Here is a 72,089-nt window from a genome sequence, read left to right as displayed (position 1 = left end):
AAACATATTACTTAAAGTGGATTTTTTTCATCTTTCCATATATTAAATCTTCTGCCCTTGTTGTTGTTTTAACTTTGGATAGTAAGGGCCGGTTCACACTGCGGGCGATGCGAGGCGACACCGACTTGCCTCGCCGCGACCTGCCGCGACCTCAGCGGCGACTTGCAAATGACTTCTGTATAGAAGTCAATGCAAGTCGCCCAAAAGTAGTACAGGAACCTTTTTTCTGAGTCGGAGCGACTCGAGTCGCTCCTCTCAGATTGGTTCCATTGTACAGAACGGGGGCGACTTGTCAGATCGCGGCGAGTCGTGTCGCCTCGCATCGCCCGCAGTGTGAACCGGCCCTAAAACATTTTTTTTTGTCTGCCAGTAAATCCCCTTTACAGCCCACTTCCTGTTTCCTGTCTGGTAAAAAGCCTGGTCTTATGACATCATGCACAGCTCTCTCTCTCACTCTTGTGAGAGTTTACCAGGAAGGGAGGGGGGATGAGTCATACGAGGGCCAATGGGAGCTCCAGGGCTGGGGGTGTTCTTCTGTGTGTCTCTGTACATCCAGGAAGTGAACAGGAAGCAGCTTCATCTGCCCACAGTTAAAATGGCTGCAGCCAGACTCAGTGGAGGGAGATTCCTGCTGCATATTTGGCAAGTACAGAATCCCAGTATAGATCAAGTAATATGCAAAGTGGTTGGAGGGAAGCTTCAGAATGACAAAGATGTTTTTTTTTTTTACAAATTATGTGAGCAGACTGCAGATAGGGTGCACTGGTTTGCACTGATTGGCATCATTGATTGTCACTGATGGGCAGCATTGATTGGATTTGATTGCGGCACTAATTGGCAGCATTGATTGGCACTGATTGGCAGCATTGATTGCCACTGATTGTGGCACTAATTGGCAGCACTGATTGGCACCGATGGGAAGTATTGTTTGGCACTGATTGCAGTGCTAATTGGCAGTATTGATTGGCACTGATGGGCAGCAATAATTGGCAGTGATTGCGGCACTAATTGGCAGCATTGATTGGCACTGATTGCGGCACTAATTGGCAGCACTGATTGGCAGCATTGATTGGGACCGATTGCGGCACTAATTGGCAGCACTGATTGGCACTGATGGGCAGCATTTATTGGCACTGATTGCGGTACTAATTGGCAGCATTGATTGGCACTGATTTGCAGCATTGATTGGCACTGATTGCAGCACTAATTGGAAGCATTGTTTGGCACTGATTGGCACTGATTGGCAGCATTGATTGGCACTGATTGGCAGGATTGATTGGCACTTATTGTGGCACTGATGGGCACCAATAGCAGAACTGACAGAGGAGAGATTAGGAGGAGATGGTGAGATGAGAGCCGCTCAGTGTGTGAAACTGTCAGCTAATGTAACTGCATGCAGGAAGAAGATCAGCTGTCACAACTCCGCTGTGATGTTGGGGGTGGGAGGGACCCGGGGTGGGCGGGACAGAGCAGCTATTAAACACCAGCCAATGATTGGGCTACTTAAGAAAGGGGAGCGGGAGCCACATACACATAGCGGCCACCCCCCGACTACATCCCATTGGCTGCTGTTTGTTGTCCTTTTCGATCCCGCCCACCGCCGACATCACCGCTGAGTTGTGACGGCTGGTCTCTCTCTGCAAGCCGTTACATTAGCTGATCGTTTCACACACTGAGCGACTCTCGCCTCACAATCTGCTCAATGCTTCACAGGCAGCGCCGGCTACACAATGCCTGGATGTAACATTTCAGAGCAGATCTCGGGAGACAGCTCCGAGCGATTAGGGTGTGCCAAGGCACTCCCGGCACACCCCGTGCGCACGCCTATGATTGAACCCTACAGACTAAGACTGGGATGCCATTAAAGTTCACGTGCGTGCAAAGGCAGGCGTCCCCAATACTTTTGACAAGATAGTGTGTATACAGCATATATATGTGTGTGTGCACATCCCATAATATAATAATACATAAACCTTGTTATTTGCATATTTGGAGCAGTTTCCAGTAATACACACTTTCCACGGGGATGGATAATGACCTGGCTAGAGAAAAGGTTTTTATATATAAAATGAAAACTGTAATCCCAGAATCTTTGGATCCTCAGACACGGATTTGGCCATCTCTATTCATTCATCTATTGGAGGTCTACAACCACCTTCAGAGGCTTTCCGCGTCATGCACCGAGAGACCTTTCATCTCCTGTCACAAGGACCAGCCACGGGTTTCATCTCTTGGTTTTTGATCGTCCTCACAGTGAAGATGTCACTCCTTTTGCTGCGTCGGCTTCATAGGAACCCACGGGGACTGACTTGAGACAAAGGTGGGAAAAAAACTAAAAAAAAATCTTCAATAAAAGGTGTCAGACATTTGCTCAGAGTGGGTTTGAAGGCTGTCAGGCTTTGATACGTGAGGGCCATTAGCAGATGAAGGCTTCACACGCAGCGATCGGCGGTGGGGGGGGGGGGGGGGGGCGGACAAAATGACCAAAGGGCCCCTGAGCACAAACAATATATTGGATACCTCCATTTAATTGCTGGCCAAGTATAAAAACATAAAAGTGTATATAAACCCTAAAGCCGCGTACACACGGTCGGAATTTTGGTAGGAAAAAGCTCTGATGGTTTTCCCGACGGGATTTCGCTCAAGCTGTCTTGCATAGACACAGTCACACCAAATCTCAGCCGTCAAGAACGCGGTGACGTACAACACGTACGACGGGACTGGAAAAAGGAAGTTCAATAGCCAGTAGCCAATAGCTTCCGTCTCGTAGTTGAATCTGAGCAATGCGTGAGTTTTTTGCGCGTTGGAATTGCATACGCACAATTTTCGGATAAGAAATTTTTCTGACTGAAAAAATTGAGAACCTGCTCTCAATCTTTTGCTGGCCGAAATTTCGGCCAGCAAAAGTCCCATGGCGTGTACACACAAACGCATTTTCCGACCAAAAGCTCTCATCAGTCTTTTTCTGGCCGAATTTTCCGACCGCGTGTACGCGGCATAAGATACCAAAAAATTGTTGTGATTACAGAGGGCATATAGATATTGGCAACACATCAAGAACTATATATAATATATATATATATATATATATATATATATATATAAATGAATATAAAATATATATATAATTTTTATATATAATATTTTATATATATACATTTTATATATATATATATATATATATATATATATATATATATATATATATATATATATATATATATATATATATAAAATATTAAAAACACTCATGACACCGTATTAAAAAAAAAAAACAGGGCTCACAAATCATTACCATTTAACAAGCCACGTGTGATCTCAAAGCGTTTCGAATAATAAAACATCTTCAGAAGGACAAGTAAACAAAATCAGTATAATGGAACACATTTTTTTAAAGAGGAAGTAAACCCTGATGGGTGTTACTTCCTCTTTTTTTCCCTGCAAAGGTAAAGCATAATGGACTACTATGCATCGCATCGCATCGCATCGCATAGTAGCTCATTATGTGTCACTTACCTGACACAGGAGCCAGCGAAGTCGCCGCTGATCCCTGTAGTCCGCCGCGTCCATCTTGCTGGTGGCGTCTCGCAGCTCCGACCAATGACAGCGGCGCAACCGCGATGACGTCACTCCCGCGCATGCGCACGGGAGTCGCGCCTCGCAGCTCCGTTGCTGTCATACGGCGAAGCCGCGATGACGTCACTCCCGCGCATGCGCACGGGAGTCGACAAATTTGGCAAATCCATTCTTGGATTTGCCGCATTTAGTGCGCCTGCGCGCCGCTGTCTACGGCGCATGCGCCGTAGACAGCGGTGCCCATTTTCGGGCAAATATCTCCTAAACCATATAGGTTTAGGAGATATTGCTTGGACTTACAGGTAAGCCTTAATCTAGGCTTACCTATAGGTCCAAGTTGTTTGGAAGGGTTTACTTCCTCTTTAAAGCCAGGGATGTACATGGTCTACTGGAACAGTTCTCATCAGTCGGCCACAAGATGGTGGAGGTACATGGTGGACCACTCTATATGACATATAACTGACTATCCTGAACGCTATATGGGGGGGGGGGGGGGAGGGGGCAGTGAACTGTCTTCAGGTATCTATAAATTGGGTAGCCATCCCTATGGAGATTGGATTGACATTTGGTGGGGGGCGCATTGCTTATGGCGTCCCTTGGGTGAGGATTTGGTGCCCTTTGGAAATGATGATTCAAATTCAGTCTTGGTCCAGTAGACCATATATAATAGTATATCCTTTGGGTTTTAAAAGACCGGGTTCCACTGTACCAGACGTGTGCATTCCGCTTTCGTTCCGAATCGAAATTCAACCTAACTATTCATTATTCTGAAATTTCTTATGCATCAGGATTTCCGAATTACAAAAGTAACAAATTTAAACGAATCCGAAAAAAAAAAAACGTACGAATTCGAAAACAAAATCGAATTAAAAAACAAATTCGAAACGAATTTGTAATAAAAAAAATAGAAAACGATTTTCTAAAAAAATACAACAAAATAGAATATAAAATAATAAAGCAATAGAATATATATATATATATATATAATAAAAAATATATATATTAAATAAATATTATTATTCATATTATTTATTTAATATTTTTATTTTTATTATTATTATTATTATTATTATTATTAATTATTGTTAACCCCAAGGCGCCAATCACACCATCCTTTTCTGCACTGTATAATTAGGTGTCCCATTGTCACTCACACTATTTTTGTAAGACATTAGCATAAATGCAAAGCATGTAAAATCATGTAAAATTTAGTAATAATACTACTACTTTTAATAATAATAATAATAATATATATATATATATATATATATATATATATATATATATATATATATATATATATATATATTATTATTAAAATAATATAAAATGTAATAAAATCAGTAATAATACTACTACTAACAATAATATATATATATATATATATATATATATATATATAAAATAAAATAAAATATATACTAATGAAACAAAGTTTTAATATGGGTTGTTGAAGAACAGGTGTGCCGTATCCCATGACTGAATTAACAATGGAAACCCCCTAGGAGTGGAATTTTAATGGCACTACCAAAAAATATATACCAAAAAGTATGTATCATATAAAAAATTTGTTCAGTTTAAACTCATTTTTTATAGGATACATACTTTTTATATGTATATATGTTTTGGTAGTGCCATTAAAATCCCACTCCTAGGTGGTTTCCATTGTTAATTCAATCATGGGATGCGGCACAACTGTTCTTCAACAACCCACATTAGAACTTTGTTTCATTAGAATAGAAGATAATAGAAAAGAATAGACTAGAAAAACAACAGAATAGAATAAAATTGATTGTACTGACCTTTGTTCACATGTTCTCCTGAAAAAGAGGTTCTATCAGTCGAAACGGGTTGAGCTCACATGTGAATTTTTTGAACGGTAAAGATTTGTGAACCCTGTGTTGGATATGGTGTCATGAGTGTTTTTTTTTTTCTCTTTCAAAGGTTTTTATTGAAAGATCAACATATAGCAGTGATGGAGAACCTCGGCACCCCTGATGTTTTGGAACTACATTTCCCATAATGCTTATGCACTCTGCAGTGCAGTTGAGCATTATGGGAAATGTAGTTCCAAAACATCTGGAGTGCCAAGGTTCGTCATCACTGACATATGGTAACAAGTATAATGTAATCAATTAAAGGTATTTTATAGACATGTGCAGAGTAAAATATTTCGTTTCGGAATTTCGTTTTCGTCTGAAAACTTAATTTATTTAGTTACTCCCGAAATTCGTTTTTATTTATTTCGTTTTTCGTTCAAAAATTGCATTCGTCCGAAAATCCACATGAATCACGGTCGAATCTGTCTTGGAAGGCTTATGGTGTCTGTCGAATGTCTAAAGAAGATTCGACGGAGCTAGTATACAGCATACTTTAGAACCCTATTAAAGTCTATGGGACTCCAACGTTCAAAATCTAAAGTGCTCATTTTAAAGGCTAATTTGCAAGTTACTGTCCTAAAAAGTGTTTGGGGACCCGGGTCCTGCCCCAGGGGACATGGATCAATGCAAAAAAAAGTTTTAAAAACGGCTGTTTTTTCGGGAGCAGTGATTTTAATAATGATTAAAGTGAAACAATAAAAGTGTAATATTCCTTTAAATTTCGTAGGGGGGGGGGGCGGGTGTCTATAGTATGCCTGTGAAGGGGCGCATGTTTCTGGTGCTTAGAACTGTCCCTGCACAAAGTGTCATTTATGCAGGAAAAAAAGTCCTTTAAAATCACTCGCAGCTATTATGAATTGTCGGCTCCGTAATACAGAGAACACTCATTGAAAGTCATTGATAAAAAAATAAATAAATAAATAAAATAAAAAAGCGTGGGGGTCCCCCAAATTCAATTACCAGGCCCTTCAGGTCTGGTATGGATATTAAGGGGAACCCTGCCTCAAATTTTAAAAAAAATTGACGTGGGGTTCCCCCTAAAAATCCATACCAGACCCTTTATCCGAGCACGCAACCTGGCAGGCCACAGGAAAAGAGGGGGGGACGAGAGAGCGGCCCCCCCTCCCTCCTGAACCATACCAGGCCACATGCCCTCAACATTGGGAGGATGCTTTGGGGGTCTGTGACCCCTCAAAGCACCTTGTCCCCATGTTGATGAAGACAAGGGCCTCATCCCCACAACCCTGGCCGGTGGTTGTGGAGGTCTGCGGGCGGGGGGCTTATCAGAATCTGGAAGCCCCCTTTAACAAGGGGACCCCCAGATCCCGGCCCCCCCCTGTTTGAAATGGTAAAGGGGGTACAAAAGTACCCCTACCATTTCACAAAGAAAGTGTAAAAAATGGTTAAATAAAACAAACACACTTTTGAAAAATTCCTTTATTAAAAATAAAAAAAAGATTCCAGCGGCGGTAATCCACTCTTGCTATCCAGCGACGGACGGTCATCTCTCCAGCGATGTCTCATCTCATCCAGCGCAGCGAATCCTCCGTCCTTCTTCTGTCTCCGTGGAGGAGACACTGCAAGGATTCCGGCGGCTGACGTTTCTTATATACGGAGGGCGGGGCCACCCGTCACCTGACCCCGCCCCCTCTGACGCAAGGGGAAACCCGGGGTTCCCTGTGACGTAGGGGTGACCCGCACCCCTCTGATGTAACACAGGCAGGTTTCCGTTACATCAGAGGGGGGCGGGGTCACCTATACATCATGGGGAACCCCGGGTTTCCCCTTGCGTCAGAGGGGGGCGGGGTCAGGTGACGGGTGGCCCCGCCCTCCGTATATAAGAAACGTCAGCCGCCGGAATCCTTGCAGTGTCTCCTCCACGGAGACAGAAGAAGGACGGAGGATTCGCTGCGCTGGATGAGATGAGACAATCGCTGGAGAGATGACCGTCCGTCGCTGGATAGCAAGAGTGGATTACCGCCGCTGGAATCTTTTTTTTATTTTTTTATTTTTAATAAAGGAATTTTTCAAAAGTGTGTTTGTTTTATTTAACCATTTTTTACACTTTCTTTGTGAAATGGTAGGGGTACTTTTGTACCCCCTTACCATTTCAAACAGGGGGGGGGGGCGGGATCTGGGGGTCCCCTTGTTAAAGGGGGCTTCCAGATTCTGATAAACCCCCCGCCCGCAGACCTCCACAACCACCGGCCAGGGTTGTGGGGATGAGGCCCTTGTCTTCATCAACATGGGGACAAGGTGCTTTGAGGGGTCACAGACCCCCAAAGCATCCTCCCAATGTTGAGGGCATGTGGCCTGGTACGGTTCAGGAGGGAGGGGGGGCCGCTCTCTCGTCCCCCCCTCTTTTCCTGCGGCCTGCCAGGTTGCGTGCTCGGATAAAGGGTCTGGTTATGGATATTTAGGGGGAACCCCACGTCAAATTTTTTCTTAAATTTGAGGCAGGGTTCCCCTTAATATCCATACCAGACCTGAAGGGTCTGGTTATGGATATTTAGGGGGAACCCCACGTCAAATTTTTTCTTAAATTTGAGGCAGGGTTCCCCTTAATATCCATACCAGACCTGAAGGGCCTGGTAATTGAATTTGGGGGACCCCCACGCTTTTTTTTTTTATTTTTTTTTTATCAATGACTTTCAATGAGTGTTCTCTGTATTACGGAGCCGACAATTCATTATAGCTGCGAGTGATTTTAAAGGACTTTTTTTCCTGCATAAATGACACTTTGTGCAGGGACAGTTCTAAGCACGGGAAACATGCGCCCCTTCACAGGCATACTATAGACAACCCCCCCCTACGAAATTTAAAGGAATATTACACTTTTATTGTTTCACTTTAATCATTATTAAAATCACTGCTCCCGAAAAAACGGCCGTTTTTAAAACTTTTTTTTGCATTGATACATGTCCCCTGGGGCAGGACCCGGGTCCCCAAACACTTTTTAGGACAGTAACTTGCAGAATCTTTTCTCTCTGTCAAATCTTTTTTCTCTGTCGAATATTTTCTCGATATAATCTTGGACTAATAGAGGTAAGGTTAGGCACATTCGACCACAGGTTCTATAGACACAGATTGTTGTCAGAGTCATGTCGAATCTCCTATTCTATATCCAACTGTTGTAACAATGAAAATGAAAATAAAGCATTTATTTATGTCGGATCTTTCGTTTTTCGGATTTTGTGCTTTCGTTATCGTTTGTCAAAACGAAAACGAAAATAGCTGAAATTCGGACGAAAATGCATTCGGACGAAAACGAATGCACATGTCTAGTATTTTAGTAGTTACATGTAAAATAAAGAAGTAGGTGACAGCATTGTATTAATAGAACACACAGATGGTGAAATTAATGTTAGATAAGTTCTCTATTTATCACAATGATACAGAGTTTTCAGATATGTTTCAGTATTATTTTACATTAATATTTAGAGGATCATTATCAGTTAATGAGAGAAAATGACGACTATTTGTGTCTGAGTTCTCATGAGTGTTAAACATTTGAATAAAGTATATGTATCAAACTGCCGAGTGTGTTATTTTAAATATATTCCATATCACCTGTTGCTGTTCGGTACCTTATGAAATGATAATACGAGAGAAATAAGGAAGAGAAGAAAAAAGAAAGAAAATAAGGGTAAGGAAAGGTGGGGGGTGGGGGGGACAGAGGGCATGGGGTGTTCCGGAGGCATAATCTATCCTTATGCCCCGTACACACGATCGCATTTTCTGACGAAAAATGTTCGATGGGAGCCTTTTGTCGGAAATTCCGACCGTATGTAGGCTCCATCGGATATTTTCCATCGGATTTTCCGTCGCACAAAATTTGAGATCTGGATCTCAAATTTTTTCCGACAACAAAATCCGTTGCCGGGAAATTCCGATCGCGTGTAGACAATTTCCGACGCGCATAGTTCCACGCATGCTCGGAATCAAGCAGAAGAGCCGCACTGGCTATTGAACTTCCTTTTTCTCGGCTCGTCGTACAAGTTGGTAAATGGAAAAACAAGCTGCGCTAAAAGAAACAAAAATCAATCAGTGAAAAATACGCGATGGACCCTAAAGAAATGATTCATTAAAAAACAGAAGTGAGAATGACACAATATAAAATATAAAAATAAACATAGAAACAGTGAATCGTCCTATATATAAATTAGTCCGTGAATATTAATCCAGTGATTGATCAGTGAAGATGAGTGAAACTTCTTAATCACACAAATAACACCCTTTGATGTGATCCAACACAGCACAAAATACACGCTTACCGGAGGGCAAGCTTGCACAAGCCTGTAAGGTAACTCGATGTCCGATCAACAATGCAGTCACAGCTCCCCTCCGCAGTATTGGACCAAAACAGACACCCGTTCAACTACGAGGTACACCGCAATGACGTCAGCGCGTCAACCACCCAACGTACGTTTCGTCTCAAAAAGACATCGTCTTTTGAGACGAAACGTACGTCGGGTGGTTGACGCGCTGACGTCATTGGGTGTACCTCATAGCTGAACGGGTGTCTGCAAGCCGGCCGGCTACTGTTTTTACTTCTGATGCTTGTACCTACATTCCGATGTAAGTGTAATTTTTACTTTTTAATAAATATTGGTTATAATGATCCACATTATGGTGAGCCTTTTTTTTCCCATCTTCCTGGGTCCCACTTGCTGATAGCTCAATCCAGCAGGCATACGGAGCAAGAAAGGGACATAAATCACAGACATACACTTTTGGGAAGAAAAAGTCCGCTGGAGCCCACACACGATCGAATTGTCCCGACGGGCACTGGTCCGCCGGCCCAAGTCTGCTAGAAAGTCCGATCGTGTGTACATCTACCGAGTCGTCAATGTTTAGGAAAGAAATACAAAAGTTCTTAACTTGAATGGTAACAAAATATTTCTGATTGGGGGGAGCCCAAAAGACTTGCGTAAGTCTGGGAAGGGACGGATTGTTGAATTTAGGATCATGTGATGTAAACATGTTATACCTGCTTTGGAAAGAGCCCGAAAAGATCTGGGATAAGTCCGTCATGAGTGTTTTTAATAACTACACAATAAACGTCATGTTTTTTTTATATAGTTTTCAATGTGGTGACAATATACACTGCATTACCGATCATGCAAAAAAAAAATCAGTTTGGACGATAACTTGTCGAGCCATGGTGCATTGGCAAATATCTTCATTGTGAATTTTTTTAACCAGTTTCCAGCTGGTCGTTGCTGCAGCACCCAAATCCTTTAGAGCTTTATCCAGGAGCGTGTGTGATGGGAATATGGAGTATTACCAAAAGTATCGGGACGTCTGTCTTTACACACACATGAACGTTAATGGCATCCCAGTCTTAGTCCGTAGGGTTCAATATTGAGTTGGCTCCGCCCTTTGCAGCTATAACAGCTTCAACTCTTCTGAGAAGGCCGTCCACAAGGTTTAGGAGATGTGTCTATGGGAATGTTTGACCGTTCTTCCAGAAAAGCATTTGGGAGGTCAGGCACAAACTAGGCAAAAACTGAAAAGGCATTCTTCATGTGGCCAGCCCCTTCCTCTAACCTCTGTATAGGGACGTTTCCAGGAAATACCTTTACATATTGGGGTCACAGTAGGGTCCATTGTTGGCTAGGTCAGGATGGGTGTGAAAGTTTCCCAGTGAGTGCTGGTTAGGCCAGTGCAAGGTTGCCTTGTAGGTGTTCCCAGGGGCGTAACTATAGGGCCTGGGCCCTGTGATGCAGGGGGCACATGCAGCCCCCTCTACATATGGCCGGCAGCAGCATAGGCAGCTAGCACACACTATTAAATACCCCCTCCATACCCCCCTGGGGACACTTCTCAAGTGGGGACAGGGACCCCCACCTCCTCTGGAGACAGGGACCCCTTCTCACCTGGGGGCAGTAACTTCATCTGCCCTGGAGAAAAGGACCTCATCTCTTCTGGGGACGGGGACCCAATCCTGCCTAGGGACACCTAAAAATGTAAAAAAATAAATAAATAAAAACTACTGATACCAGTGGTGGAACTACAGGGCTCACAAAGGTCATACCTGTGACCACGCCCCGGAGTTCCACCGCCGGACTCGGAGGGAAGGGCCCTGGCTGGGGTTCAGGGGTGCCCTTCATGGTTTCTTGCATCGGGACCCTGAGGGTTCTAGTTACGCCACTGGGTGTTCCCTACATGAACAACGCTGGGATCCTGAAGGCCCCATGTTCAATGCTTTCAGCTGGATCAAGGGGATCTCCGGGGGGGGGGGGGGGGCAATGTAGGAACAGGCTAAAGAGCAGTAGCACTTTTCCAATGAATGAGAGGTCGATAGATCCTCATCAGGATCATGGCACCAATCTTGGATACATTCCATGGTAAAAAAAAAAAAAAAATGCCAGAAATTTTGTGTACTCGTCTTAACAAACTTTATCAGCTACATAGAAATTGACAGAGTATACAAAATGCTAACGTGTTTCGGCTAATACAGCATTCGTCATAGAAGAAAATCACCTGGCTTTTAGGAAAAAACTCTAGACCTTCCTCTTTTAGCAGATGATCAAAGCTCGCCACAGCGCCTAGAGGCGATTCAGTTTGCATTGTGCGCTATACAAGTATTTCATTCATTCATTCAGTGTGACGAAACGCGTTAGTTTGTGTATATTGTGTCAATTCACACATAGCCAATAAAGTTCAACAAGAAGAGCACCCTGATATTCTGGCATTTTATTACCATGGATTGACAGTATTGGGGATGGAACATCCCAGCCTGAGCACCAGTCTCTAGCATTTAATCTTGGAGATGGGGTTAGATCTGTGCTTCTAATCTTGGATACATTGACTTATATTGTGCTATGGTATCAGGATAGTTGGGCAGATATAGGTCTAATGGGAGAGTTCATGGAGGGGGGGGGGGGGGGGGGGGCACCATGCCATCTTTTTCCACCTGTCAATATATGTGAGGAAAGTCTAGTCTTTGACAGTCACAAGGTTCAGAAAAGTAGGCACGACTAACGGTATTTATAGAGCCGAGACAACATTCTCTGCCTGTGGGCCCTCCTGCCTTGGATATGGAGGGCAAGAAAGACTAGAATAGTGATGAGGACGGAGGACAGACGACTGCTGAGGATGATCCAGGCCGAGGTGGGAACATCCACACCTCTGTTGTTGCAGGAGCAGTTAAACTGTCTTTCCAACGATGGTGCCTTGTCCATGGTGAACGCATTCTCCAGACCTGGAATGAGAGATGACAATTTTGAAATTTGATGTCCACCATCGTTATGTCCACCCTATCACAACTTTCTACTAGTGCCACCATGAGTCAGTAGGCCTAAAATGGTAACAATGCTGAGAGATAGAGATGTATACAATGCAGTGATATGTTTTCTGTGGCCCATAACTCAGTGCCTAATGACATCTCTGACCCAGACCCAACCAGAGGTTATCCTCTGATTGTGCCGAAATTTCTTCAAAATTAGCATCAAAATCAAATTTTGTTTGGACGAATTTTGCGTGGAAAAAAAAATGCATGGCTTGGTTACAAAACAAGGTTTTCAGGGTTCTCTTCAGTTACAGTGATATATCGGCCATAGCATTTCCTTTTATGTTAGATGTGAATGGGTGGAGCCTAATTTCTATCTGGGTTGATTTTACCACACTTCTTATACAGCCAGAACCAGTGGTGGAATACTGGAAGATGAACAGGAAAGTTAGAGTAATGCCCCGTACACACGGTTGGATTTTCCAACGGAAAATGTTCGATGGGAGCTTTTTGTTTCGGAAATTCTGACCTTGTAGACGGCTCCATCGGACATTTTCCATCGGAATTTCCGACACACAAAATTTGAGATCTGGATCTCAAATTTTCCGACAACAAAATCCGTTGTCGGAAAATTCCGATCGTGTGTGTACACAATTCCGAAGCACAAAGTTCTACGCATGCTCGGAAATCAAGCAGAAGAGCCGCACTGGCTATTGAACTTCAATTTTCTCGGCTCGTTGTACGTCACCGCGTTCTTGACGTTCGGAATTTCCGACAATCTTGTGTGACCGCGTGTATGCAAGACAAGTTTGAGCCAACATCCGCCAGGAACAAATCCCATGGATTTTGTTGTCGGAATGTCCGATCGTGTGTACGTGGCATGAGTTACAGGGAAATTTTGTGTTGGAGTTACAAGAAGGATTCGTGTTGAGGTTACACTGAGGGTTAATGTTAGTGTTACAGGGAGGATTAAGGTTTTGGGGGTTAGTAGAAGATTTTCAAGTGTTAGGGTTACAGGGAGGATTAGTGTGAAGGTTACAGTGAGGGTTTGTGTTAGGCGGGTTAGTGTAAGAGTTGGGGTATTACGGGGGATAGTGTGAGGGTTACAGAGAGAATTAGTGTTAGGATTAAAGGTAGGGTTAGTGTAAGAGTTAAGGTATTATGGGGGGGTTAATGTCAGGGTTACAGGGAGGGTTAGTGTCAGGATCAAAGGTAGGGTTGGTGTAAGAGTTGGGGTATCACAGGGGAGTTAGTGTGAGGGTTAAAGAGGATTAGTGTTAGGATTAAAGGTAGGGTTAGTGTGAGAGTTAGGGTATCACAGAGGGTTAATGTCAGGTTTACATCGAGGATTAGTGTTAGGTTTGAAGGTAGGGTTAGTGTAAGCCCTTGTACACACGGTCGGACATTCTGACAACAAAATCCGTCGGATTTTGTCCGAAACTTGTGTTGCATACACACGGTCGGATAGAATTGTCGGAAAATCCGATCGTACGTAACGTGTTGACGTTATTTTGTTACGACGGGACTACATTCAGGCTAGTAGCCAATAGCTTTGGTCTAGGAATTTGATCTGAGCATGTGTGGCACTTTGTCCAATCGGAATTCTCTACACATGATCGGACAAAGTCCGATCGGATCATGTTGTCGGAAAGTTTTATAGCCCGGCTCTAAAACTTTGTCCGTCGGATATTCTGACAGAAACAGTCCGATGGAGCCCACACACGGTCGGATTATCTGACAACACGGTCCGATCGGACATTTTCCATCGGAATGTCCGACCGTGTGTACAAGGGCTAAGAGTTAAGGTATCGCAGGGGGATTAGTGTTAGGATTAAAGGGAGGGTTCGTGTGTGGGTCACTAAGAGTTTGTGTTAGTATTAAAGTGAGGATTAGGTTCACAGGGAGGTTAGTGTAAGAGTTTTGAGTGTTAGTGTTAAGGTCATAGGGTGGATTAGTGTTAGGGTTACAGGGAAGGTTAGTTTTCCAGGGGGTTAGTGTAGGAGTTACAGGAAGGGTCAGAGTTAGGGTGACATGTGTGGGGGGGATTAGTGTGAGGGTTTCAGCAAGGATTAATGTTAGGAATACATTACAGGTAAAGTCAGTGTGAGGGGGATACAGAGTGGATTAGTGTTACATAGAAGGTTAGAGTCAGGGTTACAGGGAAACTTTGTGATTAAGGTTAGTGAGAAGGTCAGTGTTAGGAATACAGGACGGATTGGTGTTAAGATCACAGAGACGGTTCCTGTTAGTGTTACAAGGAGGATTTCTGTTACTGGGGGGTTAGTGAAAGAGTTACAGGGAAGGTTAGTGTTAAGGTCAAAAGGGGGAAATTGTGTTAAGGTTACACTGAGGGTTTATGTTAGTGTTACAGGGAGGATTAGGGTTACAGGAGTTTAGTGTAATGCCCCGTACACACATTCGGACTATCTGGCGGACCAGAGTCCGCCGGACAATTCAATTGTGTGTGGGCTCCAGCGGACTTTTTCTTCCCAAAAGTCTGGCGGACTTAGAAAGAAGACTTGCTTCAAAATTGTCTGCCGGAAACCAGCTCCTGTCGAGAAGTCCGCTCGTCTGTATGCTGGCCCGACAGACTTTCCAAATGAACGGACTTGCCCACACATGGACCAAAATCTGTTCATTTTGAACGTGACTTCAAGTACGACTGGACTAGAGAAGGAAGTCAATCTTGCCGATGGAAGCGGTGAAATTGACACCTTGCGATGTTGTGGTGATGTTATGTTGTGGTTAGCATTTTGAATTTTATTACGGTATGAATGAATGAAAAATATTTGTATAGCGCACAACGCGTACTGAATGGCCTCAAGGTGGGGGAGGGGAAGCCAGTGAAGGGATTGGCAGAGAGGGGCAGCAGTCACGGATCGGTTAGTGAGGTGTATTAGTCTAGCAGCAGCATTCATAATAGACAGAAGGTGAGAGGAGCCTGCTTAAGGGTCGGCCATTAAGGAGAGAGTTGTAGTAGTCATCATGGGAAATAATCAAGGAGTGAATAAGTTGCTTTGTGGTGTCATTAGTCAGGAAGGGTCAAATTCTGGAGATGTTACGGAGGTGAAGGCGGCAGAATTTAGCCAGTGATTGGATATGGGGGCTGAAGGAGAGGTCAGAGTCAAGGATTACACCCAGGACCCTGGCATGTGTGGAGGGACCAATGGTTGTGTTGTTGATCTTAATGGTGAAGTCAGGGGGGGGGGGGGGGACCGGGAAGGAGGAAATATAACAAGCTCAGTTTTAGAAAGATTGAGTTTGAGGAAGTGGTGTGACCTCCATACTGATATGTCTTTCAGTAAGTTGGAGATCTGTGAGGAGATGGAGGGGGTGAGTTGAGGAGTGGAGAGATAGATCTGGGTGTCATCGGCATAGAGGTGGTATTGGAAGCCATGGGAGGTTATCAACTGGCCCAGGGAAGAGGCATAGAGCGAGAATAGGAGCGGCCCAAGGACAGAACCTTGGGGTACCCCAACAGAGAGAGGAAGGGGAGCGGAGGAGATGGAGTTGTAAGTGACACTGAAAGTGCACTGAGATAGGAGGAAAACCAGATAAAACAGAAGCATAGAGGCCAAGGGAGTGTAGTTTGCTGAGGAGGAGCAGGTGGTCACATGTGTTGAAGGCAACAGAGAGGTCTAAGAGTATGAGTATGGAGTAATGGCCATTGGTTTTAGCAGTTAGTAGGTCATTGGTGAGTTTTAGTAGGGCAGTTTCAGTAGAATGTTGAGGATGGAAGTTGGACTGTAGGGGGTGGAGAAGGTTGTTCATGAGGTAGTGACTCATTCTAGGATGGACAAGGCATTTGATGAGCTTGGAGGCAAGTGGGAGCAAGGAGATGGGTATTAAGTTATTCAAACAGGTGGGGTCTTGTGAGGGCTTTTTTTAAGTATAGGGGGTAACCAATGCATGTTTGAGCGGAGAAGCAAAGGTGCCAGAGGAGAGGGAGAGGTTGAAGATGTGGGTTAGGGAGTTTAGGATAAAGTGGGAAGGTGGTCGCAGTAATTATGAGGGGTCATGGGACAGGTGGGGAGGTGGGCCATGGAGAGGAGTTTATCAACTTCATCGGTGGTAACTGTTCAGAAAGAGGAGAGTATTGAGCGTGGTGTTGGACCTGATGTGTTGGGTAGGAGAGGAAGTTGAATGCTGGATATCTCCTTGTGAATTGTGTTGGTTTTGCTTTTGAAATGGTTGGCAATCTGTTGAGCGGTAAGCAAGTTGGTGGGTGGGGGCAGTGGGGGGTGAAGTAAGGAATTAAGGGAAGAAAAGAGTTGGCAAGGTTTGGAGGAGAGGGTTTTGATGAGAGTGTTGTAGTAGGTTTGTTTAGCAGTGTGGAGGCATGAGTTGTATTTGAGAAGGGAAGATTTGTAGAGAGTAAAGTCTTGCAGGGACTTAGATTTATGCCATGCTTGCTCAAGAGCACAGCTGTGTCTCTTGAGACTTCTGGTGTTGTCTGTTTGCCAGGGTTGTGGCAGATGGGGCCTTGTTCTGCATGTAGAAAGAGAAGCAAGTACGTCTAGGGAGGATGACAGCGTGTTGTTGTAGATGGAAGTGGTTAAGTCTGGGCAGGACAGGGGTGCAACTTTACCGTAAAGGCCATCAGAAGCAGAATGAAGAAGGGAAGGGTTGAGGTTGTGAAGGTTTCTGTGGGTAGTGGTTTGTGGATTGGCAGCATGGGAGGTATGAGACCAGGAGCGTGTGAAATGGCTAGGGTTGTGATTGGAGAGAGGAAAGGGTTTGTTATAGATGTTGCAGGGAGTGCAGCGAGAATACGAGGTCAAGAGTATTGCCATTGGTGTGGTGGTTTGTGTCCATTGTGTTAGGTTAAGAGGAGGTTAGGTTGAGAAGTGGTTGCAGTCAGGGCTCGAGTCCTGTGGGAACGCATGGGAACGGCGTTCCCGTACTATTTCCACAACGGGAACGCCGTTCCCATTAGTCGTCTGAGGCTATTCAGTGCGTAGTCCGCTGCTCCTCAGCAGCCCGAGTGACTGGTTGCTAGGCTAGGGCCACTCCGCCTCTAGCAACCGGTCACATGACGTCGGCCGTACACGTGGGCATGCACTGAAGTCAGTGGGCAGTGCGCATACGGCCTCCAGCGCAGCCAGCGACAGACACACACCGCTTGGATCCGGACTACCCAGTGCCAGACAGTCCAGGCCTCCTGGGGCCACAGCGGCTGCACTGCTACCAGTTTACTTCTCTCCCGAGAAGTAAACCAGGTTAGTCACTAGTGTGTTATTAAGTTGCACTCTGCAATACCCCGCCAATACTCTGCAATACCCCGCCAATACTCAGCAATACCCTGACAATATTCTGCAATACCTGCCAATACTCTGCAATACCCTGCCAATACTCTGCAATACCCTGCCATACCCTGCCAATACTCTGCAATACTCTGCAATACCCTGCCATACCCTGCCATACCTTGCCAATACTCTGCATTACCCCGCCAATACTCTGCATTACCCAATACTCTGCAATACCCTGCCAATACTCTGAATTACCCAATACTCTGCAATACCCTGCCAATACTCTGCATTATCCAATACTGTGCATTACCCAATACTCTGCAATGCATTACCCAATACTCTGCATTACCCAATACTCTGCAATACCCTGCCAGTACTCCGCAATACCCTGCCAGTACTCCGCAATACCCTGCCAGTACTCCGCAATACTCTGCCAGTACTCTGCAATACCCTGCCAATACTCTGCAATACATACCTTGCCAGTACTCTGAAATACCCTGCCAATACTCTGCAATACATACCCTGCCATTACTCTGCAATACCCTGCCATTACTCTGCAATACCCTGCCAATACTCTGCAATACATACCCTGCCAATACTCTGCAATACATACCCTGCCAATACTCTGCAATACATACCCTGCCAGTACTCTGAAATACCCTGCCAATACTGTGCAATACATACCCTGCCAATACTGTGCAATACATACACTGCCAATACTCTGCAATACCCTGCCAATACTCCGCAATACCCTGCCATTACTCTGCAATACCCTGCCAATACTCTGCAATACATACCCTGCCAGTACTCTGAAATACCCTGCCAATACTGTGCAATACATACCCTGCCAATACTGTGCAATACATACACTGCCAATACTCTGCAATACCCTGCCAATACTCCGCAATACCCTGCCATTACTCTGCAATACCCTGCCAATACTCTGCAATACATACCCTGCCAGTACTCTGAAATACCCTGCCAATACTCTGCAATACCCTATCAATACTCTGCAATACCCTGCCAATACTCTGCAATACATACCCTGCCAATACTCTGCAATACATACCCTGCCAATACTGTGCAATACATACCCTGCCAATACTGTGCAATACATACACTGCCAATACTCTGCAATACCCTGCCAATACTCCGCAATACCCTGCCATTACTCTGCAATACCCTGCCAATACTCTGCAATACATACCCTGCCAGTACTCTGAAATACCCTGCCAATACTGTGCAATACATACCCTGCCAATACTGTGCAATACATACACTGCCAATACTCTGCAATACCCTGCCAATACTCCGCAATACCCTGCCATTACTCTGCAATACCCTGCCAATACTCTGCAATACATACCCTGCCAGTACTCTGAAATACCCTGCCAATACTCTGCAATACCCTATCAATACTCTGCAATACCCTGCCAATACTCTGCAATACATACCCTGCCAATACTCTGCAATACATACCCTGCCAATACTCTGCAATACATACCCTATCAATACTCTGCAATACCCTATCAATACTCTGCAATACCCTGCCAATAGTCTGCAATACATACCCTGCCAATACTCTGCAATACATACCCTGCCAATACTCTGCAATACCCTATAAATACTCTGCAATACCCTGCCAATACTCTGCAATACATACCCTGCCAATACTCTGCAATGCATACCCTATCAATACTCTGCAATACCCTATAAATACTCTGCAATACCCTGCCAATACTCTGCAATACATACCCTGCCAATACATACCCTGCCGATACTCTGCAATACTTACCCTGCCAATACTCTGCAATACATACCCTGCCGATACTTACTTTGCAATGCTTACCCTGCCAATACTCTGCAATACATACCCTGCCACTACTTACCCTGACAAGACTCTGCAATACTTACCCTGCAATACCCAGCAATGCCCTGCCAATAATCTGCAATACCCAGCAATAATTTGCCATACCCTGCCAATACTCTGCAATACCCTGCCAATACTTATCCTGCCAATATTCTGCAATACCCTGCCAATACTTACCCTGCCAATACATATTCTGCTAATACCCAGCCATACCCATGCTCAGCCAAAATATTATTGGGGGAGATGACGTGGATATTACAGTGGGGGAGATGTATATTGCAGTGGGAACTATATGTTGGTGAAATTTTCACAGGTTTTTGCAAAATCAATTATTATTTGCTGATCCGAAAAATGATCCGATCTGTGACTCTGATCCAAGGAATGATCCGATCCGTGAATCAGTGAGTTCACCCATTGTGTTGATTATTCTGTTTGACAAGTTAACTTATTTTCTTTTTGCAAACTGGCAATAAATGTTGTACTGTATTTTCTGTGAAATATATATGCATATGAGCGTACCTTTTTTTTTTTTTTTTTTGGTGGGGGAGTGGATCTTGGGTGGGAGTTCCCACACTTTTTTCCCCAGGACTTGACCCCTGGTTACAATATTAACATTGATTGGAATGTTAAAGTCACCTAGGATGATGGCAGGTACTTAAGAGGAGAGAGAGTAGGGTACTCATACAGAGAAGTCATCCAGAAAACGTGACACTGGTCCAGGAGGCTGATAAATGACTGTGACCCTCAGACAAGCTAGAGAGAAAAGACGAATGCAGTGCACTTTGAAAGAGCAGGGGGAAATAGAGGGAAGTGTGGAAAGTACCTGGAAGGTGCATTGTGGGGAGAGAAGTCCGACACCACCTCCTTTTTCATCCACTGGGTCTGGTGGAGTGAGCCCAGAGGAGGCCACTGTTGGACAGGGCAGCTGGAGAGGTAGTGTCGAATTCCTGGAGCCAGGTTTCGGTAATAGCAAATAGATTAAGGGATTTGGAGAGGAAAAAGTCATTGACAGAAGCTAGTTTGCTGAAGACCAAGCTGGGAATATGAAAGAGGTGGGCCGACTTGTGGAATCAGGGGAATTGGGATGAGAAAGTGGGAGTTATCACTACTGTTGGAGGAGGTAGACAGACAATTTTGGGGGTGGGAAGTGGGTGTGGGAGGGCCGGGGTTTGGTGCGATTTCCCCAGACATTAGGAGTAGTAGGAGGGTGAGGGTGGTAAGGCGGGAGTGGGATTTATAGGAGGGCAGTGGAATGGAAGTGGTGATACTGTGTGGGCTTAGAATGAGTAGGAGGTGATAAGTGCAGTAATATGGAGTGGGCAGAAGAGAGGGAGATATGTATGGGTTGGGGAGTGAAGAGGGTGGGGTAAAGAAATGAATGTTTGAGGAGAGAGGATGTTATAAAAAAGATTAGTGTGAGCATTTTGGAGGGTGGGGAGATGGGAAATTTAGAGGATGGAGGGTAACGTCATGTAAAATAGGTGTGGAACACTAAAGAAAAGCCCATAGCAAAAGAAAGGAAGAAATAAGCGCAGGACTACATGAAATGGGACCCTGTAAGCTGGGCTAGTGAGGGTTAAATTATTTATTATTTCCATGCAGGGGACAGCCGCCGCAGTCCCCAGTGGGTCACAGACACGACGTACTCGGGGGGCATGCCTGCTGGAGTGCTACAGCTCATCCGCGTCCTCTCAGGCTAAGCGTGGCTCGGGCTATCACCCTCAGACACCGCCAGTTCCCGCCGCACAGACCAGGGGAAGTGCGGCACCATCCCTGGTGGATGTTTCACCAGAGATGGCGGCTCAGCGGGGGAGGAGTCGCACGGGAACGGGCCCATACACCAGGGTGGCCAATGTCACCCATGCACCTGGATCCAGCCGGGATTCCAAGGGCCACAGTGGAAGGGAGGAGAAGCAAGGACCCTCCTACCTCCGGGGGGGTGAAGAGGTCATACACCACCGCAGCCAGGATCAGCAGTCCCGCGGGCCAAAGGCACAGAACAGAGGGCGAGCTGCTAGGGCCTTCTGCGGCCGGCAAATCCTCACCAGTGCAATATCTAGGCGGTCTCCAAGAGTCATTCGGAAGGTGAGCTGTCCAGTGAGGAGGAGGTGGTCGCCCCGAGGAGGTCGGCTACGGTGGATTCTGAATTGACGGCTATGGAACCACGTCCTGGTTGGCCCGGTAAATCCATGCCTAATGTTGATGCTTGTTTTCAGTCTTCTCCTGTCCCTGTGTCTGGGTCCAGAGGTGGAAGGGCCCCGAGGGAACATGTCCATTCAGCATCAGGGAGTGGGGTCTCTTGCCCCCCCCCCCAGTCCTCAGGCGTGGGGTCAGTCACGTCTGGGGAAGCCACGGCCATGCAGGACCTATTGGAGGGGCTAAGGTCGTTGGTGCAGTATTTTGATGCAGGCGCACCGGTGCGATCTCCGACTACAGTGGGGCTACAGCTTGTTCATCAGTGTTTGAGACGGTACTATTCCAGGCGGCATTTGTGTTGGCATTTTATGGAGCCCTCAGGGTGGGGGAACTGGGCAGCCTCGACTCGGTGGTCAGGCTTTTCATCCACCGTTCAAAGACGGATCAAGCTGGCAGGGGGGCTCACATTGAGTTGCGCCAAATAAAGGGTTCCTTCACAAGCCCTGTGAAGACGGCGATGGCTTACTTACGGCTTCGCCCAGCAGTGTCTGGTTCTTTTCTGATCCATTCTGATGGTTTGGCTTTATCTAAGTTTCAATTTATATTGATACTGCGGCGCTGCCTTTCAGCTGCCGGTGTTGAGGCCACTGACAGTGTGGTAGTTAAGCGTATTGGTAGGTGGGAATCTGACAGATTCAAAATTTACATTCACCCCCATTTTATTTAATAGGGGTTGGTTGTTTTTAAAAAATAAAAAATAAACAGAAAAAAAGGGTTGGTGGTGGTAAGATGGTGATGGGTGTGTGTGTGCTATGTTTCACTTTTCTTTCAGATCATACTTGATCTGGGTTGTGCCGGAAGTAAACAGGATATCCAGATGGGATAGGCCCCCCGGCTGTATTGGTCATACATGCAGGGGGGTAATGACCTGGGGGTTAGATCTACTAGGCACCTGATAAGGGACATAAAATGTTATGTGCTGTGACTGAAAGCGGCTTTCCCACACACGATAGTGGTATGTGGCCCGCACCACTTGTCGTCTTGCCCGGTGGGTGGCTAAGATTAACAGGGCCCGTGTTAAGGTCAATAAAGCGGTTGGGAGGTTCATTGCCTGGAATGAGGGTCTTGTGGTCAGGCATGAGGAGCTTGAGTTCGAGACATTGAGATATCTCCGTGGGATATGGAGTTCACCTTAATGAGGTGGGTACGAACCTGTGGTTCTTAGGTTTACAGGAGGGAATACAGCGAGCAGTTCGTTGTTGGTGGGACACAAAGGTGTGAGGCTTCACACTTTCCGCTGTGGGTCTTTGGAGGCATTTGGAAGTAAAATTATGGAATTAAAGGTTTGGGACACATCTGAGGTATGGGTTCCCGGTGAATGCCAGTTACGTGGTTAACTGGGAGTTTATGGTTGGGACACATCTGAGGTATGGGTTCCCGGTGAATGCCAGTTACGTGGTTAACTGGGAGTTTATGGTTGGGACACATCTGAGGTATGGGTCCCCGGTGAATGCCAGTTACGTGGTCAACTGGGAGTTTATGGTTGGGACACATCTGAGGTATGGGTCCCCAGTGAATGCCAGTTACATGGTTAACTGGGAGTCTATAGTTGGGACACATCTGAGGTATGGGTCCCCAGTGAATGCCAGTTACATGGTTAACTGGGAGTCTATAGTTGGGACACATCTGAGGTATGGGTTCCCGGTGAATGCCAGTTACGTGGTTAACTGGGAGTTTATGGTTGGGACACATCTGAGGTATGGGTCCCCGGTGAATGCCAGTTACGTGGTCAACTGGGAGTTTATGGTTGGGACACATCTGAGGTATGGGTCCCCGGTGAATGCCAGTTACGTGGTTAACTGGGAGTTTATGGTTGGGACACATCTGAGGTATGGGTCTCCCGGTGAATGCCAGTTACGTGGTTAACTGGGAGTTTATGGTTGGGACACATCTGAGGTATGGGTCCCCAGTGAATGCCAGTTACGTGGTCAACTGGGAGTTTATGGTTGGGACACATCTGAGGTATGGGTCCCCGGTGACTGCCAGTTACGTGGTTAACTGGGAGTTTATGGTTGGGACACATCTGAGGTATGGGTCCCCAGTGAATGCCAGTTACATGGTTAACTGGGAGTTTATGGTTGGGACACATCTGAGGTATGGGTCCCCGGTGAATGCCAGTTACATGGTTAACTGGGAGTTTATGGTTGGGACACATCTGAGGTATGGGTCCCCAGTGAATGCCAGTTACATGGTTAACTGGGAGTTTATGGTTGGGACACATCTGAGGTATGGGTCCCCGGTGAATGCCAGTTACGTGGTTAACTGGGAGTTTATGGTTGGGACACATCTGAGGTATGGGTCCCCGGTGAATGCCAGTTGCGTGGTTAACTGGGAGTTTATGGTTGGGACACATCTGAGGTATGGGTCTCCCGGTGAATGCCAGTTACGTGGTCAACTGGGAGTTTATGGTTGGGACACATCTGAGGTATGGGTCCCCGGTGAATGCCAGTTACGTGGTTAACTGGGAGTTTATGGTTGGGACACATCTGAGGTATGGGTCCCCAGTGAATGCCAGTTACATGGTTAACTGGGAGTTTATGGTTGGGACACATCTGAGGTATGGGTCCCCGGTGAATGCCAGTTACGTGGTTAACTGGGAGTTTATGGTTGGGACACATCTGAGGTATGGGTCCCCAGTGAATGCCAGTTACATGGTTAACTGGGAGTTTATGGTTGGGACACATCTGAGGTATGGGTCCCCGGTGAATGCCAGTTACGTGGTTAACTGGGAGTTTATGGTTGGGACACATCTGAGGTATGGGTCCCCGGTGAATGCCAGTTGCGTGGTTAACTGGGAGTTTATGGTTGGGACACATCTGAGGTATGGGTCTCCCGGTGAATGCCAGTTACGTGGTCAACTGGGAGTTTATGGTTGGGACACATCTGAGGTATGGGTCCCCGGTGAATGCCAGTTACGTGGTTAACTGGGAGTTTATGGTTGGGACACATCTGAGGTATGGGTCCCCAGTGAATGCCAGTTACATGGTTAACTGGGAGTTTATGGTTGGGACACATCTGAGGTATGGGTCCCCGGTGAATGCCAGTTGAGGCGATTCAGTTTGCATTGGGCACTATACAAATTACTCATTCATTCATTCAACTGGGAGTTTATGGTTATCTGCTGAAGGTGGTTCGTCCCTGAGTCGGATGCAAAGCGACAGGGACCATAAATGGTTAAGCAGAGATAAGGTAAAGAGTTGGATACGTAGTGCCTCCAAGGATCGTCAACCAAAATGTTTATGCCTTCTTTTGGTTTATACTGTTAATTATTTTATTTAATAAAGGGGCTGTAAACGGCTAGTTTTATCTCGACCTTTGGTGCCAGACTATTTTTAGTAGCAATAATAAGGGGCTACAATATGGGTCAAATGTTCTGGGTATTAGTGGTAAAATATAAGACAGTATACATAGGGGTTACCCTTTTATGTCTGTACTTGCTTTTTTTTTTGTAGCCGTGCCTTAGTCAAAGTGCCAAACGCTTGTCGCAACTGGCCTGGACAGAGTGCAGTGCAAGAGGGGGCAACAGGAGAAGGTTAAATAAGTCACACTTTCAAAAATAAACTACTAGTATAGTATACAAGTATAGGTAAGTATGCCTTTACACACACACACATGAAATTTAATGGCATCCCAGTCTTAGTCCGTAGGGTTCAATATTGAGTTGGCTCCGCCCTTTGCAGCTATAACAGCTCCAACTCTTTTGGGAAGGCCGTCCACAAGGTTTAGGAGGGTGTCTATGGGGAATGTTTCACCGTTCTTCCAGAAGCGTTTTTGTGAGGCCATTAAACTTCCTGTGTGTGTGTAAAGGCAGGCATCCCAATACTTTTGACAATATAGTGTATTTGAAAAACAAATGGGTTACAGGGAACGTTAATGTTATGGTTACAGGTAGGGGTATTGTGAGAGATACAGGGGGTGTCAGTATGAGAACTGCAAGGGTTGGGGGAAGGCAGGGCTGGACTGGGACAGAAATTTGGCCCTGGACTTCATTCAGACCGGCCCACTTACATTTTGAGTGTCCCATCAGCACCCACTTACATCAGAGGGCCCCATCACCAGCCCCCTTACAACAGAGTGTCCAATCAGCACCCCCTTACATCAGAGTGTCCCACCAGCACCCCCTTACATCAGAGTGTCCCATCAGCACCCCCTTACATCAGAATGTTCCATCAACAGCCCCTTACATCAGAGTGTCCCAGCACCAGCCCCCTTACATCAGAGTGGCCCACTGAGCCATCGGCCCACCGGGAAACTCCCGGTAGTCCCGATGGCCAGTACATGCCTGGGGGAAGGGGGGGGGGGGTAATGTGAAAGATACATAGGGTAAGTTATGACTCTTTCTGCTGGGAGACTTGATTTGCTGACACAAAAAAGGAATATATGAGAAATATATGTAGAGAGAGAGACATCCTGAGAACCCCTTCAGAGAAGAGCTGTAGGCGTGTGAAGGTTTGGTGGTGGGTATGTCTCGTCTTTTATGTCTCGTCTATAGAGCATTACGTGCACAGAAGTGGTAGAATGGGTTAATCTCTCTGAACACAGACTACTGAGCCATCTCTCAGATGTAAGCTGGAAGTGCGGCATGGACCCCCCTGACCCCCCCAGGTGTGTACGCCCCCCCCCCGCTGTATTCAATTGACTCCATTCTCAGCAGGAGCTCTGTGCTTTCTATCTATGACTGTCTCTACCACTGACAGCTCCTAGGGGGCCCCAGGGGGCCCCCCGCACTCACGGTGTGTCAGCTTCTCTACTGCACTGTGTAAAAGATCTGCTAATGAAAAATAGTCATGGCCGTGGTTTCATCTCTCCAGCAGTCATCAAAAAGACCAAAAAAAATACTTTTATATTGAAATACCGGTGTAGTGTTCACAAGTACGAGTCATGTAGCGAGTCATCGTACACCGTGCTGTTCCATATTTCCATTAAAGTGCTCATCTGCATGTCAACCAGTGCAAAAGGACAAATATAATTTCCAATTGCTCTGAGCAAATTGATAGAGAGGAAGAGTAGAGCAACTGTACAGCACTGCGGTATATGTCAGAGCTACAGTTGTGTGAAAAAGTATTTGCCCCCCCCCCCTTTCCTTATTTGTTTTATTTAAAAAAATTTTGGCATATTTCTTTATCGGGCAGATTTGGGTCATTTTTCTTCTTTTAACATCGGTGACCTTTTGCCCTGCACAAAATCGCGGCAAAACGCAGTAAAATCACTGTAAAAACCGCTGCAAAATCGCAGTAAAAATGCAGCAAAATCGCAGTAAAAACGCCGGCCAAAAAAGGCCGCAAAATCGCGGTAAAATCGCTCGATATTCTGCCTGAAAACGCTATGTTCACGTGTGAATGGGGCCTTAAATGATTCGGATCATCAAACTAATTTTAATATTACACAAAGCTACTCACTGTTGTCCCTGGTAATAAGGTGGTTGGTCCCTTATTGTGACAGCTTCCCCTCCACCTCCGACCACGACAGGTTCCCCCGGGCCGGCAGAACCGTCACTTCTGGTTGAACTGCAAGTCGCAGTCCAAACCCTACGCTGCTCTCTCTTGTTTCTGGATAGGCCCTCAGACAGCCTAGTAGCCACATGTCCCCGGGATAGGCCTCAAGCACTGGCCTAGCAGCCCGGGGGCAGCACAACACACATCCACCCGGACAGCCGTCCAGGTTCCCCCAGCAGGCCAAGGGATTCAAGAAAACCCCTGCCCATTGGCTGAGATACCCCATATACACCTAATCTGTGCTTACAATGCTCTTGTCTTATCTAATGTCCTCAGGTACCCGGGCCACCTAGCGACAGAAGAGAGAATTGCAGCAATTCCAGAATTAGGGCGAAGTCAGTTGATCCCCTAGCAATTGGCCAAGGCAACTATCACTTGTCAAATACATTTAAGAGAAACCCTGCCTAAACATCAGGGTGCTACGTTACATTTTCCTAAATAATAATAATAATAATAAACAAAAAAACATAATAAATATAACTTCCTCCTCGTTGGATTACCTTTACACAGACTATCCCCCCTCCAGTCCATAATGAATGCCGCTGCCAGACTCATCCACCTTTCCAGCCATTCAGTGTCCTCCACCCTTCTCTGCCAATCCCTCCACTGGCCTCCATTCAGTGTCCTCCACCCCTCTCTACCAATCCTTCCACTGGTCTCCATTCAGTGTCCTCCACCCCTCTCTGCCAATCCCTCCACTGGTCTCCCTTCAGTGTCCTCCACCCCTCTCTGCCAATCCCTCCACTGGTCTCCAGTGTCCTCCACCCCTCTCTGCCAATCCCTCCACTGGCCTCCATTCAGTGTCCTCCACCCCTTTCTGCCAATCCCTCCACTGGTCTCCATTCAGTGTCCTCCACCCCTCTCTGCCAATCCCTCCACTGGTCTCCATTCAGTGTCCTCCACCCCACTCTGCCAATCCCTCCACTGGTCTCCATTCAGTGTCCTCCACCCCTCTCTACCAATCCCTCCACTGGTCTCCATTCAGTGTCCTCCACCCCTCTCTACCAATCCCTCCACTGACCTCCATTCAGTGTCCTCCACCCCTCTCTACCAATCCCTCCACTGGTCTCCATTCAGTGTCCTCCACCCCTCTCTGCCAATCCCTCCACTGGTCTCCATTCAGTGTCCTCCACCCCTCTCTGCCAATCCCTCCACTGGTCTCCAGTGTCCTCCACACCTCTCTGCCAATCCCTCCACTGGCCTCCATTCAGTGTCCTCCACCCCTCTCTGCCAATCCCTCCACTGGTCTCCATTCAGTGTCCTCCACCCCTCTCTGCCAATCCCTCCACTGGTCTCCATTCAGTGTCCTCCACCCCTCTCTGCCAATCCCTCCACTGGTCTCCATTCAGTGTCCTCCACCCCTCTCTACCAATCCTTCCACTGGTCTCCATTCAGTGTCCTCCACCCCTCTCTACCAATCCTTCCACTGGTCTCCATTCAGTGTCCTCCACCCCTCTCTGCCAATCCCTCCACTGGTCTCCATTCAGTGTCCTCCATCCCTCTCTGCCAATCCCTCCACTGGTCTCCTTTCAGTGTCCTCCACCCCTCTCTGCCAATCCCTCCACTGGTCTCCATTCAGTGTCCTCCACCCCTCTCTGCCAATCCCTCCACTGGTCTCCATTCAGTGTCCTCCACCCCTCTCTGCCAATCCCTCCACTGGTCTCCATTCAGTGTCCTCCACCCCTCTCTGCCAATCCCTCCACTGGTCTCCATTCAGTGTCCTCCACCCCTCTCTACCAATCCCTCCACTGGTCTCCACTCAGTGTCCTCCACCCCTCTCTGCCAATCCCTCCACTGGTCTCCACTCAGTGTCCTCCACCCCTCTCTGCCAATCCCTGCACTGGCTTCCACTCACCCAACAAATAAAAAATTCAAAGTACTAACAATAATTTACAAAGCCGTCCATAACTCTGCCCCCAGCTACATAACTGACCTAGTCCCAAAATACCAACCAAACTGCCCTCTACGGTCATCCCAAGACCTCCTGCTCTCTATCTCCCCTTGTCACCTCCTCCCCCATGCTCGCCTCCAGGATTTCTCCAGAGCTTCTCCCATCCTTTTGAACTCCCTACCCCCAATCTGTCCGACTGTCCCTTAATCTACCCATCTTTAGACGATCCCTGAAAACCCTTCTCTTCAAAGAAGCCTATCCTGCTTCTAATGCCACGTACACACGATCAAATTGTCCGGCGTACTTAGTCCAACATACAATCTGGCGGACTTTCTACCAAAAGGACTTGGCCACACACGGACACACAGAAAGTCCAACGTTCACTTGCGCGATGACGTACAGCACGTACGACGGGACTAGAAAAAGGAAGTTCAATAGCCAGTATCCAATAGCTTCCTTTTTCGTACTTGCTTCTGAGCATGCCTCATTCTTAGTCCGCCGTACTAGCATACTGACGAACGTATTGTCAGCTGAAACCCAAGTCCGACGGGAAGATTGGTGTGCAAAAATACTTTCTTAGTCCGCCGGACTTCAAGCTGGAAAAGTCAGCTGAAGCCCACACACGATCGAATTGTCCGCTGAAATGCGTTTCGGCGTACTAAGTGTGTACGCGGCAAAACTAACACTGTTTTACTTCCTCCATCAGCTCATCCCCCCACAGCTATTACCTTTTGTATCAATTGCCCCTTCCTTTTTAGATTGTAAGCTCTAACGAGCCGGGCCCTCTGATTCCTCTTGTACCAAATTGTAATGTAAATGTAATGTCTACCCTCATGTTGTAAAGCGCTGAGCAAACTGTTGGCGCTATATAAAACCTGTATAATAATAATGATATATAATAATAATGTCACAGTAGATGATGATGATGGACCCAAAGGGTGATCAGCGACAGCAGCAGAATCAGAAAAGACAGGAAAAGTGGGTAGAAAGCAGAACCCATGGGTAGTCTAAATTAAAAATAAAATCAAAGTCAAGCACAGAGTAGCTAGAAAAATAGGCCTAACGCTTTTCGTCATACTTACAAATATGTAAAAGAAGGAAAGAAAAGTCCAAGCAGCAGCTGGGCCACCATTAGAGTGAACCTGTTGCATGGGGAAAGCACCAGTTTTTATGGTCCTTTAAGACATATCCAATATTGAGCATAAGGTGGCCACACCCACTTTTTCATGTTTTTTTTTCCCTTCCATATTCTCCCTTGTTCTGAATTTCTGATGTTATTAAGTATGCTACAGGTATATGGGGAAGACAATCATTATGGGTTCTACCTCCTTCGCATAATGTCCTGTTACTGTGAACGTGTACCAGGATCTTACTAAGGATTGCTCAGCGACCTAAAGCAGTATAGAACTAGGCCAGACGTAAGACACGGTTCTTACTGTGAGTCTGGCCATAGCTGATGGTAGTATTCTTACCGTGTGTCTGGCAATAGCTGATGGTAGCTTTCTTACCGTGAGTCTGGCCATAGCTGATGGTAGCGTTCTTACCGTGTGTCTGGCCATAGCTGATGGTAATATTCTTACCGTGAGTCTGGCCATAGCTGATGGTAGTATTCTTACCGTGAGTCTGGCCATAGCTGATGGTAGCGTTCTTACCGTGAGCCTGGCTATAGCTGATGGTAGTATTCTTACCGTGAGTCTAGCTATAGCTGATGGTAGTATTCTTACCATGAGTCTGGCCATAGCTCATGGTAGTATTCTTACCATGTGTCTGGCCATAGCTCATGGTAGTATTCTTACCGTGAGTCTAGCTATAGCTGATGGTAGTATTCTTACCATGAGTCTGGCCATAGCTCATGGTAGTATTCTTACCGTGAGTCTGGCCATAGCTCATGGTAGTATTCTTACCATGAGTCTGGTCATAGCTCATGGTAGTATTCTTACCGTGAGCCTGGCCATAGCTGATGGTAGCGTTCTTACCGTGAGTCTGGCCATAGCTGATGGTAGTATTCTTACCGTGAGTCTGGCCATAGCTGATGGTAGTATTCTTACCGTGAGTCTGGCCATAGCTGATGGTAGGGTTCTTACCGTGAGTCTGGCCGTAGCTCATGGTAGTATTCTTACCGTGAGTCTGGCCATAGCTGATGGTAGTATTCTTACCGTGTGTCTGGCCATAGCTCATGGTAGTATTCTTACCATGAGTCTGGCCATAGCTGATGGTAGTATTCTTACCGTGAGCCTGGCCATAGCTGATGGTAGCGTTCTTACCGTGAGTCTGGCCATAGCTGATGGTAGGGTTCTTACCGTGAGTCTGGCCATAGCTGATGGTAGGGTTCTTACCGTGAGTCTGGCCATAGCTTATGGTAGTATTCTTACCGTGAGTCTGGCCATAGCTTATGGTAGTATTCTTACTGTGAGTCTGGCCATAGCTGATGGTAGTATTCTTACCGTGTGTCTGGTCATAGTTGACCGTAACGTTGATGTCAAAAGATTTGGTCTGATTATTGTCCATCATAGAGACCCTGTACATTCCACTGTCCTCCATCTTCAAACGTTGGATAATCAGAGATCCATTCTCTGGAAATACCTTCATCCGCTTCTCATAGCCATCAGTAGGGAATAGCGTAATAGTCTTTTGCCCGGGGCCATCATCTCTAATGGTACAAATAAGCAGGGGGTTCTCCGCCGTCTGGATAAGGCGAAACCATCGTATCTGAAACCAGCTGACCCGTGTGACCATGTGGTAGGACACAGAGAGCAGGATGGAGCCATTCTCGTACCCCGCCACGTCCTTCTGAGCCAAGGAAATCGTAAAGTTGTCGTCAGCACCTGACAGCGGGCGAGATAAAAAGAGCAGTTTTTGTATGTGAGAGATTACAAAGATTTAAAGGTCCAGTTCACCTAAAACTGCTATATCAATTACTCAATGCTGGCGGGCTGAACATGCTGGAGACTGTGAGCTATAGCCAGAGATTGACATAGTCCACCAGACTTCACATATAATTGGAAGGAAACCTGCGCCCACAGAAATACGGAAGATGCAACTGCCGACCACTCCTAATACTGCTTAACTTTCGGACTGTCATCCTGATCCAACAGCTTCAATATTTTCTGAGACATTGACCTGGGGAAAGTAAAGGAAGTGGGAGTGCAGCCCAAATCTTGATCTGGGACAGCAAGGACTTAAAGTAGAAGGCAAGTCAAATCCTAACTTAGCTTAAATCTGCTCCCACCCACAGACTTTGCAGCGAAGGTCCGCCGGACTTTCCAAAACGAGCGGACCTGCCCACACACGCCCGTACTTTTCCGGCGGACTAGGTCCGGCAGACAGTCCACCAGACTTTGGCGGGAGTCTGCCGGACTTTTGAGGGTCCCCTCAATGTCCATATCAGACCCTTATCCGAGCATGCAGCCTGGCCGGTCAAGAAAGGGGGTTGGGACGAGCGAGTGCCCCCCCCTCCTGAGCCATACCAGGCTGCATGCCCTCAACATGGGGAGATGCTTTGGGGAAGGAGGGGCCCTGCGGCCCCCCCACCCCAAAGCACCTTGTCTCCATGTTAATGAGGACAAGGGCCTCTTCCCGACAACCCTGGCCGTTGGTTGTTGGGGTCTGCGGGCGGGGAGATTATCAAAATCCGAGAGCCCCCTTTAATAAGGGGGCTCCCAGATTCCGGCCTCCCACTCTATGTGAACGAGATGAGTATGGGTTACATTGTACCCCTGCCCCTTATGATGTCACAGTCCAAGCATCCTCCGGGACTGTGACAGGTTCATTGTACCCCTACCATTAAAAAAAAAAAAAAGTGTCAAAAATAGTAAAAAAAGACAGGAGACACTTTGGGACAAGTCCTTTATTAAAAGATAAAAAAATAATGTCTGCGAGGTAAATCCATCTCACGCCACCCGATGGACTGAAAAAAGAAAAAAAAAAGCCGCAACAGCTCCGCCTCCATGGGCGGCTCCCACCGAGTGATGCTTCTTCTCGGTGACAGCTGTTATATAGCTGAGGGTGGGGCTACTCGGTGACGTTAACGTACAGGATCTGACATCACATGGCAAAAAAGGAAAAGAGGGGGGGACAAGAGAAAGTATCCCACCCTCTTTTCCTGCAGATAGCCAGGTTGCAGGCTCATACAAGGGTCTGGTATGGATTTTTGGGGGGGACCCCTACGCCATTTTTTTTAAATTTTGGTGAAGGGTAACCCTTTAAAATACATACCAGACCACTGGTATGGATTTTGGGGGGGGGGTGCTTTATGCCATTTTTTTTTTAAATTTCACGCAGGGTTCCCCTTAATTTCCATACCAGACCTGAAGGGCCCGGTATGGATTTTGGGGGGACCCCCACGCATTTTTTTTTTTTAATTTTTGGTTTGGAGTTCCCATTAATATTCATACCAGACCCGAAGGGCCTGGTAATGGACTGGAGGGGGGGGGGGGGGGGGGGAATCCATGCCTTTTTTCTCAATGAGTTTTATCTATATTGCCGAGACCCGACAATTCATTACAGCTGCGATCAGTTTTAAATGACTTTTTTCCTTTATAAATATCATTTTGCTGTGGTATTGTTCTAAACATGGGAAAACTGCGCCAATTTATAGGCATATTATAGACAACCCCCAGGCACAATATTTAAAGGAATATTTCATTTTTCACTTTAAGCATTATTAAAATCATTGCTCCTGAAAAAACGTCCCTTTTTAAAACTTTTCTGTGCATTGATACACGTCCCCTGGGGCAGAACCCGGGTCCCCAAACACTTTTTATGGCAATAACTTCCATATAAGCCTTTAAAATTAGCACTTTAGATTTTTCGTGTAAGGCCGCGTACACACGCGGGGACTGTTCGGCCAACTTTGTCCGCTGAACAGTGTTTCGGCGGACAGTCCGCCCGTGTGTGGGCTTTCAGCGGACAGTTTCAGCGAACAGTCCGCTGAACAAGGTTTTTCGGAAATTCCGAAAAACTGTCCGCTGAAACTTTGTTTCAGCGGACAGTCCCCCCGTGTGTAGGCTTGTTCGTCAAACTAAGTTCCGCGCATGCTCAGAAAGGATTTACACGCCGAAAGTTATAATGCAGTGTATAGGACGTCGTATTTTTCGTCCCGTCGTACGTGCCGTTCACGTCATCGCGCACGGTTTCAGCAAACTGTTCGTTCGTCGTGTGTGGCCATGTCCGTCCATGCTAATTTTGAGCGGACTGTTTGCTGAAACTGTTTGACGGACAAAGTTGGGCGAACAGTCCCCGCGTGTGTACGCGGCCTTAGTGTCCCATAGACTTTAACGGGGTTCCGCAGCTTTCTAATTTGCCGCGAACGCCGCATATTGTTCGTTGTTCGCCGAACGTCCGAACAACCAAAGTTCAGCCCGAACTTATGCTTGGGCCGAGCCATTCGCCCATCCCTAATGAGAAGCTAAACTGTCATTGCTGCTCATTCACTGTCACTAGACCCTTTACCAAGAGAATAAGTCTCTGTCATTGGACCAAGAGACCAATCTACGTCACCAGACCTCCACAGTCATCAGACCCTGTATAAGGAGATCCACCACTGTCATCAGATCCTGTATAAGGAGATCCACCACTGTCATCAGATCCTGTATAAGGAGATCCACCACTGTCATCAGATCCTGTATAAGGAGATCCACCACTGTCATCAGATCCTGTATAAGGAGATCCACCACTGTCATCAGATCCTGTATAAGGAGATCCACCATTGTCATCAGATCCTGTATAAGGAGATCCACCACTGTCATCAGATCCTGTATAAGGAGATCCACCACTGTCATCAGATCCTGTATAAGGAGATCCACCATTGTCATCAGATCCTGTACCAGGAGATTCACCACTATCATCAGATCCTGTATAAGGAGATCCACCACTGTCATCAGATCTTGCACCATGGAATCGACCACTGTCATCAGATCCTGTATCAGGAGATTCATCACTGTCCTTAGATCCTGCACCAGGGAATTTACCACTGTCATCAGATCCTGTACAAGGAGATCCACCACTGCCATTAGATCCTGTACCAGGAGATCCACCACTGTCATCATATCCTGCACCAGGGAATCTACCACTGTCATCAGACTCTGTACCAGGCAATCATCCACTGTCATCAGATCCTGTACAAGCAGATCCACCACTATCATCAGATCCTGTACAAGAGCATCAACCACTATTATCAGATCCTGTACAAGCAGATCCACCACTATCATCAGATCCTGTACAAGCAGATCCACCACTATCATCAGTAGTGATGGACGAACTTCCGACGGGACGTTTCGCGAACGCGAAACGCGAACGGACACAAACGTTCGCGAAAACGACCGTTCGCCGCGGGCTCCATTGACTTCAATGGGAGGCGAATTTCGCAAACCTTTAGGTCGAATTTGCGGCCACGGGGTAATTATTAGGGGGTAGCACGTAGTCCCACCACCTGGACAATAGCATAATACATGTATGAGGTGAATTTGGGATCGATAACTACAAGCATTTTTTTTTTATTTGGGAAATTGTTCTGACAATTCAGGACTATGGAGCTAATGAAGGCAATGGAGGAGAGGGAAGGTCAGGGACCAGGGTAGGCAAACAAGAGGGTGCAGGAGATACAGAGCACTGACAGCAGCACCGTAATACAGAGCACTGACATCAGCACCGTGACATACAGCGCTGACAGCAGCTCCGTGACATACAGCGCTGACAGCAGCTCCGTGACATACAGCGCTGACAGCAGCTCCGTGACATACAGCGCTGACAGCAGCTCCGTGACATACAGCGCTGACAGCAGCTCCGTGACATACAGCGCTGACAGCAGCACCGTGACATACAGCGCTGACAGCAGCTCCGTGACATACAGCGCTGACAGCAGCTCCGTGACATACAGCGCTGACAGCAGCTCCGTGACATACAGCACTGACAGCAGCTCCGTGACATACAGCGCTGACAGCAGCTCCGTGACATACAGCGCTGACAGCAGCACCGTGACATACAGCGCTGACAGCAGCTCCGTGACATACAGCGCTGACAGCAGCTCCGTGACATACAGCGCTGACAGCAGCTCCGTGACATACAGCGCTGACAGCAGCTCCGTGACATACAGCGCTGACAGCAGCTCCGTGACATACAGCGCTGACAGCAGCACCGTGACATACAGCGCTGACAGCAGCTCCGTGACATACAGCGCTGACAGCAGCTCCGTGACATACAGCGCTGACAGCAGCTCCGTGACATACAGCACTGACAGCAGCTCCGTGACATACAGCGCTGACAGCAGCTCCGTGACATACAGCGCTGACAGCAGCACCGTGACATACAGCGCTGACAGCAGCTCCGTGACATACAGCGCTGACAGCAGCTCCGTGACATACAGCGCTGACAGCAGCTCCGTGACATACAGCGCTGACAGCAGCTCCGTGACATACAGCGCTGACAGCAGCTCCGTGACATACAGCGCTGACAGCAGCTCCGTGACATACAGCGCTGACAGCAGCTCCGTGACATACAGCGCTGACAGCAGCTCCGTGACATACAGCGCTGACAGCAGCTCCGTGACATACAGCGCTGACAGCAGCTCCGTGACATACAGCGCTGACAGCAGCTCCGTGACATACAGCGCTGACAGCAGCTCCGTGACATACAGCGCTGACAGCAGCACCGTAAGCAGCCCCAGGAGGAAGTCAGCACAGCACAGGGATGGTGTGATCCCCTCATAATAAGAACCCCCAGGAGGAAGTCAGCACAGCACAGGGATGGTGGGAGCCCCTCATAATAAGAACACCCAGGAGGAAGTCAGCACAGCACAGGGATGGTGGGAACCCCTCATAATAAGCAGCCCCAGTAGAAATATGACACCGCTCAACCTCTTCAAAGAGGAGGGTAGGGGCATATAGTACGGTGTGCTTTTTTGGGTCAGGGAAGTGAGCCAAATGAATTAAGAAGGTCTGTGTGCTTGATTCCAAAAATTGTTTATAGACATATACATGGTCTACTGATCACATGTGTTGAATTCCTCCGAGATCCATGCCTCATTCATTTTTAGAAATGTGAGGTAGTTAACACTGTGGTGAGCTAGGCGAGTACGCTTATCGGTCACAATCCCCCCTGCTGCGCTGAACGTCCTTTCGGACAGGACACTGGATGAGGGGCAAGCCAACAGTTCGATTGCAAATTGGGCAAGCTCTGGCCAGAGGTCAAGCCTGCCCACCCAGTAGTCTAGGGGTTCATCACTCCTCAGAGCGTCCACATCGGCCGTTAACCCAATGTAGTCGGACACCTGACGGTCTAGGCGTTCCCTGATGCTGGATCCGGATGACACCTGTCGATGGGTCGGCTGAAAGAATGACCTCATATCCGAAGTCACCAACACATCTTCAAACCGGCCTCTTCTTGCAGGCGCTGTTGGATTGGTACCCGCAAATCCTTCTCTGGGAGTGGGAATTGCTCCTCTGCCAGCGCACGCAAAAGCAGAATGCAGCATTTCTCGAAGCAAGGCCTGGAAGTGCTGCATTCTGACAGCCCTCTGCGACGGCGGTAACATTTCCGCCATTTTGTGTTTGTACCGGGGGTCTAAGTACGTTGCCACCCAGTACTGGTCCTTGACCCTCATGCTTTTTATACGGGGGTCCCTATTAAAACACTGGAGCATGAAGGCCCCCATTTGCACTAAAGTGGAAGCGGTGTGGTGGCCTGGCTCCTGCTCATCATCCAGGATAATGTCGTCCTCTTCATTCTCCTCTCCCCATCCTCGCACAACAGGGATCCCAGAAAGGTTTAAAGCATGCTCTTCTTGCTCCTGCTCATCCGCCCCGGCACCATCCTCCTCTGACTCCTCATCAGACTCCTGTTGTTGACTTGTCTCAGATAGAGTAGCCCCCCCTGGGAATTCATCCAGCATTGCGACTTCCTCATCTTCCCGCTCCTGCTCCTCCACAGCCTGATCAATGACACGACGCAATGCACGCTCCAGAAAGAAGGCATAAGGTACCATGTCACTGATGGCGCCATGGCTGCGACTGACCAGTTTGGTGATCTCCTCAAATGGCCGCAGAAGTCTGCATGTGTCGCGCATGAGCAGCCACTGGCGCGGTGAAAAAAAACCCAGCTCCCCAGAACCGTTTCTTTCGCAGAGTTCATACAGGTAGACGTTAACTGCACGTTTCTGCTGGAGCAGCCTATCAAGCATATAGAAGGTTGAGTTCCATCGCGTCGGGCAATCGCAAATAAGACGTCTGACCGGCAGATGGTGTCGCCGCTGAATGTCAGCAAGGCGAGCCATGGCCGTGTAAGATCTTCTGAAATGGGCCGAGATTTTCCTTGCCTGCCGCAAGATGTCCTGGACCCCAGGGTATTTGACAAGGAATCGCTGCACGACCAAGTTTAAGACGTGTGCCATGCACGGCACGTGCGTGATTTTGCCCTGTTTCAATGCGCTAAGCAGATTGGCACCGTTGTCACACACCACTTTACCAACTGTCAAATTGAGCGGTGTTAGCCACTCATCTGCCTGTGAACGCAAAGCTGAAAGGAGTGCCGGGCCAGTGTGGCTCTTTGCTTCCAGGCACAACAGACGCAGCACGGCATGGCAACGTCTCACCTGGCATGTGGAATAGGTTCTGGGGAGCTTGGGCGGTGCAGTGGAAGAGACGCTAGCAGCGGAAAAGGAGGAGGCAGCTGAGGAGGAGAGGGAGGAGGATGGAGTAGGAGGAGGAGAAGAAGAGTCAGGCCTGCATGCAATCCGTGGCGGTAAAACCAAATCTACACGGGTGCCACGGGTTACATGCTTGACGGCCGTCAGAAGGTTCACCCAGTGGGCAGTAAAACTGATATACCTTCCCTGCCCGTGTTTGCTAGACCACGTGTCTGTGGTCAGATGTATCTTGGCACCGACACTGTGTGCCAGAGATACATTCACTTGCCGCTGAACATGGCCATATAGCTCTGGGATGCCCTTCTCTGAGAAATACTTCCTTCCTGGGACCTTCCATTGTGGTGTTCCAATGGCCACAAATTTGCGAAAGGCCTCCGAGTCCACCAGTTTATATGGCAGTAGTTGGCGGGCTATGAGTTCTGACAAGCCAGCCGCCAACCGTTGGGCAAGAGGGTTATCCGGCGTCATCATTTTTTTACGCTCAAACATTAGGCCCACGGAAGCCTGCCTTTTTGCAGAAAAATGTGAGCTTGGCGTGATGGAAGGTGGAGTGGAGGACAATTGTGAGGAGAGAGGAGAAGGAGAAGTAGAAGACGAGGCTGGACGGTGAGAGCCTGCAGTGTGGCTTTGTGTGTTCCGTTGCTCCCACTGGGCTCGGTGATGGCTGCTCATGTGCCTTCTTAAGGCGGTCGTCCCTAGGTGAGTATTGGGCTTACCGCGACTAACGCGTTGACTGCAAAGATTGCAGATGGCAACGCTATTGTCAGCAGCGGACACGTTAAAAAAAGCCCACACTGCGGAGCCATGTGCCGGTGTCCTGGGAGCGCCAGATGTGACCGTACATGGTCGATGACTCGCTCCTGATACATTTGCAGTCTGCTTTGTCCCTGCTGTGCAATGTAAGTCATTGCTGCTTCTCCTCCCTATCTGCTGGTCCATATCTCCCTCTGAACTCCCCTCCTCTTCCTCTCTTGTGGGCACCCACGTGACATCACTAGACACGTCATCATCAACGTCACCTTCCCCACCGCTATAAGTAGAGTAGGCAGCAACACCGGGGACCAACCTCCTCCTTGGGCTGATCTGGGTACTGGCGTCAGACTGCTGAGTAGCGCTTGTTGCTACCTCCTCTTCCTGATCCAATACCAAGAGTGGCTGCGCATCAGAAATGTCCTCTTGATATGGATCGGAAAATAATTCCAGTGACTCAAGCGGAAGGTATGTGGTGGTGGTGGTGGTGGTCGTGTTGTTGGTGGTAGTGTCTTTGGGGGTGCACATAGCAGAGAGTGAAGAAGAGGGTGCAGATCGAGAGGATGAGGAGGGTGCAGAAGAGTAAGGCTGAGCGAGCCACTCAACCAAGTCTGGTGCATCCTTTAAAGTAATTGAACGCACCTTCTGCAACTTCCCACTTTGGCTCAAGCCTGTTGCTCCTGCCCTACCCCTACCACCCCTGCGGAAGGGCCTGCCTCTTCCTCTGCATGTCATTTTTTAAATGACCCTGTGACAAAACTCTTAGTCCCTATACCGCTGAAGGACTGCTGCAGTATAGGTGAGCGGTCAGCAGTGGTGCACGTCAACCCTATCTATTGTGGACCTATAGCGGTCCTTACAGAACAGCAGACTGTACCGCACTCAAGCCTATGTACCGTAGCACCCTATACCAAGTTACCAGTCCTTATAAGAACTTTTGTGGACCAAGCAGGTTGTGTATTAGTGTTTAGCAGACTGTACGTCAGTCCCTATACCGCTGAAGGACTGCTGCAGTATAGGGCAGCGGTCAGCAGTGGTGCACGTCAACCCTATCTATTGTGGACCGATAGCGGTCCTTACAGAACAGCAGACTGTACCGCACTCAAGCCTATGTACCGTAGCACCCTATACCAAGTTACCAGTCCTTATAAGAACTTTTGTGGACCAAGCAGGTTGTGTATTAGTGTTTAGCAGACTGTACGTCAGTCCCTATACCGCTGAAGGACTGCTGCAGTATAGGGCAGCGGTCAGCAGTGGTGCACGTCAACCCTATCTATTGTGGACCGATAGCGGTCCTTACAGAACAGCAGACTGTACCGCACTCAAGCCTATGTACCGTAGCACCCTATACCAAGTTACCAGTCCTTATAAGAACTTTTGTGGAACAAGCAGGTTGTGTGTTAGTGATTAGCAGACTGTACGTCAGTCCCTATACCAATGAAGGACTGCTGCAGTATAGGGCAGCGGTCAGCAGTAGTGCACGGCAACCCTATGTATTGTGGACCGATAGCGGTCCTTACAGAACAGCAGACTGTACCGCACTCAAGCCTATGTACCGTAGCACCCTATACCAAGTTACCAGTCCTTATAAGAACTTTTGTGGACCAAGCAGGTTGTGTATTAGTGTTTAGCAGACTGTACGTCAGTCCCTATACCGCTGAAGGACTGCTGCAGTATAGGGCAGCGGTCAGCAGTGGTGCACGTCAACCCTATCTATTGTGGACCGATAGCGGTCCTTACAGAACAGCAGACTGTACCGCACTCAAGCCTATGTACCGTAGCACCCTATACCAAGTTACCAGTCCTTATAAGAACTTTTGTGGACCAAGCAGGTTGTGTATTAGTGTTTAGCAGACTGTACGTCAGTCCCTATACCGCTGAAGGACTGCTGCAGTATAGGGCAGCGGTCAGCAGTGGTGCACGTCAACCCTATCTATTGTGGACCGATAGCGGTCCTTACAGAACAGCAGACTGTACCGCACTCAAGCCTATGTACCGTAGCACCCTATACCAAGTTACCAGTCCTTATAAGAACTTTTGTGGAACAAGCAGGTTGTGTGTTAGTGATTAGCAGACTGTACGTCAGTCCCTATACCAATGAAGGACTGCTGCAGTATAGGGCAGCGGTCAGCAGTAGTGCACGGCAACCCTATGTATTGTGGACCGATAGCGGTCCTTACAGAACAGCAGACTGTACCGCACTCAAGCCTATGTACCGTAGCACCCTATACCAAGTTACCAGTCCTTATAAGAACTTTTGTGGACCAAGCAGGTTGTGTATTAGTGTTTAGCAGACTGTACGTCAGTCCCTATACCGCTGAAGGACTGCTGCAGTATAGGGCAGCGGTCAGCAGTGGTGCACGTCAACCCTATGTATTGTGGACCGATAGCGGTCCTTACAGAACAGCAGACTGTAACGCACTCAGGCCTATGTACCGTAGCACCCTATACCAAGTTACCAGTCCTTATAAGAACTTTTGTGGACCAAGCAGGTTGTGTGTTAGTGATTAGCAGACTGTACGTCAGTCCCTATACCAATGAAGGACTGCTGCAGTATAGGGCAGCGGTCAGCAGTAGTGCACGGCAACCCTATGTATTGTGGACCGATAGCGGTCCTTACAGAACAGCAGACTGTAACGCACTCAGGCCTATGTACCGTAGCACCCTATACCAAGTTACCAGTCCTTATAAAAACTTTTGTGGACCAAGCAGGTTGTGTGTTAGTGTTTAGCAGACTGTGCGTCAGTCCCTATACCGCTGAAGGACTGCTGCAGTATAGGGCAGCGGTCAGCAGTGGTGCACGTCAACCCTATCTATTGTGGACCGATAGCGGTCCTTACAGAACAGCAGACTGTACCGCACTCAAGCCTATGTACCGTAGCACCCTATACCAAGTTACCAGTCCTTATAAGAACTTTTGTGGACCAAGCAGGTTGTGTATTAGTGTTTAGCAGACTGTACGTCAGTCCCTATACCGCTGAAGGACTGCTGCAGTATAGGGCAGCGGTCAGCAGTGGTGCACGTCAACCCTATCTATTGTGGACCGATAGCGGTCCTTACAGAACAGCAGACTGTACCGCACTCAAGCCTATGTACCGTAGCACCCTATACCAAGTTACCAGTCCTTATAAGAACTTTTGTGGAACAAGCAGGTTGTGTGTTAGTGATTAGCAGACTGTACGTCAGTCCCTATACCAATGAAGGACTGCTGCAGTATAGGGCAGCGGTCAGCAGTAGTGCACGGCAACCCTATGTATTGTGGACCGATAGCGGTCCTTACAGAACAGCAGACTGTACCGCACTCAAGCCTATGTACCGTAGCACCCTATACCAAGTTACCAGTCCTTATAAGAACTTTTGTGGACCAAGCAGGTTGTGTATTAGTGTTTAGCAGACTGTACGTCAGTCCCTATACCGCTGAAGGACTGCTGCAGTATAGGGCAGCGGTCAGCAGTGGTGCACGTCAACCCTATGTATTGTGGACCGATAGCGGTCCTTACAGAACAGCAGACTGTAACGCACTCAGGCCTATGTACCGTAGCACCCTATACCAAGTTACCAGTCCTTATAAGAACTTTTGTGGACCAAGCAGGTTGTGTGTTAGTGATTAGCAGACTGTACGTCAGTCCCTATACCAATGAAGGACTGCTGCAGTATAGGGCAGCGGTCAGCAGTAGTGCACGGCAACCCTATGTATTGTGGACCGATAGCGGTCCTTACAGAACAGCAGACTGTAACGCACTCAGGCCTATGTACCGTAGCACCCTATACCAAGTTACCAGTCCTTATAAAAACTTTTGTGGACCAAGCAGGTTGTGTGTTAGTGTTTAGCAGACTGTGCGTCAGTCCCTATACCGCTGAAGGACTGCTGCAGTATAGGGCAGCGGTCAGCAGTGGTGCACGTCAACCCTATCTATTGTGGACCGATAGCGGTCCTTACAGAACAGCAGACTGTACCGCACTCAAGCCTATGTACCGTAGCACCCTATACCAAGTTACCAGTCCTTATAAGAACTTTTGTGGACCAAGCAGGTTGTGTATTAGTGTTTAGCAGACTGTACGTCAGTCCCTATACCGCTGAAGGACTGCTGCAGTATAGGGCAGCGGTCAGCAGTGGTGCACGTCAACCCTATGTATTGTGGACCGATAGCGGTCCTTACAGAACAGCAGACTGTAACGCACTCAGGCCTATGTACCGTAGCACCCTATACCAAGTTACCAGTCCTTATAAGAACTTTTGTGGACCAAGCAGGTTGTGTGTTAGTGATTAGCAGACTGTACGTCAGTCCCTATACCAATGAAGGACTGCTGCAGTATAGGGCAGCGGTCAGCAGTAGTGCACGGCAACCCTATGTATTGTGGACCGATAGCGGTCCTTACAGAACAGCAGACTGTACTGCACTCAGGCCTATGTACCGTAGCACCCTATACCAAGTTACCAGTCCTTATAAAAACTTTTGTGGACCAAGCAGGTTGTGTGTTAGTGTTTAGCAGACTGTGCGTCAGTCCCTATACCGCTGAAGGACTGCTGCAGTATAGGGCAGCGGTCAGCAGTAGTGCACGGCAACCCTATGTATTGTGGACCGATAGCGGTCCTTACAGAACAGCAGACTGTAACGCACTCAGGCCTATGTACCGTAGCACCCTATACCAAGTTACCAGTCCTTATAAGAACTTTTGTGGACCAAGCAGGTTGTGTGTTAGTGATTAGCAGACTGTACGTCAGTCCCTATACCAATGAAGGACTGCTGCAGTATAGGGCAGCGGTCAGCAGTAGTGCACGGCAACCCTATGTATTGTGGACCGATAGCGGTCCTTACAGAACAGCAGACTGTACCGCACCCAAGCCTATGTACCGTAGCACCCTAGACAGACCAAGTTACCAGTCCTGATAAAGAGCTTTGTGGAACAAGTGAGTTGTGAATGATTAGCAGACTGCAGCAGAAGGGCAGCAGTCAAGTATAATATTCTTTCTATATTTGGAAGAAAGAATATTATACGTGTACAAGCCTATTACCGTACCACTGATACCAGTCCTGAAAAGAACCTTTGTGGAACTAATAGTAACAGCAAGTCTTTAAAATTATCCTCACTGCCTGACACACTGCTTCCTGCCTGTCCCTATACAAATTGGCAAAAAAGAGTAGGCTGGAACGATTAGCTGGAACAGCTCTTTTGTGGACCTGATAGTAACAGCTAATGATGATGATGATGATGATGATGAAGAAAGACTAATCTGGCTGAGCTGTCCCTAAAATAGCAGCATACAGCGCTCTGTCCCTTTATCTAAACTGACAAAAGAAACTCAGGCTGCTGACCTAACACCTATACCAGTCCTGAAAAGAACTTTTGTGTACCAAATAGCTAGCGTTTTCTCTGTCCCTACTCCACACAGGATCCTTTCCCTACAGTGACAGAAGAAAGAATGTAAAATGGCCACCGGATCGGGTGTATTTATAGGTTAGGGGGAATGTCCAAGTGTCCATGAGCTGTCATGTCTCAATTGGTTGTCCTGTAACACATGATAAACGTGTCACGAAAGGTTAAAGTTCTTGTATACATTAAACACGTAAGTCCGCCGGGGCGAACGACGGAAAAAGGCGTTCGAACCCGCGGACGGCGAAAGTCGGAAATTCGCCGCGAAACGACCGCCGGGCGAACCGTTCGGCCATCACTAATCATCAGATCCTGTACAAGGACATTCACCATTGTCATCAGATCATGTACCAGGAGATCTGCCACTGTCATCAGACCCTTTACAAGGAGAGCCGCCACTGTTTTCAGATCCTGCACCAGGGAATCTACCACTATCATCAGATCCTGTACCAGGAGAACCACCTCTATGATCAGACCCTGTACAAGGAGATCCACCATTGTCATCAAATCCTGCGCTGGGGGATCTTCCACTGTCATCAGACTCTGTACCAGGCCATCCAGCACTGTCATCAGATCCTGTACAAGCAGATGCAATGCTATCATCAGATCCTGTACAAGGAGATCCCCCACTGTTACCAGATCATGTACCAGGAGATCTACCACTGTCGTCAGATCCTATACAAGGAGATCCACCGCTGTCATCATTTACAACACAGCCAGTCAGCCACCATCTGCCTACTGTGAGGGTGTATCTGCCTACTGCAACTTCCGTTCCGACCAGGAGATTTCACAGGTCAGAAGGGAGACATTAAAGGCAGATACACCCTGTGAAGACTAAAGCCGCGTACACACGGGCGGACTGTCTGTCCAACTTAGTCCGCTGAAACACATTTCAGCGGACAGTCCGCTCGTGTGTGGGCTTCAGCGGACTTTTTCAGCGGACAGTCTGGCGGACTAAGTCTTTCGGAATTTCCGTAATACAGTCCGTCCAACTTTGGTTTCAGCGGACAGTCCGCTCGTGTGTAGGCAAGTTGGACGGACTAAGTATGGCGCATGCTCAGAAAGGATTTACACGGCGGAAGGTTGCATTGCAGTGTATTGGACGTCGTATTTCTAGTCCCGTCGTACGTGCCGTACACGTCATCGCGCAAGTTTTCAGCGGACAGTTTGTTCATCGTGTGTGGTCAAGTCCGTTCATTCGAAAGTAGGACGGACTGTCTGTCGGATTGTCTGACGGACTTAGTTGGCCAGACAGTCCGCCCGTGTGTACGTGGCTTAATAGACTGTGTGTAAAGGAATGTGATTTCAGCCCTATGTAGTGTGTGTGTGTTGGGGGGGGGGGGTATACAGTGCTGGGATGGGAAAGTAGCTCTGCCAAGTGACCTGCCAGGGGTCCCTGTCCTCTGATTCTCCAGCGGTAATCCCTGTCCTCTGATTCTCCAGCGGTGATCCCTGTCCTCTGATTCTCCAGCGGTGATCCCTGTCCTCTGATTCTCCAGCGGTGATCCCTGTCCTCTGATTCTCCAGCGGTGATCCCTGTCCTCTGATTCTCCAGCGGTGATCCCTGTCCTCTGATTCTCCAGCGGTGATCCCTGTCCTCTGATTCTTCAGCAGTGATCCCTGTCCTCTGATTCTCCAGCGGTGATCCCTGTCCTCTGATGTAAGGAGGAACTCTGGAAACTCAAACTCTTTTTTTTTTTTGTTTACAAACTATTTTTATTTCAAGAGAAATGCATGACATAATATTTACAAGTAAAGATTATGTTAAAGTATACAGTAGTTGATAGATGGACTTTGTTATAACATGTTAACAGTAATATCCTTAAATACCATAAACAACTTATATTTTTCAATGGTCTCTGATCAAAGTATTATTATTTAGGGTTTAAGAAGTGTTTAGAATGATTGAACTATGGGTCCCATTTTTTATCACATAAATGATTTGTATTATGTAAAGTGTGAAATATTTTTTTCCCATTAGATTAATATTGTTCTAATTTTCAAAATGGACTAGAGGTACCAATGGGGATTTCCAATGGTATGCTATCAGCCAGTCTATTGCAACACATATTGTGTGGAAACTCAAACTCTTAAGTCACTTTCAGTATCTTGACGTGCGGTGTATGTATCTGCATGCAGGGTGGATGTGGTGGGAGGTAGTGGGGGGGGGGGGGGGCAGGCAGGTCAACATCTGCATCGGGGCCCACAAGCTTCAAGCTACAAATCTGACCAGTAGTGTAACCAAAGTCCTAATATCCCGCTCCAGGAGATTTTTGGACTAATTGTGCCAAATTATGGTTTCTGTACCAGTCTAGCTGGATTGCACTGAGTTCTCCTTGGCTGCAGGTGTCGCTGTCACCGCCAGCAAGTGGTAGAACACAGTCTAGTTGGGTGTACTGAGTGCCATCCTTGTCTCGGAACCAGCTCAGTGGGAGGGTTGTCCTTCTGTGCATTCTGGGATCACGTGCTTCTGGGTTCCGGTCCAGAAGAGATTTTCTGCCTGTTTGGTCCTGGTCCTCCTGACCAGCCCCCATGGCCCTCCTGGCCTGGGGGGCGGATCCATGCAATTTCGAGTCTCTGGGCAGGATAGCCTGGGGCAAAAGCAACTACAGGGCCAGGCCTGAATGGGTATGAGGCCATAATGATTCAACGGTGGTCCGGTGCCGTCTCATCTAGGGAGAGGCCCAGCAACTGGAGAAGCATTCAGGGGAGGACTCTTCGGGAGAAGGCCATGCGTAGGGCTGGTTTCTCAGAAGGAGCCGGGAGGGTCGGTTGAAGGACACTTTGTGGATCTATATTCATACGGTATTGCCAGACCGGTTGAAAGATACTGGTACTGTATCATAGTTCCCTAAATTTATCTACGTTCCTCAGTTTTACATTCAAGTCTGCGGCAGAGACTTCGCTTTACTTAACACCCTGCCAGCTGCTAGGCCTAGTGAGAGGAGGTCTATCCGGAGGTTGTGAGAATCCAGCTGTGAAACGGTTATTCTCTGAATTTTACAGTTCCAAAAGTACCTGAACTTCCTTTCTAACTCTCTACCTTTATTAAGAAACTGTGTTGTCTTCCGAAATAAATAACCCAAAAGAGGATCCAGTGTCAATTTCTACCATTCTTTGGGCCATCTGCCACGGGAACCCCCTAGACGGAGGCGAGGTCAAGAAGGTAATGGTAAGCCCAACAAAACCAGCAGCTCCTGGTAGTCAGTGCTACAAACCTTTGTCATGTTACTCTATACCTGGTCACCTGCCACTGTTTTCGGGCCTATACCAAAAGATCCACTGCTGTAATCGGAACCTATGATCAATTATTGTTGTCAGACTCTACCAAGAGATCCACCACTGTCTTCAGACCCTGTACCAGGTGATCCACTACCGTCATCAGACCCGGTACCAGGTGATCCACTACCGTCATCAGACCCGGTACCAGGTGATCCACTATCGTCATCAGACCCTGTACCAGGTGATCCACTGCCGTCATCAGACCCTGTACCAGGTGATCCACTATCGTCCTTAGACCCTGTACCAGGTGATCTACTATCGTCATCAGACCCTGTACCAGGTGATCCACTACCGTCATCAGACCCTGTACCAGGTGATCCACTACCGTCATCAGACCCTGTACCAGGTGATCCACTACCGTCATCAGACCCTGTACTAGGTGATCCACTACCGTCATCAGACCCTGTACCAGGTGATCCACTACCATCATCAGACCCTGTACCAGGTGATCCACTACCGTTATCAGACCCTGTACCAGGTGATGCACTACCATTATCAGACCCTGTACCAGGTGATGCACTACCGTTATCAGACCCTGTACCAGGTGATCCACTACCATCATCAGACCCTGTACCAGGTGATCCATTACCATCATCAGACCCTGTACCAGGTGATGCACTACCATTATCAGACCCTATACCAGGTGATCCACTACCGTCATTAGACCCTGTACCAGGTGATCCACTACTGTCATCAGACCCTGTACCAGGTGATCCACTATCGTCCTCAGACCCTGTACCAGGTGATCCACTACCATCATCCGACCCTGTACCAGGTGATCCACTACCGTCATCAGACCCTGTACCAGGTGATCCACTATCGTCCTCAGACCCTGTACCAGGTGATCCACTACCATCATCCGACCCTGTACCAGGTGATCCACTACCGTCATCAGACCCTGTACCAGGTGATTCACTACCGTCATCAGACCCTATACCAGGTGATCCACTACCGTCTTCAGACCCTGTAGCAGGTGATCCACTACCGTCATCAGACCCTGGACCAAGGGATTTACCATTGTCATCAGATCCCATACCAGGAGATCAACAATTGTCATCAGACCCAGACAAATATCACTACTACTGTTATCAGACCTTGTCATAATACCCCGTACCAAGAGAGTTGCCACTGCCATCATACTGTTTACTAGGCAATTCCCTTCTGTCTTCAGACCCTATTCCAGGAGATCTAAAATATACATCATATTGTATGCCAGAAGATCTGCCACTGTCATCAAAACCAAAACCAGGACATCAAACTTTCAGTCCCTGGTCCAAGAGATCCGGAGCTGTCATATCCTTTACCAGGAGATCAATTCATGCCATCAGACCTTGTATGAGGAGATCCATCACTACGAGGAGCTTATGTGAGGAGTTAGGAGAGCTAAGAGCTGACTGGAGACAAGAGACGCATCCCCTTCACATAGGTACATAACGGAAGCTTTCAATCACAGGCTGTGTGCTGGAGCTCCCTATCCATCACCATATTACCTCTTGGTGTCAGGAAAAATTTAAAGAACAACAAGAAGCAATCTCCCGCTCTCAAAAGTAATGCAATGATGCATGATGGATCACAGTCCCTAGATATTTTCAATGCAAGCACAGGCTTTGCTGCACCCTGAGGGTCGGAGGAGAACCCGGTAGAGACACTGCAAAACAAAGAAGAGAGGGCGCACCAGCCTTGCACATTACCCAAGTAGTATATTTCATAATGTAATAAAGGAAATATATTCACAAACAACTCAAAAGTGAAAGCATATCAGACTGGCTCTGAGGAAGAAGGAATCTCCCTTCAAAACACGTCAGCCAACTGGAAGGTCCCCCGGCTTGCTGGGACCGGTCTCCATGACCAGATTGCTTTGTCTATACTTTGGACTCTGATATGCTTTTATCTTTGAATTTTTTTGTGAGTATATATTCCTTTATAACATTATTAACTACCTCCTGTCCGCGCTATTGTAAAATGACGGCGAGCGCGAGCCCCTCTTGTTCTGAGGCGCTGTCATACGACGTCGCCTCAGTGTCACACACAGAGGTCAGGTTTCTGCGTTACATCAGAGGGGGGCGGGGTCACCCATACGTCACTGGGGAACCCCATGGCTTCCCTCACCAGCATCAGAGGGGGTGGGGACAGGTGATGGGTGGCCCCGCCCTCCTAATATAAGAAGCGTCAGCGCTGGGATCCCTGCAGTGTCTCTGCAGTGGAGACAAAAGACGGATGCGTGTATGGACAGCGCTGGACTGAAAATCACCCGTCACTGGATAAGATCAGCCATCGTTGGACCCCGCAGATCCGTCGCTGGATAGCAAGAGTGGATTACCACCGCTGGAATCTTTTTTTTTTATTTTTTTTATTTTTAATAAAGGAATTTTTCAAAAGTGTGTTTGTCTTATTTAACCATTTTTACACTTTCTTTGTGAAATGATAGGGGTAACTTTTGAACCCCCTTACCATTTCAAACAGGTGGGGGCCGGGATCGGGGGACCCCTTGTTAAAGGGGGCTTCCAGATTCTGATAAGCCCCCCGCCCGCAGACCCTCACAACCACCGGCCAGGGTTGTGGGGATGAGGCCCTTGTCCCCATCAACATGGGGACATGGTGCTTTGAGGGGTCACAGACCCCCAAAGCATCCTCCCAATGTTGAGGGCATATGGCCTGGTATGGTTCAGGAGGGGGGGTGCTCTCTCGTCCCCCCCCCATCTTTTCCTGTGGCCTGCCAGGTTGCGTGCTCGGATAAAGGGTCTGGTATGGATTTTTATGGGGACCCCCACGTCAATTTTTTTTTTAATTTGATGCGGGTTTCCCCTTAATATCCATACCAGACCTGAAGGGCCTGGTAATTGAATTTAGGGGAACCCCCACGCTTTTTTTTTTTTATCAATGAATGAATTGTCGGCTCCGTAATACAGAGAACACTCGTTGAGTGTTCTCTGTATTACGGGGAGCTGACAATTCAAAGTGATTTTAAATGACTTTTTTCCTGCAGAAATGACACTTTGTGCAGGGACAGTTCTAAGCACGGGAAACATGCGCCCCTTCACAGGCATACTACAGACACCCCCCAGGTACGAAATTTAAAGGAATATTACACTTTTATTGTTTCACTTTAATCATTATTAAAATCACTGCTCCTGAAAAAACTGCAGTTTTTAAAACTTTTTTTTGCATTGATCCATGTCCCCTGGGGCAGGACCCGGGTCCCCAAACACTTTTTAGGACAGTAACTTGCATATTAACCTTTAAAATTAGCACTTTAGATTGTGAACGTTCGAGTCCCATAGACTTTAATAGGGTTCTAAAGTTCACACGAAGTTTAGGTCTGTTCGCAGGTTCTGGTGCGAACCGAACTGGGGGGTGTTCAGCTCATCCTTATTCAAGAGTCAAGTAAAGTGCTGGAGAGGGGCGAGTTTGTGCTGGAAGAATATATACAGGACCTGTATATAGTTACTCGATCCATAACATTTTCTGCATTCAGTTGGGCATCTCATGACTACCCTATCCCAATCCAAGTTGAACCTCCTCAATAAAATGCAAAAAAACAAAGTGCATGGACTGTTTTCTGTCTGAGAGTGACTGAAGATCGTGTGCCTGGCTGGGCAGGTTGCCAGATGGACTACAACTACCAGCTGCCCCTACGGGGAGTACCACTACTTGAGGAAAGTAGACAAGTAATACACATTGTTTCATGGTGAAAAGTCTAATTCTTTCCAACTGCACAGCTCAAAAACAACATCTCCAAATCAAGAGCAGTAACCACATCCTTCCTAAAGCCCCCGACCCATTTACTTACTCCGAGCCTTTCTTATTGTTATGACTCACTGATGATGTAACACTACCTTGTTTTGCTACAAAAGAAAAGAAGCAAATCGAGTGTGAAAGTGAAGAAGGTGATTAGTAAGGTGACTTTAAAGGGAGCCAGGTGGAAATTGACTAATTTTTTAGTGTAGGCGCCAGCAACTGGTTGCTTGGTATACTCACTGAAACTACAGACATGAATTCTGTTATTTACCCCTAAATCCTGCAGGTACTACTGACCTCTGAGTTACTTACTACTGGTCCCTGAACTTTGCATTATTTATTACTAAACCCGACACACTACGTTACTACCGAACTCGGAACCTTGCGTTATTTACTACTGTGTTATTTACTACTGACCTCTGAACCCTGCATTATTTACTACTGACCTCTGAACCCTGTGTTATTTATTACTGACCTCTGAACCCTGCATTATTTACTACTGTGTTATTTACTACTGACCTCTGAACCCTGCATTATTTACTACTGACCTCTGAACCCTGTGTTATTTATTACTGACCTCTGAACCCTGCATTATTTTCTACTGACCTCTGAACCCTGCATTATTTTCTACTGACCTTTGAACCCTGCATTATTTACTACTGACCTCTGAACCCTGCATTATTTACTACTCACCTCTGAACCCTGCGTTATTTACTACTCACTTCTGAACCCTGCGTTATTTACTACTGACCTCTGAACCCTGCGTTATTTACTACTCACTTCTGAACCCTGCGTTATTTACTACTGACCTCTGAACCCTGCGTTATTTACTACTCACTTCTGAACCCTGCGTTATTTACTACTGACCTCTGAACCCTGCGTTATTTACTACTCACCTCTGAACCCTGCACTATTTACTACTGACCTCTGAACCCTGCTTTATTTACTACTGACCTCTGAACACTGCGTTATTTTTTACTGACCTCTGAACCCTGCGTTATTTACTACTGACCTCTGGACCCTGCATTATTTTCTACTGACCTCTGGACCCTGCCTAATTTACTACTGACCTATGAACCCTGCATTATTTACTACTGACCTCTGAACCCTGCATTATTTACTACTGACCTCTGAACGCTGTGTTATTTACTACTGACCTCTGAACCCTGCATTATTTACTACTGACCTCTGAACGCTGTTATTTACTACCGACCTCTGAACCCTGTGTTATTTACTGCTGACCTCTGAACCCTGCATTATTTACTACTGACCTCTGAACCCTGCGTTATTTACTACTGACCTCTGAGCCCTGTTTTATTTACTGCTGATCTCTGAAATCTGCTTTATTTACTACTGAATTCCAGTGGTGGCTGGGGATACATATATATATATTTTTATTTTTTTTCCCCAACTGCCACACCCCCAGTCGGTCACCAGCCCCACACTTACCCCATCTAAGTCACGAACGATGGGCAGCAGGCAGCGGCTTCACCCTGCATCTCCTACTTCTCCTCTGTGTCATGGCAGATTCCCCTGCCTCTCCTCCCTCCCCTTCCTCAGCAGTCAATAGGATCGCTTTCCCTCTCTGCAAATTAGGTGACGGGTCTCAGGACCCGCTTCCTGATTGGCCGGGAGGAGAATCAGAAAGACAATAGTGTAGATTAATTCGCTATTCGCCAGATAACTGGGTGGGCTCACCCTTTTTTGAAGCCAATTACAGTCTCAGGCTCTAATCATGTGCTTCTAAAAAAAAAAAATATTGAAATTTGGCGCCTGGCATGTAGATTAGGAGCCAGGCACATTAGGCGGGCTGCGTCCCTGTGCCCCTTATGGACGGACCGCCACTTCTGACCTCAAATGTAACTGAACTTAAAGGGGTTGTAAACCCTCAAGGTTTTTTAGCTTAATGCATACTATGCACTAAGGTAAAAAAACATCCTGTAATGCAGCAGCCCCCTAGAGCTCCCCTTTTTCTTACCTGACCCCGATCTTTCCCATAACAGGGACGGGCACAGCAGCTCCAGCCGCTGTCTCAGGTCCTGATTGGATAGATTGGATATATTGATTGCAGTGAAGCCACTTTCTCCGGCTCCTGTCAATCAAATCCAGTGACACGGGAGCCGGGGGCGGGGACAAGTCAATAGACGCAGCAGCAGGACTCGGGAGCGCCCGCGTGAGTGCCCCCTGGGTGAGCGGCTCTCCAACAAGGCACTCGAGAAGAGGAGGAACAAGGAATGCCGCCGAGGGACCCAGAAGACCCTTGAAGATGAGGATCGGGGCCACTCTCGGCAAAACCAACTGCACAGAGGAGGCAGACCGAAGACTGGAATTAAAGCAAAATGAGGTCCAACAAAATACTGACATAAGGGGGGGGGGTGATCTTTTTTCCAACTCAATAATTCTGTTTTTGATTTTTTTTTTTCTTTCCTGACACGTTGATGTTATATCTTTCACTTGGATGTTAAACGTTGAACTTAGTAAATACAGCTCGATAAAACAAAAACTGTGTCTGTCTTCATTGCTTCCTATATCCACTGTATATAATACCTTTATTCCAAAAGAAGAGTGCCAATAGACGCAGCAGCAGGACTCGGGAGCACGCCCGCATGAGTGCCCCCTGGGTGAGCGGCTCTCCAACAAGGCACTCGAGAAGAGGAGGAACAAGGAGCGCCGCTGAGGGACCCAGAAGACCCTAGAAGAGGAGGATCGGGGCCACTCTCGGCAAAACCAACTGCACAGAGGAGGCAGACCGAAGACTGGAATTAAAGCAAAATGAGGCCCAACAAAATACTGACATAAGGGGGGGGGGGGTGATCTTTTTTCCAACTCAGTAATTCTGTTTTTGATTTTTTTTTTTTCTTTCCTGACATGTTGATGTTATATCTTTCACTTGGATGTTAAACGTTGAAACAAAAACTGTGTCTGTCTTCATTGTTTCCTATATCCACCCTATATTATACCTTTAATACAAAAGAAGAGAGACTGTTGCTTGGACAGATGGTGTTTAGGATAATCCCTACTAATGTTCTTTTGGTGCTACCTAAATATTGGAACCCACATGGGCACTCAAGTGCATAGACCACCCTCCCGTGTCACAGGAGATAAAATCTTTAATATTATACTCTCTACCTATGACGGAACCCATAAAACAACTTCCCTTTTTATTGTTGTTCCTAATTCTGTTACGTCTATGACCACGCCCACATGTGTAAATCCCCTGACCATTAAAAAAAAATATCAACTGTTTCTGCTTTGGGGGATCAATCACATTTTTGAACAGTTTATCTCTCAATGTTGGAGATTTTTTTTTTTTCCAAAATCAAAGTTTACTGTATAAAAAAGATATAATGTACAATAGGAATACATTTGTAACATGTTTCAATTGTAGTACAATGTTATAAGTCACCAGAGATATTATTGGGAATAGTACATTGTTTTTCAGTAGGGTGAAACAATAATGACTCAAAAAGAAACAGCAAAAGATGAACAACGTGGACACTTAGCCCTGAAAGCGGCTGGGTAGTTATGTAATCATCGCGGTTACCCTATTCGCTTAGCGTACTGGAGTTTGCCTATCTTGACAGTGTACTTGAGCGTCACGTCAGGGTAGCTGTGAGCCCTCGTGCTTCTTGGGGTATTTTCACTACATCGATATTGGTCAAGGGTAAACGTTTTAGGGAGCATTGGCGATAATAGGGGGTGAGGGTAGGCTTACTGGTCATGCTTCCTTTTTCGAGATAGTCGTGTGCTGTTATGGGTTGGATGCACGATGGTGTCCATTGGTTAGGTGTTTCTAGGTCAGTTGAATTCCTGTGGGATTGCGGTCAGTGGACCAATAGCAATCCACAGGTGAAAGGTGAATCTAGTTGGGCATATTCCGCGTTCAGGTAGGTTAATTGAGTCAGTGAAAATCCAAAAATAAGAAAGAAAATTTTGAAAGGAAATTCCAACACCTATAATAGTTAGTAATAGTTAAGTTATTATTAGTTAGTTATTATTTCAGATTTTAGAATTTTTGGATTTTAGAATTTCTTATTCCCGAATTTTCAAATTTACTGATTTTCTAATATTCAAATTTACGATCCGAATTTTTGAGAATTTTCTAATATTCAAATTTACGAATTATTCAAAAAATCATTAAACCGGTTTTCGTTAATTCGGATATTTCCAAATTAACAAATTTGTCGAAACTCGTTAAAAAAACAAATTCGGAACTAAACAAATTGCACATGTCTAGTGGCAACAGGTGTCTTCATTTTCTGGGGATTTTTAAGGCAATTCAGACATTATTTAAAAAGGTATATTTTTTATATCATCACATTAAAAGACAAAATATAAAAACAAAAAGCGAATTTTTAAAGATCACTTTTTTTTTTTTTTTAAAGATATACTTTTTTATTAAAAAGATATATTTTTTATTTCATCACATTAAAAGACAAAATGTAAAAACAAAAAGCGAATTTTTAAAGATCACTTTTTTTTTAAAGATATACTTTTTTATTAAAAAGACATACTTTTTTATTAAAAAGATATATTTTTTATTTCAGCACATTAAAAGACAAAATGTAAAAACAAAAAGTGAAATTTTAAAGATCACATTTTTTTTTTTTTAAAGATATACTTTTTTTATTAAAAATATATATATATTTTTATTTTATCACATTCAAAGACGAAATATAAAAACAAAAAAGCAATCTTTAAAAGATCACATGATTTTTTTTTTAGCATATAGCAGAGTATTTTCAAACAATTAGGTATATTGGGATGCATTCAAATTCCGTATATTTTAGATGCATTAAATTGCTGTTCCCCAGCTACTTGTTTATGTGGATTCCACCGTACCTAATTGTTTGAAAATACTCTGCTATATGCTAAAAAAAATGTTGTGATCTTTTAAAAAAAAAAATTTTATATTTTATCTTTGAATGTGATGAAATAAAAAAAATATATATTTTTTAATAATGTCTGAATTGCCCTAAAAATCCCCAAAAAACGAGGACACACGTTGTCATGATTTACAAGGGGTGATGGCAATTACACCCAGGGGAGATCTTTGGTAGTTAGAGAGATACATTGTATCATTCTATGTCCTTGGAGAGATAGAAAAAAAAAAGTGTGTGAAGAAAAAAATAAAAATAATAATAATGAATAAAATATAAAAAATAATCAGCACATTGATTATCAGCGCAGCCCCCATAAGAGGTGCCCATCAGCTGCCAATCAGTGCCCATCAGCTGCCAGTATTTGTCTCATTAGAAAGGCCTGTCAGTGCCCAAAAAATTTGCCAATCAGTTCCCATAAATGTGACAATCAGTGCCCCATCAGTAATGCCTGTCAGTGTCATTGAGATGCCCATCAGAAATGCCTGTCAGTACCTCCTCATCAATGCTGCCTATCCAGAGCCATCTTCCAGTGCCGCTTATCAGTGCCAATCAGTGCCCATAAATGTGCCAATCAGTGCCCCATCAGTAATGCCTGTCAGTGCCCTTGAGATGCCCATCAACAATGCCTGTCAGTACCTCCTCATCAGTGCTGCCTATACAGTGCCATCTTCCATTTCCCATCAGTGCCGCCTAGAAATGTGGCAATCAGTGCTCCATCAGTAATGCCTGTCAGTACCCTTAAGATGCCCATCAACAATGCCTGTCAGTACCTCCTCATCAGTCCTGCCTATCCAGTGCCATCCTCCAGTTTCCATCAGTGCCGCCTATCAGTGCCAATCAGTGCCCATAAATGTGCCAATCAGTGCCCCATCAGTAATGCCTGTCAGTGCCCTTGAGATGCCCATCAACAATGCCTGTTAGTACCTCCTCATCAGTGCTGCCTATCCAGTGCCATCTTCCAGTTCCCATCAGTGCCGCTTATCAGTGCCACCTATTAGTGCCCATAAGTGCCACCTATCAGTGTCCATCAGTGCCAATCAGTGCCCATAAATGTGCCAATCAGTGCCCCATCAGTAATGCCTGTCAGTGCCCTTAAGATGCCCATCAGCAATGCCTGTCAGTACCTCCTCATCAGTGCTGCCTATCCAGTGCCATCCTCCAGTTTCCATCAGTGCCGTCTATCAGTGCCAATCAGTGCCCATAAATGTGCCAATCAGTGCCCCATCAGTAATGCCTGTCAGTGCCCTTGAGATGCCCATCAACAATGCCTGTTAGTACCTCCTCATCATTGCTGCCTATCCAGTGCCATCTTCCAGTTTCCATCAGTGCCGCCTATAAATGTGCCAATCAGTGCCCATAAATGTGCCAATTAGTGCCCCATCAGTAATGCCTGTCAGTGCCCTTGAGATGCCCATCAGCAAAGCCTGTCAGTATCTCCTCATCAGTGCTGCCTATCCAGTGCCATCTTCCAGTTCCCATCAGTGCCGCCTACCAGTGCCAGCTATTAGTGCCCATAAGTGTCACCTATCAGTGTCCATCAGTGCCAATAAGTGCTGTATATCAGTGCTGCCTATCAGTGCCCATCAATTCTAGATATCAGTGCCTCCTCATCAGTGCCCATCAGTGCCCATGTATCAATGCACCTCATCAGTGAAGGAGAAAACATAATTTTATAACAGAAACATAGAAAAATGTTTTTTTCCCCCCAAATTTCAGTATTTTTAGTTTGTTTAGCAAAAAATAAAAACCCCGCCAGTGATCAAATACCACCAAAAGAAAGCTCTATTTGTGGGGAAAAAAATACGTCAATTTTGTTTGGGTGCCACGTCGCACGACCGCGCAATTGTCATTCAAAGTGCGACAGCACTTAAAAAATGTCCTGGGCAGAAAGAGGGGAGAAAGTGCACCGGTATTGAAATGGATAACCGCTAAAAAAAAAAAAAAGAAAGAAAAGGTCTGACTTACCAACAGCGCTGTTGAGGAAGTATAGGAGGGACAGATAAAATCCGGGATTCATGGCGATGTCAGTGAGATACAAGAGAGACAATGAGCACAGATCACGTACAGATGCCTCTGCAGAGGAGGATGAAGGTTTCTGTAGAAACGAAAGTCCCCTTCCCCCGTTCTCACCATTTCCTGACTATGAAAACACTTCTTACACGAATAAAACGTCACACAGATCTAAGGTCTCTGCTATCCTGCGGCATGCGCTGTGCAATAGCTGGGTACCACATCATTTGGTGAACATCACACAATCGCTAGTCAGTGACTAGATAAAACACCAAACCTCAATCCAAACACTATCAAATGGGCCGTACACGCTGCAACTCCTGCCACTAAATAACAGATCCCAGCCGAGAATCTATCATTTCGTGGCAGGAGTGTGGCATGTACAGGTCATCAGCTGACAGGTCACCGTGTATAATGTGGACTATATTGTTGGATGACTTGATTGAAAGATACATCATTGGACCATGTGCTTGATGATTATATCATTGGACAACTTAGTCATTGGATGACTTGATTAATGGGTACATCGTTGGGTGACTTGATTGATGGATACATCATTGGAGGACTTTATTGATGGATACATCATTGGGTGACTTGATTGATGAATACATGTTTGGGTGACTTGATTAATGGGTACATCATTGGATGACTTGATGGATGGTTACATCATTGGATGACTTGATTGATGGATACATCATTGGATGACTTGATTAATGGGTACATCATTGGAGGACTTGATTGATGAATACATCGTTGGGTGATTTGATTGATGAATACATCGTTGGGTGACTTGATTGATGAATACATCGTTGGGTGACTTGATTGATGAATACATCATTGGATGACTTGATTAATCGGTACATCATTGGATGACTTGATTGATGAATACATCGTTGGGTGACTTGATTGATGAATACATCATTGGAGGACTTGATTGATGGATACATCATTGGATGACTTGATTAATCGGTACATCATTGGAGGACTTGATTGATGAATACAGTGGTGTGAAAAAGTGTTTGCCCCCTTCCTCATTTCCTGTTCCTTTGCATGTTTGTCACACTTAAGTGTTTCGGAACATCAAACCAATTTAAACAATAGTCAAGGACAACACAAGTAAACACAAAATGCAATTTGTAAATGAAGGTGTTTATTATTAAAGGTGAAAAAAAAATCCAAACCATCATGGCCCTGTGTGAAAAAGTGATTGCCCCCTAAACCTAATAACTGGTTGGGCCACCCTTAGCAGCAACAACTGCAAACAAGCGTTTGCGATAACGTGCAATGAGGCTTTTACAGCGTCCTGGAGGAATTTTGGCCCACTCATCTTTGCAGAATTGTCCTAATTCAGTTACATTAGAGGGTTTTCGAGCATGAACGGCCTTTTTAAGGTCATACCACAACATCTCAATAGGATTCAGGTCAGGACTTTGGCTAGGCCACTCCAAAGTCTTCATTTTGTTTTTCTTCAGCCATTCGGTGGTGGACTTGCTGGTGTGTTTAGGATCATTGTCCTGCTGCAGAACCCAAGTTCGTTTCAGCTTGAGTACACGAACAGATGGTCGGACATTCTCCTTCAGGATCTCTTGGTAGACAGCAGAATTCATAGTTCCTTTTATCACGGCAAGTCTTCCAGGTCCTGAAGCAGCAAAACAGCCCCAGACCATCACACTACCACCACCATATTTTACTGTTGGTATAATGTTCTTTTTATGAAATGCAGTGTTCCTTCTACACCAGATATACTTGGACACACACCTTCCAAAGAGTTCCACTTTTGTCTCATCGGTCCACAGAATGTTGTCCCAAAAGTCTTGGGGATCATCAAGATGTGTTGTGGAGAAATTGAGACGAGCTTTGATGTTCTTTTTGCTCAGCAGTGGTTTTCTCCTTGGAACTCTGCCATGCAGGCCATTTTTGCCCAGTCTTTTCCTGATGGTGGAGGCATGAACGCTGACCTTAACTGAGGCAAGTGAGGCCTGCAGTTCCTTGGACGTTGTTGTGGGGTCTTTTGTGACCTCTTGGATGAGTCGTCGCTGCGCTCTTGGGGTAATTTTGGGCGGCCGGCCACTCCTGGGAAGGTTCACCACTGTTCCATGTCTTCGCCATTTGTGGATAATGGCTCTCACTGTGGTTCGCTGGATTCCCAAAGCTTTGGAAATGGCTTTATAACCCTTTCCAGACTGATAGATCTCAATTACTTTCTTTCTCAATTGTTCCTGAATTTCTTTGGGTCTCGGCATGATGTGTAGCTTTTAAGGATCTTCTGGTGGACCTTACTGTGTCAAGCAGCTCCTATTTAAGTGATGCCTTGATTGTGAACAGGTGTGACAATAATCAGGCCTGGGTGGGGCTAGAGAAATTGAACTCAGGTGTGGACAACCACAGTTATAGTATGTTTTAACAAGGGGGGCAATCACTTTTTCACACAGGGCCATGATGGTTTGGATTTTTTTTCACCTTTAATAATAAACACCTTCATTTACAAATTGCATTTTGTGTTTACTTGTGTTGTCCTTGACTATTGTTTAAATTGGTTTGATGTTCCGAAACACTTAAGTGTGACAAACATGCAAAGGAACAGGAAATGAGGAAGGGGGCAAACACTTTTTCACACCACTGTACATCGTTGGGTGACTTGATTGATGAATACATCATTGGATGACTTGATTGATGAATACATTCCTGGATGACTTGATTGATGAATACATCGTTGGGTGACTTGATTGATGAATACATCATTGGAGGACTTGATTGATGAATAAATCATTGGATGACTTCATTGATCGTTACATCACTGAGCATCTTGATTGCTGGATACATCGTTGGATGAATTGATTGATGGATACGTTTTTGGACAACTTGATTGATGGATACATTGGTGGACAACTTGAGTTATGGTTACATCATTGGGCGACTTGATTGATGGTTACATCATTGGATGACTTGATTGATGGTTACATCATTGGATAACTTGATTGATGGTTACATCATTGGATGACTTGATTTATGGATACATTGATGGACAACTTGATTGATAGATACATTGTTGGACATCTTGATTGATAGATACATCGTTGGATAACTTGATTGATGGACACATCCTTGGGCACCTTCATTGATGGATACATTGTTGGAACACTTGATTGATGGATACATTTGTGAATGAGTAGAATAATGGATATATTGTTGGAGGACTTGATTGATCGATACACTGGTGGACGACATGAGTGATGGCTACATCATTGGACGCTTGATTGATGATGTCTTGATTGATGGATACATGGATGGACGACTTGATTGATCGATACATTGGTGGATGACTTGATTGAAAGATAAATCTTAAGATGACTTGATTGATGGATACATTGTTGGATGACTTGATTTATGCCTACATCATTGAATGCTTGATTAATGGTTACATTATTAGATGTCTTGATTGACGGATATATTGATGGAAGACTTGTTTGATGGATACAATGGTGGAAAACATGATTGATGGATACATTGGTGGATGACTTAATTGACAGATAAAAAATTGGGACGACTTGATTGATGGATACATCATTGGACACTTGATTGATTGTTACATTATTGGATGTCTTTATTGATCGAACCATACCAGGCCACATGCCCTCAACATGGGGGGGGGGTGGTTTAACCACTAGAGATCCGCGCTATAGCCGAATGACGGCTACAGCGCAGACCTGCTTTGCCGGGACTACGTCTATTGACGTTGTCCCGTGCACGAGTGGCCTGCGCGCCCCCTGAGGGGCGTGTGCGGCGTGCTCTGTGATCAGCGAGTCTAAGAGACTCGCCTGAACACGGATCGGAGCAAGGGGTCGATCCTGACCCCTTACCACGTGATCAGCTGTCAGCCAATGATAGCTGGTCATGTGACACAACAGAGCCAGTAATCGGCTATTTTTCCTCCTCGCGCTGACAGCGCGAGGAGAAAAAAAAAAAGCCGATCACCGGCGGCCGTGATCGGGACATCAGTCCCGATCATGGCCAGCTTATCAGTGCCCACCTGCCCCCTGCCAGTGCCACCTAAATAATAAAAAAGTGTCCCCCATCAGTGCCCATAGTGCCACCTATCAGTGCCCACAATCTGCCTCAACAATAGTGCTGCACCCCAGTGCCACATATCCGTGCCCATCAGTGTCAACTACCAGTGCCCATCAGTGCCCATCAGTGCCACCTATCAGAGCCACCTATCAGTGCCCATCAGTCCCATCTATCAGTGGTACCTATCAGTGCCCCTTAGTGCCACCCATCCCTGCCACCAATCAGTGCCACCTTATCTGTGCCCATCTTTGCCCATCAGTGCCGCCTTATCTGTGCCCATCAGTACTGCCGTATCTGTGCCCACCAGTGCAGCCTATCAGTGCCCACCAGTGCCGCCTCATCAGCGCATTTCAATGATGGAGAAAAATGACCTGTTTGCAAAATTTTATAACAAACTATGAAACATGATTTTTTTTTTGCATCTTTTTTTGTTTGTTTAGCAAAAAATAAAACTCCGAGCTGTAACTAAATACCACCAAAAGAAAGCTCTATTTGTGGGAAAAAAATGATAAAAATTTCATTTGGGTACAGTGTTGTATGACCGCGCAATTGTCATTCAAAGTGCATCAGCGCTGAAAGCTGAAAATTGGTCTGGGCAGGAGGGGGGTTTAAGTGCCCAGTAAGCAAGTGGTTAAAAAAAAAATTCTATTGCCAGCAATTTAAATGTCATTTTTTTTCTTCTTTATGAATGTCAGTTTTGCTGCAGCAGGTTCTGTACACGGTACAGATGCACCACTTTACAGACAGGCTAAGGGGACCCCCAGACACTATATTTAAAGGAATTTTAAATTTTTATTGTTTATTTTATCCTTTCCATTTTCCGATGATGGATTGAACAGAGCTCCGTGAGATGTTCAAAGCTTGGGATATTTTTTTATATAAACTAAAGCCTCATACACACGATCGGACTTTGTACAAACTTTCCCGTGAACTTTTGTACAAAGGGTGTAGTCCACAATTTGTATTGCATACACACGATCTGACTTTTTAGGCAACAAACACGAACGTAGTGACGTTTCAACGTACTGACACTTCAAAGGAGGACGTTCAATTACTCCAGCGCCACCTTTGGTCAACTTCTGTATTGTTGTCCGATCTTTTGCTTTGGTTCTGAGCATGGCGTGTTTGTACCTTGTACAAAAGTCCGATGGTTTTGCGTACACGCGATCGGACTTTGCTCCATCGGACTTTATGTTGTCAAAAAACAAAAGTCCAATGAAAAAGGAAAAAGTTTGTCCGTTGGAGCGTACACACGGTCGGATGTTGCTCCAAAACAGCTAATTTGCATGTTTTGGTTCTTAATTATGGGTTACTGGCGCTACCTCCAACCAACAACTTCCAATATCACTACTTATTTCCTCAGACTTTTATGTCTATTACCTCAAACTGTCCCCAGGGGCTACGTAAATTGAACCCGTGTTCCGTATTTTAACTCAGCACCACCCCACTTATCCAATACCTCAAACTCAAGTCACAAGTGGTTATAACCACTTTATATCTCCTCTACTAGGTGTGCTGATACCACTTATTCTACATATAGTTTTATTACTTATATGCTTTAAATAAAATGTGAGTAAGAAGTGAAAAAGTGAAAAAAGGGGAAAAAAGTGATAAATGGTTAATAAAACCTCTACCGCACCCAGAACAAAAAAAATAAAAAATATTTATAAAAAACCCAAACAAAAAAACAGGGGCAAACCTCACAAAAGGCCCAAGAAAAGAGGGCAAAACACTAGAAAAAAACCCCCAAAAAAATGGGGGGAAGAATAAGCTTCCAAGTGTTATATAGTGCAAAAGTCACTTCCTTAATAGGAAGTAAAGCTACCTTCAATTTTTATACAAAGATTTGTGCTAAATATCCCAAATCCTCCTACATTGGTAAATGTGAAAAATGTGACCAAAAATAAATGTGAACAAAAATATAAAAAATCCAAATTAAATCCAGTGATGTATACACAAAAATATGAAAAGTCCAATTAAGTCCAGTGATATATGCACCGATCCACAGCCATGTACAATTGTGTAAAAATCAATAAAACAAATATGTATACAGAATAACCAGTGTATATATCAGAAAATTCAGTCCACAGTGAGTCTTCTATAGCCGTATCAATGTGCCATTACAGCTCTTCAAAATACAGGAAAGGTGACTTTCGTGAGAGTGCCTGCGCTTATATTAGTGACTTTCGTGCTTGGTCCCCCTCAAGGATCCCCACTCACCAGATCCATTCACCCCCTAAGGGGTTATACGCCCATAATCTGTATCCCGTTTATCCGGAGATTCCACCGACCAGCTGTATATTCCACGGGTCCTCCTCAGGATTTTTTTATAACGAGATGCAGGTAGATCTTTATATCCACTAGTAATTCCTCAAATAAAAGAGAATTCCCCCATGGTGTAGTATTTTTGATTATACTTGGGGAAGGGGGGGAAAAAGCAATCTAATATTCTTCTTAAAAGGCAGGTATCTTTAATTATGTGGGAACAGTAGGAGGCTAGTATCCACTTAAAAAATTCCTTTATTACCAAAAAAACTTTATACAACACTGTATGCAAAACAAGGGTTTTTTTTAAATATTATGCAAGATGCAGTTTAACAAACCTTGCATCAGCATACGCCGTATGTGAATGATTATATACGGCTAATAAAAATGTACCAACCCTTTTCCAGCAAAAAAGAAAAAAACACTATATCTTTAAAATATAAAAATATATAAAAAAACTAAAAAAATATATAAACCAAAAAAGTAAATAAATATAAAGCACTAATTCCGGAGTGCAGAAAAAAATATAAGTATGCCAAAAAATCCACAAATTGTAAAAATAGGAAAATATACCGATAAAATCCCAAAACACCTACAGCCCTTACAGCAATAACTGTACTCAGTCCCAAAAGAGCCCTATTTCCCCAATGCTAGAGTCCCCCTACTACAATGGGGTTAGGTAGTGGTCTCCCCAGGGGACCGTTAGCCAGGCTTAGGTGGTTTAAGAATAGGGCTAAGTAAGCAAAGACAGTAAGCATAGGCTAAAAAACCTTAAATGTTAAAAAGATTTTGAAAAAAATCGTTTTTGGGCTTGCTTTCTTCAGCCCCAATATTCAAACTATCCGGTCCGCCGCTATACAATTCACCTGAGCGCTCAGCGTGCGCTCCAGGCTGCGTTCCAGCGGGTCTGGCGCACCGGAAGTGACGTGTGTGCGTAATGACGCTGTACGCGTTTCGTCAGAGACGTCCTCAGCAGCGGTTTATATATTTTTTTAGTTTTTTTATATATTTTTATATTTTAAAGATATAGTGTTTTTTTCTTTTTTGCTGGAAAAGGGTTGGTACATTTTTATTAGCCGTATATAATCATTCACATACGGCGTATGCTGATGCAAGGTTTGTTAAACTGCATCTTGCATAATATTTAAAAAAAACCCTTGTTTTGCATACAGTGTTGTATAAAGTTTTTTTGGTAATAAAGGAATTTTTTAAGTGGATACTAGCCTCCTACTGTTCCCACATAATTAAAGATACCTGCCTTTTAAGAAGAATATTAGATTGCTTTTTCCCCCCCTTCCCCAAGTATAATCAAAAATACTACACCATGGGGGAATTCTCTTTTATTTGAGGAATTACTAGTGGATATAAAGATCTACCTGCATCTCGTTATAAAAAAATCCTGAGGAGGACCCGTGGAATATACAGCTGGTCGGTGGAATCTCCGGATAAACGGGATACAGATTATGGGCGTATAACCCCTTAGGGGGTGAATGGATCTGGTGAGTGGGGATCCTTGAGGGGGACCAAGCACGAAAGTCACTAATATAAGCGCAGGCACTCTCACGAAAGTCACCTTTCCTGTATTTTGAAGAGCTGTAATGGCACATTGATACGGCTATAGAAGACTCACTGTGGACTGAATTTTCTGATATATACACTGGTTATTCTGTATACATATTTGTTTTATTGATTTTTACACAATTGTACATGGCTGTGGATCGGTGCATATATCACTGGACTTAATTGGACTTTTCATATTTTTGTGTATACATCACTGGATTTAATTTGGATTTTTTATATTTTTGTTCACATTTATTTTTGGTCACATTTTTCACATTTACCAATGTAGGAGGATTTGGGATATTTAGCACAAATCTTTGTATAAAAATTGAAGGTAGCTTTACTTCCTATTAAGGAAGTGACTTTTGCACTATATAACACTTGGAAGCTTATTCTTCCCCCCATTTTTTTGGGGGTTTTTTTCTAGTGTTTTGCCCTCTTTTCTTGGGCCTTTTGTGAGGTTTGCCCCTGTTTTTTTGTTTGGGTTTTTTATAAATATTTTTTATTTTTTTTGTTCTGGGTGCGGTAGAGGTTTTATTAACCATTTATCACTTTTTTCCCCTTTTTTCACTTTTTCACTTCTTACTCACATTTTATTTAAAGCATATAAGTAATAAAACTATATGTAGAATAAGTGGTATCAGCACACCTAGTAGAGGAGATATAAAGTGGTTATAACCACTTGTGACTTGAGTTTGAGGTATTGGATAAGTGGGGTGGTGCTGAGTTAAAATACGGAACACGGGTTCAATTTACGTAGCCCCTGGGGACAGTTTGAGGTAATAGACATAAAAGTCTGAGGAAATAAGTAGTGATATTGGAAGTTGTTGGTTGGAGGTAGCGCCAGTAACCCATAATTAAGAACCATTCCATGCAAGCAGGTTGTTTATGCAGCCTGTGTATACTAGGGTGGCAGCAACCTCATAAAAATTAGAGAAAACTCCTCTTAGAGAAATTTTTTTTTATATTTTTTCAATAGGATAAAGAATTAGAAAGTAGAACTTTAACCAATAAAAAATTTGTTTAAAAACCCATATAAAATACAAGGTTATAGTTATAAATTAACACCTTTATATTACTGCTGGTCAGAACCCACTCCATAGCGCGCTTTTACCTGCTTAATCCTTAATTTGCATGTTTGTTGTCAAAAAGTCCGATCCTGTGTACGGGCCTTAAAGTGGAGGGCCACCCTAAAAAAAAAAAAAAAAAAAAAAAACATTAATATTCTTAAAAAATAAAATAAAAAAAAACATTTGAAAAAAAACAAACATTTTTTACCTGGTCAAAAATCCCTGTTGCTAGGCAGTCTTCCTAATCTGCCTTCTTCCTGTTCCTCGGTGATCTTCGGTCTTCTCTCCTCCTCCGCAATGTCTTCTGGGTAATGGGGCGCGCTGTGTTCTGGGGACTGTGTGTTCTCTAACACAGCGCATCCCATTCACAGAGCGCAGATCGACCCGCGCATGCGCAGTAGGAAAACGGGCAGTAAAGCCGCAAGGCTCCACTTCCTGTTTCCCTTAGTGAGGATGGCGGCGCCGGGACCCGAGAACCGAGGGACATGTCAGCCTCGGCGGTCGACATCGCGGGCGCGCCCTGGAAAGGTAAGTCTCCTTATTAAAAGTCAGCAGCTGAAACAAAAGTAGCTGCTGACTTTTAATAAGGAGACTTACCTTTCCAGGGCGCCCGCGATGTTGGCGGTTTTTAGGGCTGAAACACCGCTTTAACTCTGCTTTAAACTTCCCCACAACTTCATCCCTGACCTGTCTGGTGTGTTCCTTGGCCTTCATGATGCTGTCTGTTCACTAAGGTTCTCTAACAAACTTCTGAGGGCTTCACAGAACAGCTGTATTTATACTGAGATTAAATGACACACAGGTGGACTCTATTTACTAATTAGGTGGCTTCTGAAGGCAATTGGATCCACTATATTTTAGTTAGGGGTATCACAGTAAAGGGGGCGCCATACAAATGCCCCTCCCCCCCCCACACTTTTCACATATTTAATTTGTAAAAAATGTAGAAATTAATTTATCATTTTCCTTCCACTTCACAATTATGTGCCACTTTCTGTTGGTCTATCACATAAAATCCCAATAAAATACATTTACGTTTTTGGGTGTAACACGACAAAATGTGGAAAATTTCAAGGGGTATGAATACTTTTTCCAAGGCTCTGTAGAAATAGACACACTTTAAGGCTTTAAATGCATTTTCTGCGCCAAATCCAATGCACTCAGAGATTGTCACTTCTAGCTTCTCAGAAGAGAGTCGAAGAAAAAAGCAGAAATCTAGAAGGCCTGCGTATATCCCCAAGACTTCTGTTTTCACGGAAAAAAAAATTATTTCACTTCCCCAATAAATCTGGTCTCTTCTCTGTCCCTTCGGAAGGTTTTATATCAGGGGCCCCGGTCTCCTCAACTACATTTCTGTCTGGACCTTATTTATTAACCACTTGCCGACCAGGTCACGCCGATATACGTCGGCGAAGTGGCACGGTTGTGTGCAAAACTACGTCCCCGTACGTCGCTGCGTCATCGGCGGCTGGCGGGTGCGCGCATGCCGTTGGCGTGCGCCACGGGAGCGTGTCTGGGGGTCCCGCGGCCTCGATGTCCGCCGGGGGTTCCCGCGATCGTGGCACGGAGAGGCAGAACAGGGAGAAGTGAAAAAAGTAATTTCTCTGTTCTGCCTAGCAACATGACAGGGATCTACCGCTCTCAGGAGATCAGGAGCAGTGATCTCTGTCATGTTCTAGTGAGCCCACCCCTCCACCTACAGTTAGAACACGCCCAGGAGAAACGTACTTAACCCCTTTGATCGCCCCCCCCCTAGTCTTTAACTCCTTCCCTGACAGTGACATTTACACAGTAATCAGTGCATTTTTATAGCACCGATCGCTGTATAAATGCCAATGGTCCAAAAATATGTGTCAAAAGTGTTCCGATGCGTCCGCCGCAATGTCGCAGTCCCGATAAATTTTTTTTTTTTTTAAACGTAGATCGCCGCCATTACTTTTTTTTTTTTTTTTTTACAATTATTTTATTTTATTTCATTATTTATTTATTTTTATATTTTATATTTTTATTATATTTTTTTATATTTTATTTATTTCAAGGAGCAACCAAACACACATTTTCTCCAGGTATGTCCAACAAGAGAACAAAAAGAAATAATAACAATTCAGGTATTGCCCAACTAACCTCATTCAAGTAGAACATACCGATACAAAATATCAAAATGATATAACATAATAGCCAATTCTACAATTCCTGACAGACATCTGGACTCCCCACGTTATTTCGCCATGCCTTGGTGTCTATTCCATCACATTGTAACCTATTGGCCTATGTGTTCCTATGCCTCAAATTTTCTCTAACTTAGTATTCTTGCAAAAAACAAAAAAAAACAAAAAAAAAAAAAAAACACCACTAAAAACACCACAAAAAAAAAGCCACCATTACTAATAAAAAAAAAAATTATTAATAAAAAATCCATAAATCTATCCCCTATTTTATAGACGTGATAACTTTTGCGCAAACCAATCAATAAACGCTTATTGCAATTTTTTTTTTTTTATTACCAAAAATATGTAGAAGAATACATATCGGCCTAAACTGAGGAAGAAATTATTATTATTTTTTATATATATTTTTGGGGGATATTTATTATAGCAAAAAGTAAAAATAAAATTATTATTTTTTTTTTCAAAATTGTCGCTCTTTTTATTTTTTTGTTTATAGCGCAAAAATTAAAAACCGCAGAGGCGATCAAATGCCAACAAAAGAAAGCTCTATTTGTGGGGAAAAAAAGGACGTCAATTTTTGTTTGGGTGCCGCGCCGCACCGACCGCGCAATTGTCAGTTAAAAGCAAGAGACAGTGCTGTATCGCAAAAAAAAAAATGGGCCCCGGTCATTAAGGGGGCAAATCCTTTCCGGGGCTAAAGTGGTTAAAAAAAAGGAAACGCACAACAGCAGGCAAGAATGGATATGACGAAGGCTGGCAACCTCGTGTTGTAGATTGTGCCTTAAAAAAAGAAAACAAATAAAATTAGAAACGCTAGAATAGAACTTAACCAATATAATTCATTAAATATAGAAAATATACCAAATCAAATCATTATTATTCAACCAAAAAAAAATAATAATGTCAAAGCAATAAATCATCCGGATTATTCTCCTGGAGCTCCCGCAGCAAAGGCATGTGACAGAATTGGTCACCATTAATAAAGCAAACAATTTTTGGTCCAAGAAATGCTCCTCCTCCTCCTCCTGGACTGGACTTGGCTCAAAATAATAAATAGCGTGTTATCTCCTCCGATTCCGCAACACGGCTGGTTGACGAACGGCCCGTTCTGAAACGAACTGAAAAGTGCGAAAAAGGTCCAAAAGCAAAGGTCCAAACGGAACGAATCCGTCTGAGCGATTCGATCGTGTGTGAAGCTCCATCGGACCTTTGCTGTGCAAAAATCTGAAGGACTTTAGAAATAGAACATGTTTCAAATTGTTTTCATCGGAACTCCGCCGGACCCAGTTCCTATGGAGAAATCCGCTCGTGTGTGTGCTAGTCCGACGGACGAAAACCGACGCGAGGGCAGCTATTGGCTACTGGCTATGAACTTCCTTATTCGAGTCCAGTCGTGCGTCATCACGTTTGAATCCGTCGGACTTTGGTGTGATTGTGTGTGGCCAAGTCGGAACTCCGCCGAAAAAGACCGTCGGACCTAGTCCGTCGGAAAAAAAGTCCGGTCGCGCGTACGCGGCATAAAAGTGCGAACTGAAAAGTACAAACTGAAAAGCGCAAGTCAACACTCACCGAACTTCTACTAACACCAAATTAGCAGAAGGAGCCCAAAGGGTGGCGCTAAAGAGCTGAAAAATCACGTAGTACGTCACTACGGTCGTAATTGTTGGCCAATAATTGTGTGGCCCTTTGCAAGACAAGTTACGTTTGGGCCAATGCCCTTTGGAGCAAAAGTCCACAAAACAAAAACAAAAATGGTGTCTGTCTTCATTTCAGGCTGCAAAGCAACAAAATGTGATTATTATAAAGGGGGGAGGGGGGGGTTTCTATATCCACTGTATATTCTCTTTATCATATATTCTTATATCACAATCCTGCATTCACAGTCATA

The 72,089-nt window shown here is 45.6% G+C and overlaps 1 protein-coding gene across 1 annotated transcript; it reads right to left on the bottom strand.

The window, feature by feature from the left end:
• Positions 1–12,337: 12,337 nt before the first annotated feature.
• On the bottom strand, positions 12,338–59,194 carry LOC143975827 (uncharacterized). The gene is made up of 3 exons (XM_077478393.1): positions 59,026–59,194; positions 31,836–32,216; positions 12,338–12,663 (listed from the first exon to the last, which is right to left on the bottom strand). Exons 1-3 carry the CDS (start codon positions 59,075–59,077, stop codon positions 12,440–12,442), a joined length of 657 nt encoding a protein of 218 aa, XP_077334519.1. The 5' UTR covers positions 59,078–59,194; the 3' UTR covers positions 12,338–12,439.
• Positions 59,195–72,089: the final 12,895 nt, after the last annotated feature.

This window comes from Lithobates pipiens, unplaced genomic scaffold, assembly GCF_037356315.1.
Source record: "Lithobates pipiens isolate NorthernLeopardFrog02 unplaced genomic scaffold, aLitPip1_a1.2 Scaffold_13, whole genome shotgun sequence".
NCBI classification, from domain to species: Eukaryota; Metazoa; Chordata; class Amphibia; order Anura; family Ranidae; genus Lithobates; species Lithobates pipiens.
Note: the sequence above shows the minus strand (reverse complement) of the source record. Positions and strands in the feature narration are given on the sequence as shown.

Excerpts from the sequence above, each read along its gene's own strand:
- LOC143975827 (XM_077478393.1), bottom strand. The coding sequence starts at position 59,077 with ATGAATCCCGGATTTTATCTGTCCCTCCTATACTTCCTCAACAGCGCT. Across the intron at positions 32,217-59,025 it reads CTTCCTCAACAGCGCTGTTG|GTGCTGACGACAACTTTACG; the intron begins GTAAGTCAGACC and ends GCCCGCTGTCAG. Across the intron at positions 12,664-31,835 it reads CAACTATGACCAGACACACG|GTCTGGAGAATGCGTTCACC; the intron begins GTAAGAATACTA and ends CTCTCATTCCAG.